This window comes from Stomoxys calcitrans, chromosome 5 (assembly GCF_963082655.1).
Source record: "Stomoxys calcitrans chromosome 5, idStoCalc2.1, whole genome shotgun sequence".
In the NCBI taxonomy this organism is placed as follows: Eukaryota; Metazoa; Arthropoda; class Insecta; order Diptera; family Muscidae; genus Stomoxys; species Stomoxys calcitrans.
The window spans coordinates 47,898,386-47,970,474 of NC_081556.1; the positions used below are offsets into that span (position 1 = coordinate 47,898,386).

The 72,089-nt window shown below is 40.9% G+C and overlaps 2 protein-coding genes across 2 annotated transcripts; both read left to right on the forward strand.

Annotated features, from left to right (window-relative positions):
- The first annotated feature begins 7,336 nt into the window (after nt 1-7,336).
- Nucleotides 7,337-25,226, forward strand: LOC106091978 (uncharacterized). Its single transcript, XM_013258703.2, has 6 exons — nt 7,337-7,677; nt 7,785-8,306; nt 8,417-8,526; nt 22,133-23,181; nt 23,563-23,778; nt 23,845-25,226. The coding sequence occupies exons 1-6, from the start codon at nt 7,363-7,365 to the stop codon at nt 25,224-25,226; spliced, it is 3,594 nt and encodes a 1,197-aa protein (XP_013114157.2). The 5' UTR covers nt 7,337-7,362.
- An 18,613-nt stretch (nt 25,227-43,839) lies between these two features.
- Nucleotides 43,840-44,568, forward strand: LOC131997898 (uncharacterized). The gene has a single exon (XM_059369764.1). The coding sequence runs from the start codon at nt 43,840-43,842 to the stop codon at nt 44,566-44,568; it is 729 nt and encodes a 242-aa protein (XP_059225747.1).
- The last annotated feature ends 27,521 nt before the right edge of the window (nt 44,569-72,089 follow it).

Sequence of the window (72,089 nt, forward strand, 5' to 3'; positions counted from 1 at the left end):
ACGGTCTATAGCCCGATACAGCTCCCATATAAATCGATCTCTAGATTTTACTTCATGAGCCCCCAAAGGGCGCAATTCTTATTCGAATTGGCTGACATTTTATACAGGTCTCCAACATATAATTTGATTGTGGTCCAAACTTGACCATATCTTGATATCGCTCTAATAGCAGAGCAAATCTTTTCTTGTATCTTGTTTTGCCTAAGAAGAGATGTTGGGAAAAGAACTCGACAAATGCGATCCATGGTGGAGGGTATATAAGATTCGGCCCGGCCGAACTTAGCACGCTTTTACTTGTTATATATAAGAAAATGAGTTTCGCGGTATCATGTCAAAAGCGGCAGAGAAGTCAACAAAGAAAGCGTATGTGTTCTTTTTTTTCCTCCAGTTCAAATGGATAATACTTCTATGATTGAATATGTTGTCGTTCGTCGAATAACCACTTCTCAACCCTGCCTGGTATTTATTTAAAACCCGATTCTGCTCTATCCACAAATTAATATGGTCCAACACTACACCAGTAAATATCTTAAAAGCGTATCCAGTAGTTTGCCACTTCATTAACATCGCTCTTTTGTGTAAAGGAACAATAATAGATCTACGGAAGGAGGATGGAATGGTCTTGCCGAGGAAAATACAGTTCAGTAGATGTAAAACTTCCAGTAGAAATTGTGCAGGATCGAATTTATAATATTCGAAAGGGGCCATCAACAAATGAGTCGGTGTGTAGTGGAAGCGTCCAGTTCATATCATTCGAAAGAGAGGCAATAACCCGCTAAAATATGCGCTGAAAGAACTAGCAGTTAGGTTGGTACCAATCCTCTGGGGTCTGTCATTCCATCTGTCTGTTAAAATATTTATAAGGGTGTTTACATATTTTTATGAATTTCTGAAAACTGTATTTCGGTGAATGAAGCTTTAACACTTTCAAAGTTTTGGCTTTACATAATCAACCAAATTCAATAGAAATTTGAATTTTTATTATTTTTCCCATTGGCCTATGAAAGTTCTTGCATGTTGACCATAACTCTGCCATTAATAACAATGATATTGTTGACATTTAAAAAAATCATGGTTTATTTTGCAAATGAAGCAAATTAAAATAAACGAAACTACGTTCGGTGAATGCCTGTTGATATCCTCCGGGTATAGCACGTGACAGATTCATTTGGCCATTAAAAATAAAAATAACAACAACAGCAAGTACCTTTAACGACATGCATGCCCATATGCCAAACATTCACATGAGCAAAGCAAGTGACTATAAAGGACTCTTGCCCAACAACAACACACATAAAAGCTTATAATCGCAATGACCGAAACACGATTAATGCATGCTGATAAACCGGTTACGGTTACGCTAATTAATCGTTAGGTGTTGTTGTTACAAACACAAAAACACGTATAGAAAGCTATAGAGGGAGAGAGAGGGGCCGCCATGACAGGATCACAATCGAAATTTGACGGCATGAAATTACCTTGAGGCTGGGGAAACAAAGTGATTTGGAGTGAAAAAGGCTGAATTTTATGGCAATGCGTGATCTGATGTGCCATGTTTGAATACAATTTGCCATTTATGTTTATTACGCTCAAATTGTGTGCAACCGCAAAATTGTGCCAATAGCATTGTTGGCCAAAAAGGGTAACCTGACTCCAACTAAAGTAGCCACTCACACACACACATCCCCTCACTCATCCCGAGTGAAAGAGTGATTGTGTTCCATTTTGTTGTATGGCTTCAAAGTAGTTTGCCATTAGTTTTTATTTTTCACAATTTTTGGGAAAATTTATTATTTTCCAGTTAAGTGAAACGCAAAACAACATTTCTGAAATAACCTAAGCGATAAAAATATAATATATGACCCCCCCAGTGCTGTTGGCTAGTTGAATAGGTGTTTGGACTGGTGTTGGTGTGTCAGTCGATGCATAGGTTCATTTGCTGTGGCGGACAGCTAGTCACGTATTCATTAAAATTTTAAAAATAAAAACAAAATGCAAAATTTTATATAGTACCCAGCAATGAAAGTGTAGAAACTCCCCGAGGCTATACATATGTAGTATATGTATGAAAAAAATCCATATTTTACAATTGATAATGGGAGTTCGTGGAAAAAGGACTTGGATAGGGGACGAGTGAAAATTAAGGTTAAATAAATCCAAAGACAAAAATCCGGTTTAGAGATTATATGGTCCAGTCAGCCAATTCAGGCCTCTACACAACGTCAGAATGTGAAGAGGGCTAAATGCTTGGAAGGAATCCAGACATGGAAAGAGTTGATAATCCGTTATTCTGTGTCTTCTACAAATGGGGAAGCAGTCCAAAAAGGTGCTTGACTCTCCAACACCTCCTCGTCATCGCACACCCTGCAGAAGTCTATCTCTCCTTGCGTCCAGTCGGGACTTCTATCAGCAATCCGAAGGAGAGGTGTGCACGTGAGTTCACGCGTGAGAGATCTAAATGCAGTCATGTGATCGTGCGTGACCGCGATTGAATTAAATTATTCGTGCGTGAGCGTGAGTGACTGAAATCTTGCTCATGACACTTATCACGACTCATGAGAAAATCACGACTCACCAGACACTCACGACTCACGCGATACTCAAGATTAACAGTTAAAAAATGTCGAAAAAACACAATCAAATTATCGGTTATTTAGGCACTCTGTCACTATTGGAAAAGTATGGAAGAAATAGAAACAATTTCTATCGATAGATGCATAAAAATGAAAAAAAGTAAATAAGTGATTGTGCAGAGGTGAAACATTTTATACATTAACTAGCCGAACCGGGCCCGCTCCGTTGTGCCTCCTTTAACTCCCTAATATCTTTTTAGGATGGGGATACTTTGCCCTGAATGCAAATATCGAATTCGTGCTATTGTAGCCTCTGACGCTGAACGTGTTCGAATACTGGCGAGAACATCGGACAGAGTTCTGTTTATCCCCTCTTAATATCGACGACATTTGTGTGGTAAAATGCCATGCAAGGTCATTTAAAAAATTGCTGGGTTCTTGGACCCAAATTTTAAGACCATATTTGTTTTCATATTGTCAATCGGACCATTTTCGGATATGAGTGGCGTGTTTGGGGCAAGTGGGAGGGTCCGCCTTATAAATATAACCTATGTTTCCTTCCAGACAAACGTACACAATCTATGAACATTTTAAGAAAATCGTTTCAGCCAAGTATTATATAGTCATAATGGGTCTAATGAAGTTTTTGGGGGGTGGTGTGACCCCCTATACTTCGAACTGATTTTGTATGCCAGATTCGAAATCTACTCCCGAATATCTTTCAATTGAGCCCCATATTGAAGTGAACGTCCAATATGTCTGTTTGGGGAAGTTTTGGGGTTGGGGCGGCCGGATGGGTACTTATACTCAAATTTTAATACCATATTTGTATTCTACTCTCCAATACCTTTCATTTGATACCTATATCGTCCCGATCGGTCCACATTTGATTTTGGGTTGTATTTTTGGCATAAGGGGGAGAGTCCGTCCCCTACCGATACCGAAAAATTATATAGCCAATGTATCCTTCCAGATCAACCCACACAATATGCGAAAATTTCGAGAAAATCGGTTGTGCCGTTTTTCAGTCTATACGGAACAAACAAACCGAGTCCCTTATATCAGTGATTGGCTAATGTGCCCATTTGGGACGTTTTTGTGGGGGTAGGGTGACCCCCTATACTTCGACATGAATTTGTATGCCAGATTCGTTATATACTCCCGCATACTTTTCATTTGATATCCATATTGTCCTTATCGGTCCACTATTGATTTTGGGTGGTGTTTTTGGGGTAACGGTTATCAATTAATTATAAATCCTATTCCCACTTCCTGACCATATTCGTAATCCAATCCTGAATACCTATCATTTGAGTCCCATATTGTCATGATCGTCAAATAAACTTATTTAAAGTGGTTTCGGGGCTGGGGCGGCCCCCCAGGTAGTTGGACCCCACTTTTATTATGAAATTCGTACTCTACTCTTGAATACCTTTCATTTGAATTTCATATTGTCCCGATCGATCCATTCTTATTTTTGGGTAGGGGGGAGGGTCCGCCACCCTCCCGATAGTAAAAAATTATATAGCCAATGTTTTCTTCCGCACTATTCTACACAATCTGTGAAAATTTCAAGGTAATCGGTTCGGCCGTTTTTGAGTCTATACGAAAGAAACAGGCATACCCACAGATTCCAGTATCCCTGGAATGTTTATGGTAGTTCCTAGTCTCGCAAGCTCGTCCGCTTTACAATTCCATGGGATATCTTTGTAGCCCGGAACTCCGAACAGTTGAATTTTGAACCGTTCAGTCATCTCGTTGTGAGATCTGCGACAGTCGGGGGGGTTTTGTGTTCAGAAATACGTTCTCCAGGGATTTAATGGCTGCCTGGCTATCTGAGAACATATTTATGCCAATCGTAAATTGCAAGGATCTCCGCTTGATACACTCTGCAGTGGTCCGATAACCTTTTCGATATGACCAGTTCTAGATTTTTAGAGTACTTCCCAAAGCCCACCTGGTCGTTTAGTTTGGAACCATCCGTATAGAAGTCTATGTAACTTCTATTACCAGGGATATTGTAGTTCCGATCTGTTCTATCAGGAATAGTGGTACAGTACTTTTCATCAAAAAGTGGCTCAGGTAGGCTGTAATCCACACTGCCTGGGACATCGGATACTGTATCAAGGATAACACAGTGTCCGTAGCCGCCACATGACCAATGAGAAAGCTCCTTTAACCTCACGACAGTGGTCGCTGCAATTTAGGTAGCTACAATATCCAGAGGCATAAGATGTAGCATTAAATTCAGTGCATCAGATGGTTTCGTCCTCAGTGCGGCTGTGATGCACAAACAAGCCATCCTTTGGATCCAGTAAAGTATTGATCAGTAGATGGACTTTTGAAGCGCCATCCATCAGACCGCAACACCATATAGCATTATAGGTCTGACAACTGCAGTATATACCCAATGCAAGACACGCGGTCTAAATCCCCAACTTTTGCCAATGGCTCTCTTGCAGGTGTATAGGGCAAGGGTTACCTTTCTTGCTCTTTCTAAAATGTTGGATTTGAAGTTAAATTTCCTGTCCGGCAAAACACCCAGGTATTTTGAGCTTTCTGTAAATGGAACATTCTCTCCTCCCAAGGAGACAGGTTCCACTGTAGGCAACATTTTTCTCTTGCTGAAAAGATCTACTTCTATCTTGCTCGGATTTATACCTAGACCACTATCGTTAACACACTTTGCCGCTGCACGTAGAGCTTCCTGAAGTATATCTTTTAGAGGGAAACTTTCCTCTAACCGCAATTGCCACGCCATCAGCATACGCGATCACTTTTACACCTTTTTCTTCCAGAGACAATAATATATTGTTAATGTCTGTAGTTCAAAGTAAAGGAGACAGTACACCTCCTTGAGGTGTTCCCCTGTTGACCCATCTTTTAGATCCACAGATCCAAATCTTTAAGTTAGTAAGTTACGGTAGAGTTGATGCCTAGAAACTCCATGATTGACGTCGGCTTTACACTATTGAAAGCACCTTCAATATCACGAAATGCTATTATATCATTGTATATTGCTTGACAGCGATAGAACCCTCTATGTAACCGACTAGGTCGTGGAGGTGTGTTTCAGTGGATTTGCCTTTACTTTATGCATGCTTCTGCCGCGACAGGCGATCTCCAAGGATCTTTGCTCTAATATATGTGTCTATCAACCTCTCAAGAGTCTTCAGCATAAAGGATGAGAGACTAATAGGACGAAAATCTTTCGACTTCGTATGGTAGGGTTTTCATGCTTTCGGAATTAGGATGACCTTCGTGTCCCTCAATCCCAGAGCTATATATGACATTCTGATACAAGCAGAGTATTGCTCCCTAAGCCAGGGAACCAGTCTACCAGACACAGCTTGTAATTCAACCGGTGATACATCATCAGGGCTTGGCGACCTAAAGTAGTCGAAACTTCTTATTGCCCAAAGGATTTTCCGCTCAGATACAATTTTCCCAATAACCTCCGACGAATGCATACCAGTGACAACCTCTTCTCTTCTGGCGCCACGTTGTCCATTGGAGAATTTCCTTGGAAATGTGTATCAACGAGTAGTTCTAGTGTTTCCTCACTAGACATTGTCCATACATTCGCTGACTTTTGAATATACCCCTCCGGAATAAGTCTCGAGGACAGTATCTTCCTTAGCCCAGAGGCCTCAGATGTATCCTCCAAGGATCTGCAGAATTCTACACAGGATTTGTTCTGAGCCTTTCTCAGCCCTTATATTTTCTTAGCTTAGTCTTTTAGACGTCCCAATCGTATGGTGTTCTTGCGGCTTCTGCTCTGTTGAAGAGTTTTCTGCAGTCCTTCCTTAGACCAACCAGCTCTGGGGTCCACCATGGCGGTCATTGTTTGCCCCTTGGCTTGGCACTAGGACATAAAAACACAAACGAGTCATTCAGGGCCTTTGTGATCCGCTTGACCATATATATATATATATATATATCCTCCGTATTTTCCACTTCTTTTTCTGGTTTAGAAGGGATAGGCGTGCAGAATTTGTGCCGAAATTTATCCCAATCCGCCTTTATTCTGTTTAGCTGAGGGACCACTTCTGCAGTATTTTCTCCAAGGCTGAAACTAATATAACGATGATCAGAGAAGCTGTGGTCATCCAACACATCCCAGTCGCATATTCTTTCTTTTATATGTTCCATCCCAGTCGCATATTCTTGCATGACTAATCCGTTAGTATTAAGGAATTTTACAGATGATGAGCCCAGTTTATGAATGATATTTTGCTTAAATAATTTCTATATAAACAGGGTTTTAAAGTTCTTTCCACAATTGTCAATCCTCTCTCTTCAAATTCTCCATTTGAAACTAAAATAAAGACTTTAGGTTACCGCCATGAAGGACACGCATACCATGATTTTGTCACCTAACGCTCGCTGGCTTGCTTACTTACATGCAGGACATAACATTGTAATTTATTTAATTTTCACAATGAGCAAAAGGATAACAACAAAAGTGAAACCAATAGTCCATGGGGCATATGGATACACCAACCAATATCAATGTGGGTACGTACACATATCTGATCTTGGTGTGTGCATGTTAACATGGCATGACACGAACATTTGGTGTTGTATCCTTTATTGTGGCGCAGTAGATGTGAGCCATTGTCCTTGCATTGTAGCGACAAAGGGGACGGTAGCGTTGGGAGGGAGGGCTGAAATATTGCATTAAGTCATCAAAACTCAGTAAATGTTAAGGACCATTGGGGTAGTGCATTGCCAACTTGTCAGTGAAAAACAAAGCGAGAAGACGCACAAAAAACGCGGCGCGTTGACAATGAGGTTAAAGTCAAAACGGCAATCAACAAATCAAAGGCTTACAACACATGTTGCCATCATTTGGGTGATTTGTCTGCTCACAAAGGCCACCACATCTATGGGCTATGTGGCACATCTTTGGGGCGAAACGCAACAAAGAGTCGCTAGGCAATTGTCAGACCAGGGTGTAAAGCATAGCGATCCTGGTGGCTATCATAGGCCCCACTTTGCTGCTGGTCGTGCGGTGATGGTGCAGCTATTCGAGTGGAAATTTGTGGACATAGCCGAGGAGTGCCGTTCGTTTTTGGGACCCCAAGGATATGCTGGAGTGCAAGTAAGTATAGCCTTTGCCAAAAAAAAAAAAAACGAAAAAACCAAACCATCATTGAGTGGCACTCACTTAGAGCATTTGGGGCTTTTGTTTTCATTTTCATGGTGCAGCTGTCGCCCGTTCTGGAGCACACAGTAATTAAGACGGACAGCCTTAGTCACCCATGGTGGCAGCGCTATGAGACCATCTCCTACCGCCTTGCCTCACGCTCCGGTGACGAAACGGACTTTTGGTCCATGAGCCGCATTTGCAATGATCATGGTGTGCGTATTTATGTTGATGTGGTGTTGAATCACATGGCCGCTCCTTTGCACTTGCTAGTGAATGGCAGCCAGCAAGATTCCATAGTGGACACATTACTGGCGTCGAATGTGAACATTTCCAATTTAAATTATGCCGAAGTGCCGTACACGGCTCTGGATTTCCATCGCAAGTGTGAAATTGGCAAGAGTGTTGCCTCGAGCGATTCGCATGAAATGCGTAATTGTCAGCTAAACGGACATCCCGATTTGGATCATTCCCGTGCGGCAGTGCGACTGTCCATTGCGAAGATGCTGAATAAATTTATTGATATGGGTGTGGCAGGATTTCGCATTGATACGGCCAAACACATTTGGCCAATTGATTTGAAGGTAATGGGGAGATTGACTGAAAAATTCTAGTTTCTCAGATAAGAGAAGTAATGGTCAAGTGTCATTTTGCTTACCTTTGGTGTGTTGTTGTTTTCGTTTTGTGGCCGCAGCTTATCTATGCTCAACTAAAGGATCTCAACAAGGAATTCAATTTTGAGGATAAAGCAAGGCCATTCATGTATCATGACGTTTTTGATATTGGTCTGGATTTAATATCAAAGTGAGTACGATAACGTGATGTGCAAAAAAAAAAAATATTTTTTTTTAATTTTTTAGGCAAATAAAATAAATATAAAATTTAAAAGTAAACTAAATTGGACAAAGTAAAATTATTAATTTAAAAGTTTCCAAACATATTATAAGTTATCGTATAGAAATTAAAAAAAAAGAAAATTATAAAAAATTAAATAAAACTAATAAGGAAAGACTCAGAAGCACTTTCTGATTCGATTAACTATGTCTGTTTGTCCGTCCGTTTGTCCATGTTAATTTGCGTATAAAGTACAGGTCACAGTTTTCATCCGATCGTCTTCAAATTTGGTACAGACATGTTTTTGGGCCTAGAAACGAAGCCTATTGAATTGGAAAAAATCGGTTCCGATCTGGATATAGCTTCCATATATATGTTAGTCCGATTTTCAGTAATAGTGCAATAAAATTGTCATTTGTTAACCGATTCCTTCGAAATTTGGCAGGAAGGATTTTCTTACTACTGTCGACATTACTGGTGTATTTCATGGAAAGTGGTTCAGATTAAGATATAGCTCTCATATGTATATATCGCCCGATTTTCACTCCTAGAGCCACTGCAAGCACATTTATTGACCAATTTTGCCACAATATTGCACAACGCTAACCTCGATGACTATCACAATATACATAAAGTTTGGTCAAAATCGGTTCAGATTTAGATATATAACTCCCATATATATGTTTGTCCGATTTCGAGTAATATTGCATTAAAATTGTTTTTTGTTAACCGATTTTCTCGAAATTTGCGAGGAGGGATTTTCCCTTCACTCTAAATATTGCTGGTGAATTTCATGGAAATCGGTTCAGATTTAGATATAGCTCTCATATATATACATATCGCCCGATTTGAACTTCTAGAGTCACAGCAAGCGCATTTATTGATCCATCTTGCCAAAAGTGTGTAAAACGCTTTCCTCGACGACTGTCACAGTATCTGAGGAGTTTGCTCGAAATCGGTTCAGATTTAGATATAGCTCCCATATATATGTTCGTCTGATTTTGAGAAATATTGCAAAAAAGTAATCATTTGTTATCCCAAGGATTATGCAAGAAGGATTTTCTTATGACTCTCAATATTACTGGTGAATTTCATAGAAATCGGCCCAGATTTAGATATAGCTGTCATATATGTATATCGCCCGATTTTCACTTTAAGAGCCACTGCAAGCGCATTTATTGACCAATCTTGCTTTCCTTGACGACTACCACATAATCTGAGAAGTTTGCTCGGAATCGGTTCAGAATTGGATATGGCTCCGATATATACGTTCGTCAGATTTTGGGTAATTTGCCATAATTTTGTCATTTGTCAATCGTAGTTTTTACAATTTGAATATACTTGCTCGACGAGGTCCATCAAAATTGGGTCAGAATTAAATATAGGTCCCACATTCTACTTATTGGGTAGGTGTAGGGTATTATACAGTCGCCACCGCCCGACGTTTGCCCTTCCTAACTGGTTTAATACATAGAACCTACGTCGAAATCTAGTCAGACTATAATTTTGGATACCTATTGAACTATTGAATTGAACCTTGTAAGATTTTTTTCACGATACGATTTAAGTTGCGGCTTCTACAGCTTTAAAGGCCATATTAGATGAAAAATATATATGGGAGCTATATTTAAATCTGGACTGATTTGGATTTAAATTTGCACACACACACTGGGATGTCAAATAAAATACCTAACGCAAAATTGTGTTAGCATAGGACCAAAATCGTGGCTTCTACAGCCTTAAAAGTTCATGTTAAATGAAAAATATATATGGGAGCTATATCTAAATTTGGACCGATTTTAATGAAATTATGCCTTGTTCGTCAAATAAAACGCCTCACGCCAAATTTTGTAAGAATCGGATACAAATTTTGGCTTCTACAACCTTAAAAGACTATATCTGATGAAAAATGTATATGGGTCTTCTTCTTTAATTGGCTATGACAGAACAGCTGTTCCACCATCCGAACGTAGAATAACGTTCCAAGCGATTCGATCTTCTGCGCTCGTTCTAAAATGTTTGACGCCAAGTTTCGTGGTGTCTCCCATCACTTGGTCTTTCTATAGGGCTTTCGGTCTTTCTGGTTTACGTTTACCACCGTGTTTGCCTTCAAAAGACTTCTTTGCTGGAGCTTCTTCATCCCTTCTGACAACATGAAGTAGCCAACGCAGTCGTTGTATTTTGACACGTGTAACTATGCTATCGTCGTCATACAGCTCATAAAGCGCGTGATTCATACGACGCCTATATTCTCCATTAACGCATAATGGTCCATATATATCACGAAGAATCTCTCTCTCAAATACTCCAAACACTGCCTCATATGCTTTCACAAGTACCCAGGCCTCAGAACCATATAACAACACGGATAGTATCAGTGTCTGGTATAGTGTAATCTTCGTCTGTCGAGAGGTTGCCTTGTATCAAAGTAGCATCTGTTGCGCTTTATCTCAAAACTAGTGTCGTTCGTTTCGGTTACGGCGTGGCCGAAGTGGATAAAGTTGTTGACTATCTCAAAGTTGTGGTTCCCAATTTTCTGCATTTTCTTTATCTGCTCGGTTGTGCAAGGTGTTTTGGAAGTTGAAACCATCCATTTCGTCTTATCTCCATTTACTGCCAGACCCATTTTCACTGACTCTCTTTCGATTCTTTCAAAGGCTGCAGTTTCTACTTCCGGTGACCGACCTATGATGTCGATGACGTCGGCATAAGCGAGTAGCATGTGTTCTCTTGTGAGTAGTGTGCCATATCTATTCACATCTGCATCTCGTATAATCTTCTCCAGCAGGATATTAAAGAGATCACACTATAGGCTGTCTCCTTGTCTGAAACTTCTCTTGGTATTAAATGGTTCGGAGGGATTCTTTCATATTCTTACTGAGGAACGCGTATCAACAAGTGTCATCCTGCAGAGTCTTACTAATTTTGCAGGGATACCAAACTCAGACATGGCTTGAAGGGGTATCTAAAGCGGCATTGATAGGGCCCAACTAACTCATTGACTTTAAGTTTAAACAGTACGCTCGAGAGTATCTTGTATGCGATGGGGAGGAGGCTTATTCCTCTTTAGTTGGCACATTCCGTCTTGTCTCCTTTCTTGTGTACAGGACACAGTATACTGAGGTTCCAATAATCGCGCATGCGTTCTTCTAGCCAAATTGCGCAGATAAACTGATGCATACGCCTTAACTGCGTGTTGTCTTCGGTTTTAAATTGTTCAGCGGGTAATCCGTCGGCTCCCGCTGCCTTGTTGTTCTTCAGTCAGGTCACTGCTACTTGAACCTCATTCTGACTAGGAGGTACACATTCTATATCACCTTCATTGATTGGTTCTGCGGTATCCTCTTCGCCGCCAACGTCGGACACTAGCAGTTGGGTAAAATGTTCTTTCCATATCCTCAGCATGCTAACTGTGCCAGCTACCAGATTTTCTTTGTCTCTGCAGGAGGATGACCAGCATCAAAGCCATCGGTGTGATGTTTAGTTCTTTGGTAGAATTTTCGGACTTCATTCTGACTCCTGTACACCACAATTTGCTCACACTCAGGTCTTTCCATATCCTTTTTCCTTCTGCGGAATAGACGTTTCTCCTTTTCTCCCGATACCTCTGCTTTATTTGATAATTTATACTGATTGCAGGGTTGCACTATATGCCGCATTCTTGGCTTCAGTAGCATCTCGACACACTTGGTCGTACCAAGGGTTTCATCGGGCAGGCTTCCTGTACCCAAGTACGGATTTCGAGGCATTTTCCATGGAGTGGGAAATGGTTTGCCTTTGCGCTATTATATCATCGGAACAAGGAGTGCTTTCATCAAGCAGTTGGGTCAGACGAGTGGAGATGCCGCTGCCATATGTTGTGTTTGCAGTTTTTCAATATTGAGCTTCCGTGCATTGTCAGATCGTACTCGCCATGTTTAAACGGGTGCGAACCTTTGATCAATTTGGTTCCTCGTGTTTTGATCATGTGACAGCCATGTGACAGCCATGTGACTCAGACAACGACTGTGTCAAACATTCATCGCAGACGAATCGAGAGATGAGGGCATCGGGATGACGGCAGAAGTGAGCGATGGCTCTGCTAAGCTCACAAGCAGACCGAGAAAGCGATCCGACGCACGACGAAGGAGACAGAGGAGTATGTACTGGCTGCGTAATCGGCCGAAAGTGCAAGTTGCTGGAAGGGATAGAACTGACATTCCAAGGCTTTAACAGTAGCTGGAAAAAGGATCAGATCTCTCGAAGAGCATAACACTGTTAAAATACTGAAGAAGAAAAAGAGCTTCCCGCTTTCAAGTATTCAGGGAAAACCAAGTCAGCCATCCCACAATGTAGACTCCAGACAGTGTATTGTTAAGGTAGACAAAGTTGGAACAGGAACGAAGGAAACGCGCACGGCCCCTAGGTCTTCATGGAGGACAGTGACTTCCAAAAGGAGGCCAAAGCCATCACGGAAGGGGAAGATGGTCGCTGAGAATGGTAAGGAGACGCCCTCTTACGCTAGAGTGGCAAGGAAGCACAACAGATATGAGCTGACCTATGCAGTCATCAATATCGGCTGTGCATCTGATAGGAATCCATCAGATCATCGGTCCCAAGTGGAGGATCTGGTTAACGATCGCATTTTTGAACATGTGTGGAACTCTGTAGAGGGTCCACCCATTCAAATGATGAGCTGCGAGTTTAGAGGGGACATGTTAACGCTGCGTTTTATGTCGGCGGAATGTATTGATCCGTCAAACAGTATTCACGCTCCTTGGGAGGGCGCAAAGCTCGACCTGGTGAGTAAAATGGATATCCCCCAGCTCACAAAGGCTACGGTCTTCATCAAGGGATGGGGCAGTTAATTTGCTACGGAGCGCATACTTCGACGACGGACGGATTTTTAGGCAAGCAAAACGAAGGTTTGGTCGCTGAGAAGTGGGTGGCCTTCCACAGGGAGGGGAAGGAGGAAGGAACTCTCTTTGTGGATGGCTTTGATCAAGTCTACGTGACAACTTTGGCTAATACTAAAGACATGGCGCACTACGGGAGCAAAGCTGTCTTTTTCAAGATTGGGAAGACTAGACTAGGCAAAGAACCTAAAACGATGACATCAGGCAGTGCAGTGACGGGAAACTCAATGCAGTCTAAAGAACAGGGAGCAGACGATGAGATCATCACCTACTCCCAAGATGCCCATTTACTGGAGGACCAATGATTGAGGTAATCCAGATAAACCTCAATCGGAGCGAGAAAATCAGCAAGGGCAAGAGTCATATTACCTTAATTCGGGAGCCATGGACGACTCGGAACAAAGTTTCTGGACTGAACCAATTATTCCACTACCAATTATTTTATGCTTACACTGGTACTCGGCCGAGGACCTGCGTAATTTGTCATAAAATTTTTAATTATATATTTTCCCCAGAGTTGTCAACGTCGGATGCAACAGTGGTGAGGCAGGGAGACGGTGGAGCATACCCGGCATCACTTAAACCGCCTTCCGATTCTTCGACACCGCCACCCACGTCGGAGCTGCAACGGCTGGTGAGGAAAGAAAAACAGACAAGAAACGAGGTACTAAAAGAGTGCAATGCGAACTATGGCCACATTTCGTGGGCTAGTACCAACACTAATAAGCGGGGCCAAGCCCTGGCAGAGTTCTTGAATACTAACGACCTAATAACACTTAATATTGGTAACACCGCTACCATTGTTAATAGGATTAGGGGGGAGGTATTGCATGTGACGATATGGTCGGAAAATCTAATCGATGAGTTTCAGGATTGGATGGTCTCCATGGAACACTCTTTCTCTGACCATCGCTACATTAGGTTTAGAATAGCACGGCCAGCACCGAATCCGATAAGCTTCCAGAATAAGTTGAGAACCAACTGGACAAAAATCGGAAGTCTACTCAGAAGAAGACTTAGGCAAGATAATTTAGATTGTGCAAGCATAGAAGACATTGGCGAAAATGTCAACAGGATTACGAATGCACTGGTGGGGTCCTTCGAAGATATTTGTTCTCTTCTGGAAAGGAAATCAACCCAATAAAAACCCTGGATGACCGGGGAGATTCACAATATTGGGAAAGAAGTCCGCAGACTTTTTAACAGAGCACGTCGTAAAAAAGTGGAAGCTTATTGGGATGTGTATAAGATTACCAGAGCGGTAAAACGTTCCTCCTGGAATCTTTTCTGCGAACAGGTCGATAGCGTTAATGACGCCGCCAAGATAAAAAAGTTTCTTTCAAATGTCCAAACTGAAACTTTAGTAGAAGACATGGGAGTGAGAGCAGAGACAACGGAGGACATGTTGAGGCTTTTGATGAAAACCCATTTTCCACAGAATACGAAGGGACTGATCGAAGATTTATAATAACGGAATTTATGGTGAAGGAATCCTTGAGGAGCTTCAAACCATTTAAGTCACCCGGACCTGATGGAATATTTCCGGCGTTACTACAGAAAGAGGCAGACAATCTGGAGCCTCGTCCGGCCAAAATTTTCACAGCGTGTCTAGGACTTTCATATTCTCCGAAAGCTTGGTAGGGGGCGAGGGTGGTTTTTATACACAAGCTCGGCAAGGCAAGTTATGCGACACCTAAGGCCTACAGACCCATAAGCCTTACGTCCTTTCTACTCAAAACCATGGAACGTATTGTGGACATCATGATAAAGAGTAGGACATCCAGCGAACTGCTCAAAAACAATAAGCATGCCTATGTCAAGGGAAGGTCGGTGAGACTGCCCTGCACAAGGTTGTGCATAAAATAGAAGAATCCTTCGATGTCAAAACGTACGCGCTGGCGGTATGCATAGACATCGAGGGGGCTTTAAACAATGTGCGGAGCGACACACTGATCCAATCCTTAGACCAGTATCGGATGGACCCGGTCCTTAGAGACCGGATAAACTATATGCTAAGGTGGATAAATTGTGCATCCCATGGCATAAATATTGGGTTGCCCAAAAAGTAATTGCGGATTTTTTAAAAGAAAGTAAATGCATTTTTAATAAAACTTAGAATGAACTTCAATCAAATATACTTTTTTTACACTTTTTTCTAAAGCAAGCTAAAATAACAGATGATAACTGACAGAAGAAAGAATGCAATTACAGAGTCACAAGCTGTGAAAAAAAACGCCGACTATATGAAAAATCCGCAATTACTTTTTGGGCAACCCAATATAAGGGAGAAAGTGGCACAGGGCACGCCACAGCGGGGCATTTTATCGCCACTCCTATGGGTGACCACCATAAATGACATAATACGCATGCTGACTGAGGAGGGATTTGAACCCGTCTGCTACGCAAACGAAGTTATAATACTTCTAAGGGGTAAGGATCCGAACGAGCTATGTAGAAGGGCCGAAAGGGTCTTGAATATTGTATATGACTGGGCTAGACTCAGAGGTCTCATTGTTAACCCAGAGAAGACTGAAATATGCCTGTCTACGAGGAAGACGAAAGTGGGCCAATTTAACTCACCACGTTTCCTGAATAAGACGATTTCGATATCTGACAAGGTCAAATACTTAGGTGTGATCTTGGACAGGAACTGAATTGGAAGTGTAGATAGGCCGTAGGGTCGAAATGGGGCCTGAATCCGAGGATAGTCCACTGGCTCTACAGCAGCGTGATTAGACCAATAATTACTTGCGCCTCAGTAGTTTGGTGGACTGCTATGGAGAAAAAGTGCAACATAAGGACCATACAACAGGTTCAGAGAACATGTTGTCTTGACATAGGCGGAGCGATGAGGACTACGACCACTAGGGCCCTAGATATCCGACCCATTGACATACAGATTAAGTGTGAGGCAGTCACTGCGGCTATGAGACTTAAGGCGATGGGAGAATGGATTGAGGATGGGAGCACCTCATACCATACCGCGATATAATCGAGGCGACGAAAGGAAACTTGGAAGCAAGGGAAAAGGCTTCCGATCGGATATCTGAGATGAACCTTGAAGTCGAGTGCGAGGCTCTGCTGCCATCGGCACAGTCTTGGATTAACGGAACCCAAGTATTGCCATCTGGAAGATCATGTTACACGGATGGATCAAAGCTAGAGGCTGAGCAAAGCTGAGTGGGCCTGGGGTATACATTGAGAACCCAGGGACTGAGATCTGTTTTAGACTGCCTGTCCCTAATACGGTCCTGCAGGCGGAGATCCGGACGTTCACAGAAAACGTCAAGTGATGTGGTACTAAGGCAAGGACGTCGATTGTGAACATCTTCACGGACAGTAAAATTGCCATGAGGGCAATAACAACCAAGACGGTAAGGTCACGAACAGTTTTGCAGTGTAAGAAGGAGATTAACGCCTTCTCTGAGGATGGCAAAATCTGTATCGTTTGGGTGCCGGGCCATAACGGAGTAAGGGGAAATAAAAGGGCAGACGATTTGGCGGTGAAGGCCAGAGGACTGCCGTCAATAAACTTGGTTAACCCGAAGGCGTTCGGGTCGACGCAGTCCGAGCTAAGGGAGTGGGTGACTAATGCGCATGCAACTCTGTGGAACAACGAAACGGTCGGTAAGACGGCGAAAACCCTATGGGTGGATCCAGATCGTGAGAAGACAATGCTATTATTGAATGGAAGTGAGAAGGAGGTCAGTATAGCTATTGGTATCATGACGGAACACATAGGACTACGAGCTCACTTAAGTAAAATAGGTGCGGCAAGTGATAGCATGTGTTGGGCATGCGGGGAAGATGATGAGACGTTGGAGCATTTCCTTTGTCATTGCCTGGCTCGGGTCTCACAGATACCGGCACTTAGGTGAGGACACTATACCAGACACGAACCAACTTAGGCGAGTGGCATGGAAACCAATTAAGGATTTTGTAAGATGCACGGTATTTCTAACTTAGATTTTCATTATCGTGGTTACTTTTTTGTGATTAGAGCGCACAACAAGCCGATTACTGGCTTAGGTGTATGTCCATAGTGGCATGGGGCAAATTAATATCTGCACCCTCTTTTCAACCTTACCTTACCTAACCTAACCTACTATTGATGTAGGTTGGCGATTGCAAATGGCCCATATCGGTTAAGATTTGGATATAGCTCTCATATAAAGCGATCTCCCTATTTGATTTTTTGAGCATATGGATGCCGTAATTTTTGTCCGATTTGGCTAAAATTTTGCAGATAGTGCTCGTGTTGACTTCCAATAACTGTACCCAGTACGGCCCTAATCGGTCTATAGCCTGATATAGCTACCATATAAACCGATCTCCCGATTTGACATCTTGAGCCTATGGAAGCCGTGATTTTTGTCTGATTTGGCTGATATTAACCATGTAGAGTTTTGTTATGACTTTCAACAACTGTAACAAGCATGGTCCCAATTGGTCTATAACCTAATATAGAAATTTCTTATTGAAGAAGGTCGTTGGGATTTGCATATAGGAAATGTCGGTTCAGACTTACATATAATCAGCCATATAGAGTGATATTTTGAATTAAGTTATTAAGCCCATATAAGCCTTAATTTTGACCGATAAAGGGCCTATGTTGTTGTAGCAGTTTATTGTGTACTATCTTTCGTCTGCTTGATTCTGTTGAGTGTCAAGACCCAGGAACTCCGCGACTAAGATGGGGTGCGTCCACAGGGATCTGGGTCTGAGCCGAGTGGGTCTGGCCGGGCAGTTAAACAGGTGACGTGTATCGTGCGGTCCCTGGTTACAGTCGGGACATACATCTTGCACGTCGGCATCAATCCTAGCTCTGTGGGAATTGAGGCGGCTGCATCTGCCGGAACGTAATTGGGCCAGAATCACTCTGGTTTGCCGGGGGAGGTCGATTTCTTCGGGTGCAATGGGTGGCGGTCGTTCTCCAAGGACTACATTCACTCGGTAGCCAGTTAACGCGTCTGCTACCGTGTCTGCATGAATGTTGTTCAGACCCGCTTGATATGCCGCTTGATCTAGAGGTTCTCTCTTGTAGCGCTGGACCTCACGCTCTAGATCATGTAGATCTACCTTAAGGCTTCTGGGCGGTGGGTATCTATCCACAAGATGATGATTTGGATGATTTCTGCGATAACAGCCCAAAAGGTATTGCTTAGACAGCATGTAGTTATGTCTTCGCACTGGTAGGATCTTTGTCTCCTGGTGGAGGTGGTCCACATGAGAACTAAGGAGGCAGCCCGTCGCAGTTCGGAGGGCGGCATTCTGACAAATCTGAATATTATTCCACTGCGTGTCACAAAGCTGACGTGACCACACTGGCGCTGCATAACTTACCACAGACCGGCCAATTGCTTTGTACGTGGTCAACAAGGTTTCTTTGTCTGCACCCCAAGTGCTGCCAGCGAGTGACTTGAGGACCTTGTTTCTACTTTTGACTTTATTGCAGATTGCTGTGGCATGTGGGGAGAAAGTGTAGGAGCTGTCAAATGTGACGCCAAGTATTTTGGGACACTTGATGGTCGGAATCAATTCTCCATCGACCATCACAGTCAGCTCAGAATTCACCTCACGCGTATTTGTAGTGAACAGTGTGGCTGAAGATTTGGTGGCGGATATCTTCAGATTTCTTGCAGCGAAATATGAGGCAAGCTCGTTGAGGTAGACGTTCAACCTATCGCAGATGTCATCAATGGGTGGGGGGCCTGATGCCAAGATCGTACAGTCGTCCGCATATGATACGATCTCTATGCCGTCTGGAGGAGGTGGGATGGAGGATAGGTAGAGGTTAAACAGAGCCGGAGATATCACCCCGCCTTGGGGAACTCCCTGTTTCACTCTACGGTGTTTTGACTTCTTATCCCTAAATTCCACAAATGACTGGCGGCCACACAGATAATTCGCGACCCAACGTTTAAGGCCTGGCTGGAGGGACGTGTTGGCGATGTCCTCAAATAATTTGGCATGGCTGACCGTGTCGAATGCCTTCGATAGGTCCAATGCCACGAGGACCGTCCTATCACATGGCCTGGGTTGATTGAAGCCACGGCAAATGTGTGTGGTGATGGCATGCAAAGCTGTTGTTGTGCTGTGCAGTCTCCGAAATCCGTGTTGATGCTCGGCGAATGGAAATTCTCCTACGAGGCTCGGGAGGAGTAATGCCTCAAGCGTCTTAGCCACTGGTGAGAGAAGGGAGATCGGTCTGTACGACTCCCCCAAACTCGGGTCTTTACCAGGCTTCAGTAGCGGGATCACTCTGCCCATTTTCCAGACATCGGGAACTATAAGAGTGTTCAATGACAGGTTAAGGACAGTGGTAAGGTACTCAACTCCAGGTAAATCCAGATTCTTCAGCATCAATGTAGAGATTCCGTCGGGGCCCAACGCCTTGGAAGATTTGGCGCCACGGATGACATTCGTAACTTCGCCCACGGTAAATTGTGATGGCTGTTCATCGGCTCGGAGACCACGAATACGGCGAATGGCTCTCCTCCTTGCCCTGTCTCTCTCGGGATGCACGATAAATTGACGGTTGAACAACCTGGCGCATCTCTTCGGATCAGTCACGGTTAACTCGCCAAAAGTGACTGAGGTCCTGTCGTCCCGTCTACCGGGGTTCGAGAGAGACTTAACAGTGGCCCACAATTTGCCTGCACCGGTGCCTAAGTTACATTGCTCCAAGTGTTCCAGCCACAAATTCCGCTTATGTTCGTTGACTACCCTGTTTATTTCCAGATTCAGCTCGCTGATTCTGGGGTTAGCGGGGTCCATAGCACGAATCCCATCACGCTCGTCTGCGAGTACCACTGCTTGCGCCGGGAAATTGGGTCGCACTTGCGGTATTCGACCGGCTGGTATAAAGCGAGCGGCTGCTGCGTTGATGATGTCTTGGAATTTCCTCTCGGCCACAAGCACATCAGAGGGGGGTGGCAGTTCATTGAAGCGGCGATTGGTATACTCTCTGAAGCCAGTCCAATTGGCCTTCTTGTAGTTGATGAACGTTCGGCGCTCAGAGGTTATGAAGTCGGGTGGTCGGTCGATGGTGAGGATTATGGGGAGGTGGTCTGACCCCAAAGAGATGACGGCTTGCCAGGATACGTCACTCAGGAGATCAGGGGATGCGATTGAGATGTCTGGCGAGCTGCTGCACCTCCTCGTAATCCTAGTGGGGGCATCCTCATTCACCGTGCAAAACGTGGAGCTATCTATCTGCTCTGCCAAAGCTATGCCACGCTGGTCGTTGCCTAGGGGAGAATGCCATGACGAGTGATGTGCATTGAAATCCCCCAGAACCAGCCGACCATGGCCAGATAGCAACCCACTTATGTCGGGGCTGTAGGCCTGGCCATTAATCGGGGCACAGCTGCCAACCGGCGGTATATACACGTTGTATATCTCTATCTCGGCAGTACCAGACCTGACTGCTACCCCCATACATTCCATGTATGGGTCACTAGCGTCAAGCGCAGGCGAGATAGGTCTATACTGCACGGAATGGTGTATAACGAAGGCCAATCCCCCACCTCCATTCCTTGAGCGATCCTTACGTAGCACATTGTAGCCGTGACAACTGTGCAAGTTGCAGGTGTTAGTCAGCTTTGTCTCCTGGATCGCTGCGACCGATATGCTCTTCCGACTCATAAAATCTACAATCTCATCAATCTTGCCTCGCAGTCCATTGCAGTTTAACTGCAGGAACGATACATTTCCCGACACTGGCCTGGCAATAGTAGGGCTAGGGTGCTGTCTTTGCATAAATTGCCGTACGGGAGAGGTCGGGGGGGTCACATAGTCCGACGACGAGGACGCCGAAGGCGACGACGGCGACGCTTGTGACCCACTGCTGGCTATGTTCGCACAGCACCTAGCGACATAGCCAGTATGACTATACTCCCGTAGCGAAGTTAGGCCAGAGCAAGAACGGAAATGTACCCACTCCAAGCACCTGTTACACCTCACCGACACTGACCGATGATGAAGGCGGTTCTGGCAAACGGAACAGAACCAGGGTCCGGGGTTCTTTTCAATCCCGGCACGGACCAAAAGCATACGGAGAAGGCACTCCGGGATGTGCCTCTCCCATGACGAAAAAAGACGAACACGTACACTGAGGCGGCAGCCCTTGCCGATGAAGATTCCATCGGGTCAATCCGGTACGTACAACCGGCTGCCATGGGATTGATAAAGGGCCTATAATCTAAAATAGTTCCCATATAAACCGAACTCCAGCCTTTGAAAGACGGAATTATTATCCGATTTGACTGAAGTTTTGCACATAGTGTTCTGTAATTCTAACTATCGACTAGCGTGCTAAATATCTTCAAATACAATAGATAGCACTCATATACACCAATCTCCCGATTATTCTTTTACTGCTTCTAGAAATTTCAGTTTTGCCCGATTGGGAATAATATTGGTACGTAAGTTAATTTGTAGAAAATTGATGGGTTCCTAAGATTCGGCTCGGCCGAATTTAACGCTTTCTTACTCGTTTAGTTTCTAGAGCGCACAACAAGCCGATTACTGGCTTAGGTGTATGTCCATAGTGGCATGGGGCGGATTAATATCTGCACCCTCCTTTTAACCTTACCTAGCTCGTTTTCTTTCTTAATTATTCCTTAATATTAACTTTTCGTTTCTCTTGTTTGCTCTTACTATCTCTCTCTGTATTTCAGAACTGAGTACTCCACCTATGGTGTGGTCAGCGAATATTTGTATGCCGCCGAGTTGGCTACCATTTTAAATGGCAAAGTACCCCTGAGTTCATTGATAAATTGGGGTCCCGCCATGGGTTTTCTACCGCATGAAGACGCCTTGATTTTCATTGATTCACATGACACCCAAAGGGGATTACCGAGAGATTTGGGAACAAATCATTTGATCACCCATAAGCAGAGACAAAAATACATAATGGCCAATGCTCTGATGTTGTCGCATCCTTATGGTCGCATTAAAAGGGTAATGAGTTCGTATTACTTTCCGGAGAAGGATATCGACCAAGGACCTCCTGCAGGGGAAAATGATACAGACACCATAGGCTCTCCTCAATTCAACGAGGAGGGCCTTTGTACATACTACTCGGGATGGGTGTGTGAACATCGTTGGCCACCTTTGGTGAGATTGATGAAATTGGCCAATTATTTTAGTGTACCAGGACAGGAGGAACAAAGTGTCATACATTTTCAAACGGATGGGCCCAATCATATTGCCTTTTGTCGAGGCCAAAAGGCCTTTGTGGCCATGAACAATGATGAAGAGAGAGATTTTGTTAAGGAAGTTTACACCTGCTTGGAAGAGGGAGTTTATTGTGATGTCATCAGTGGAGGTTTGAAGGAGGATGGCCAAGAATGCGAGGGTCTTAGATTGGAGGTAAATGCCAAGGGTTATGCCCAACTAAAGTTGCCGGTGGGGGAGGAACCACAGAATTTAGATGATTTTACTGGTGAAACCAACTTTGGAGTTTTGGTGGTTTATGTGGGTTCAAAGGTGGGCTTAAAGCAGGAGGATGTTGATCAACCTCTAGCTAATGGTGAGGATAGTAAATCCCAAGACAAGGCTACAGAAGAAGGAGAAGTCGAAGAAGGTAAAGGAGAAAATGCTCAAGAAGGCGATGAGCAGGAAGTTGAGGCTTCAAAAGATGTCAAATCCCCCAGTGATGCTGAGGAAACAACTGAGCAACAGGCAAGCACAGACGACAAATCTACGGTGGCGGAAAATGAGGCAGGTGGGCAATTAATTTTTTTAATTGATTTATATTTTTATCATGTATTAATTATGAAGTAAATCAAACATCCTAAACATTTTTAAGTGAGCCAATTGAAGATCATATATCATAGCAGTCATTTCAGCTTTTTTTTTAATTACGAATCTTGTAATTGGAGTTTTTTTTTTATCGCCGCAGTCATTTCAGCTTTATTTTTAAATTACGAATCTTGTAATTGGAGTTTTTTTTTATCGCCGCAGTCATTTCAGCTTTTTTTAAATTACGAATCTTTTAATTGGAGTTTTTTTTATCGTTTTGCGCTTCATGATCGCTGATGTTTAATTAAAAAATTAATTAAATCAATTAATTTTGTTTGATAATGTTGATTTTTTTCGTGTAAAGATTTTGAAACTGGAAGTGATGAGGCAGATGAAGGAACTTTAAACAAAGACCAAGCAAATGTTGATGACACGGGAACGAGTGATGCGGAAGGAGAGACGCAAAATGTAGAAGAAAACAAAGAAGAGCCTGCTGCAGATGAACAAGAAGAAGAAGAAGTATTGGGGGAAGATAAAGGGGAGAAAGCAGAGAATTGGAAAACCGATGAAGAGTCGGAAGGTAAAAGTGCAGAAAGTGAAGTTACTGAAGATAGGCCCAATGATACTGAAATAAAAAACATTGCAGAAGAAAATACAGCCTTAGCGGAGGACAACAATACAGATGAGTCAGTAGTGGTTGAGGAATTAGGAAAGACGGACGAAGGTGCTGAAGATCCAGAGGTAAAGGATGAAACAGAAGTGGTTGAAGAAAAGGAAGGGACAGAGGATGTAGAAAATCCAATAGATACAGAATTGCCTAAAGAGTCAGAAGCTGCTACAGAGTCAGAAGTGGAAAAAGGCGCAGGAGGAGAGGAAGGGCTAGAAGGTAATGAGGAGTTATCTGGAGCCGATGAGGAAACAGAAAACTTAGTGCCAGAATTGTCTAAAGACGCAGAAGAAGTTGAACAGCCAAGTGTGAATAAAGACAATGACCAAGGATCAGCAGCAGTAGAAGAGCTAGAGGTGAATAAGCAAACAGAAGTGGATGCAGAAACAGATACTGCTGTTGAAGCAGAAGTGGCACCGGAAGTGGATGAAAGCACAAAAGAAGATAAGGGAACAGAAACTGTTGAAGAACAAGAGAAGGACAAAGAAATGGAAAAAGCTGATGATACAGAAGTGGCTAAGGTGTCGAAAGTGGGTGAAGAAACAGAAGTGGCTGGGGAGTCAGAAGAGACTGAAGAATTAGAAGCGGCTGAAGAGTCAGAAGTCGCTGGAGAGTCAGAAGCGGTTGGAGTTGGGGAAGAAAATGAAGGACCAGATGCGGCTGAAAAGGCAGAAGAGGCAGAAGTGGCTGAAAATTCAGAAGCGGTAGAAGTGGCTGAAAAATCAGAAGCGGCTGAAGAGCCAGTAGTGGCCGGAGTTGGGGAAGAACATAAAGTACCAGATGCAGCTGAAGGAACGGAAAATGTTGAGGACACAACAGAGTTAGAAGCGACTGAACAGTCTGTAGTGCCCAAAGAAGACAACGGACCAAATGGAGAAAAAGTTGAAGATCCAGAAGTTGCGGAAGAAGCAAAAGTTAGTGAAGAGTTAGATTTAGAACAGGCTGAAAACCCGGAAATAGTTAAAGATAAGGATGCAGCCAATGATAATGGAGAAATGGGAGCCTCTGAAACTCCTCAAGAGGAAGAAAAGGAAATCCAGTTGGATGAAAACAAAACGGAAATAGAAGCAAAGGAGACGCCCGCAGAAAAAATCGATAAGCGACAAGCAGCAGATAATGAAGAAACTCTTCATAACCCTGAGGAACAAATTGAAAGATCTGCTGCAGAAACTGCATCCTCCGCCAATTCAATCAAGCAGAATTCTCAGCAAGCTACATTTGTAGAAAATAACAATAATATTGTTGTTAACCTCCCCTCCCCACCATCATCGAATGCTACACAAATGGAAGCCGATAAAGTGATTAAAGCTGAAGTGCCCGGTATATTTCCAATTGCTAAGCAAAGACAAGGAAATGGATAGCAATCACTGAAACTTCATATACAACTACTAGGGCTTATCATTGCCAAGATGTTGGCAATTGACTTGGATATGAAGAAAATACTGAAATCACTTAAGCCAACTAAGTAACAAAAAAAAAAAAAAAAAAAAAAACTAAAATTAAGGCCATTTGTGCTTTAGGAAACATGGGAGAAAAATTTACTTCTATACACACATGTGGAAAACAAATGGACTTCAATTTCAGCACCTTTATTCTTAATGCCAATAGCTAGTCTAGCACCTATTGATTTTTATACCCTCCACCATAAGATGGGGGGTATACTAATTTCGTCATTCTGTTTGTAACTACTCGAAATATTCGTCTGAGACCCCATAAAGTATATATATTCTTGATCGTCGCGACATTTTATGTCGATCTAGCGATGTCCGTCCGTCTGTCCGTCCGTCCGTCCGTCCGTCCGTCCGTCCGTCCGTCTGTCTGTCGAAAGCACGCTAACTTCCGAAGGAGTAAAGCTAGCCGCTTGAAATTTTGCACAAATACTTCTTATTAGTGTAGGTCGGTTGGTATTGTAAATGGGCCATATCGGTCCATGTTTTGATATAGCTGCCATATAAACCGATCTAGGGTCTTGACTTCTTGAGCCTCTAGAGTGCGCAATTCTTATCCGATTGGAATGAAATTTTGCATAACGTGTTTTCTTATGATATCCAACAACTTTGTCAAGTATGGTTGAAATCGGTTTATAACCTGATATAGCTGTCATATAAACCGATCTTGGGTCTTGACTTCTTGAGCCTCTAGCGTGCGCAATTCTTATCCGATTGGGATGCAATTTTGCACGACGTGTTTTCTTATGATATCCAACAACTGTGCCAAGTATGGTTGAAATCGGTCCATAACCTGATATAGCTGCCATATAAACCGATCTTGGGTCTTGACTTCTTGAGCCTCTAGAGTGCGCAATTCTTTTCCGATTTGGCTGAAAATGTGCACGACGTGTTTTTTTATTATATCCAACAACTGTGCCAAGTATGGTTCAAATCGCTCCATAACCTGATATAGCTGCCATATAAACCGATCTGGGATCTTGATTTCTTCAGCCTCTAGAGGGCGCAATTCTTATGCGATTTGAATGAATTTTGGCACGTAGTATTTTGTTATGATATCCAACAACTGTGCCAAATATGGTTCAAATCGGTTCATAACCTGATATAGCTGCCATATAAACCGATCTGGGATCTTGACTTCTTGAGCCTCTAGAGGTCGCAATTATTATCCGATTTGCCTGAAATTTTGTACGACGGATTCTCTCATGACCATTAACATACGTGTTTATTATGGTCTGAATCGGTATATAGCCCGATACAGCTCCCATATAAATCGATCTCTCTATTTTACTTCTTGAGCTCACAAAGGGCGCAATTCTTATTCGAATTGGCTGACATTTTACACAGGTCTCCAACATATAATTTAATTGTGGTCCAAACCGGACCATATCTTGATATCGCTCTTATAGCAGAGCAAATCTTTTCTTATATCCTTTTTTGCCTAAGAAGAGATGCCGGGAAAAGAACTCGACAAATGCGATCCATGGTGGAGGGTATATAAGATTCGGCCCGGCCGAACTTAGCACGCTTTTACTTGTTTAACTTAACAATGTACAATGTATTCATATAACGATGTTGCCACTACTGATGTGGGCATGGAAATAAAAAAAGAATTTCTGGACATTTAAGCAATAAAATCTTACATTGTTGGCTAAATTGAAAATGGATATAAAAAGAAGAAAATTGAGTAGGTAAAAGTAAGCGAAGAGGGAGGTTTACGCTTTGCAAAAGGTATTTCCTGGTGATGCATATGGTTTTACCCACTACCCATGGTTGTGGACGGTGGGCTAGGAGTCTTGTTTTTTTGCTTCAGTGATAAAATGCGTGATCTGTCTATATGGCAACTACGTTGTAAATTTGACTGGACCTAAATAAAGCATATTCGTCACGGATGCTCAAGGGGGACACGAACTGCTATTTCAAATTTCGTCACTGTAGGATAAACAAATTTTTTGAAAATCAAGCAAATATTTAAGATTTAAGGGGCCCCTGACGACTAATCGGAAGGAGAATCTATGGAGGTCCGCGTAGCGTAGAGGTTAGCATGTCCGTCTATGACGAATGGCGTGTCACTGAAAAGTGACACCTCTTGGTTGAGAAGTTATACATGGCTGAAGTACTCACAAATGTTGCCAGCATTTGGTGAGGGGATAACCACCACTGAAAAATGTTTTAAGGTGTTCTCTCCGGCAGGATTTGAACCCGGGCGTTTGGGCACGATAGGTGGGCATGCTAACCTATGCACCATGGTGGCTCCCAAGCAAGAATTTTCTATAACTCGTAATAGGCCATTTTTTAAGCCATTTAAGGATAGTTGCGATAGGATCATCCATTAGGCGGGTAATGATTTGAATCTGTTTTAAGTGATGCGGCGGATCTAGAGCCCGGGAGTAGGCTAAGAATGGGTTCCAAATACTCAACCGCTGCGGTATTGGCATCAGGTCGCAACATGCCGTCTGTCACTGAGACCTCGGCTGGTAGAGCGGTTGGGCCAGGCTCCACTAGCCTACGGACGACTGGTCAGCAGAAGCTTTTGACGAAGACAATTGGTTCGCGTCTAAAGGAAAAGAACGAACATATTTTATCTTCGTTAGCCTATAAATTGCCCAGGGCCATCAGTCTTCTCTGGCAAACCAATAACCTTTTTAAGAGGTTGAAATCATAAAAGGCGCATAGATCTCAGGTTTATATAGATGCTTGGTGTGAATGATCCTAAAACTCTCACCGATAAGTTGAGAGGATACCTTAATTGGGCTCGGAGCTTCGCTGCACAGGCTATACGTCTAGATTTGGAAACGGCACCGCAGTCAGCCAAAAGGCTGGAATCACTTGGAGGGCATCACATGCCCAAAAGAACTAAGGCGAACAATTGAAATACGGGCCCAAGAACCATTGCTAGTGCCGCTAGGGACAGCTTGGTGATGGTATCTGTCGACAAGGGAGAAGAAGAGGGCTGCATACCTAGGAACAATTGGAGTGGGACTGTCATCTGTAAACTAAAGGGTGATTTTTTTGAGGTTAGGATTTTCATGCATTAGTATTTGACAGATCACGTGGGATTTCAGACATGGTGTCAAAGAGAAAGATGCTCAGTATGCTTTGACATTTCATCATGAATAGACTTACTAACGAGCAACGCTTGCAAATCATTGAATTTTATTACCAAAATCAGTGTTCGGTTCGAAATGTGTTCAAATTTTGACAAATTTTGTTCAGCGATGAGGCTCATTTCTGGTTTAATGGCTACATAAATAAGCAAAATTGCCGCATTTGGAGTGAAGAGCAACCAGAAGCCGTTCAAGAACTGCCCATGCATCCCGAAAAATGCACTGTTTGGTGTGGTTTGTACGCTGGTGGAATCATTGGACCGTATTTTTTCAAAGATGCTGTTGGACGCAACGTTACGGTGAATGAACACATTTCGAACCGAACACTGATTTTGGTAATAAAATTCAATGATTTGCAAGCGTTGCTCGTTAGTAAGTCTATTCATGATGAAATGACAAAGCATACTGAGCATCTTTCTCTTTGACACCATGTCTGGAATCCCACGTGATCTGTCAAATACTAATGCATGAAAATCCTAACCTCAAAAAAATCACCCTTTATGATGTCCTTGCGGATTTGCGTGTGCCTCCTCCACTTTGTGACGATGCAGGCTAGTAACTGGGCCGTACAAACTAACTGCTTTCGGGGATCAACGTTCTGGCCAGGCGCAGTACTGGATTTAGTCACGAAGGAAAATATTCCTTCTCGACCAATGGCCCACCCATGGATACCAAGGATATACATCAGATCCTGAATCCATACTTGAATGACCAAGGGACTGTAATTGCAATCTTTCAATCACTGACTGGAAGACTGATAAAATGGATGAGGCTGATGGTGATCGGAGACATGCAGTATTCGTACAAAACTCCGGCTATCTCGCAGACCTTAACAATTCTAAGGAAGTTGTATCCTACGGATTCAAAAAGTTGAGATTAAAGGTGTATAGAAACGGTGGGGTTTTGTGGAATCAGGAGACGACTCAGCAGTCGTTGCTGAACACTTGTCTGATAAACTATCGACCACATCTCTGAAGTCTGGCAGATTGCAGGAGAGTGAAAATCTCCCTGCTACAATCGAGACAAGAGGGAATGGCATCGAAACCCTGTGTGACTGGGTCATCCAGTTGTATTGGGCTCAAGGTGTGGTCCAGCGGGGTAGCACGGAACTCAAAAAGTACTTCGACGGCAGGAGCTAGTGAAGCATATAAGGAGGAATCGTCCACAACGCAAGTGTCCAGTGTTCTGAGGAAGAGTGGTTTCACAGCTTTCTCACATGCCCCTGGACGGAAGCTCATCATGACAAGTTCTAACGAATGTTGTAAAGATGAACTCCTGGCGGACTCAGAAGACGAGGCTAATGCAACAGTGGTGGAAGTTCTGAATCCTGACTATGGTCCGGTTTCTGCAGATAAATCTTCACCATTAAGGCACTAAAGGTTCTCCTGATGTCTGGGGGATTTGACGTGGTTCTTATCCAGGAACCATGGGTGTGTGGAGGAATGGTTCGTGAACTGAGAATTTCAGGATTTAAACTACTCAAGGGTACGAGGAATGGGAGACACAGAGCCTTTATTCTTGCAAAGAGTAGTCTAAATGTTTTCTTCTTCCGTCGCTAAACACTGAAGATTTAGTAGTAGCCAGCCTTGATATAAAAGAGTTTCATTACTAGTTGGCCTCCCCATATATGACACACGATTCAAAGATGCCGCCTTCAAACCTTAAGTCGCTGGTTGAAACCGCTGCTGTATTGAAGAAGAGCCTAATTTTAGGAAGTAATGCTAATGCACATCACCAGATATGCGGAAGTTCGGATGTGAACGAAAGGGGTGAGCTGCTTATCGAATATATTATAAGTTGCAATCTGGCGATTTGTAATAAAGGGGATAAACCAACCTTTATTACCAGGAACTAGGCATGAGGTACTAGATATTACCTTTTGTATCGGAAGATATAAGCACAAAAATATGCGACTGGGAAGTGTTGGGCGACCGCATCTCCGCTGATCATCGTTATATTACTTTCAGCCTTGGAGAAAATACTGCAAAAGTGGTCCCTCGGCTAAACAGAAGAAAGGTGGATTGGGATAAATTTTGGCACGAATTCTGCACGTCTATCCCTTCTAGACCAAAAAAGGATGTGGAAATTAAGGAGGATATAGACAGTGGCTAAGCGGAGCGGCTAAGTCCCTCAATGACTCCGCTTGTGTCAACATGTCCTAGTGCCAAGCATAGGGGCAAACAGTGACCCCAGAGTTGGTTGGTATAAGGAAGGACTGCAGAAAACTCTTCAACAAAGCGAAAGCCACAAAAACACCACATGATTGGAACATCTATAAGGCTGAGTTAAGAGAATATAAGAGCAAACTGAGAAAGGCGCAGAACAAATCCTGGGTAGAATTCTGCAGCTGCATGGAGAATTCATCTGAGGCCTCTGGGCTAAGGAAGATTCTGTCCCCGAGACCTATTACGGTGGGGTATTTTCCAAAGTCAGAGAATGTATGGACAATGTCTAGTGAGGAAACACTAGAACTACTCGTTGATATACATTTCTTAGGAATTTCTCCAATGGACAACGTGGCGCCAGAAGAGAAGAGGTTGTCACTGGTATGTATTCGTCGGAGATTATTAGGGAAATTTTGTCTGAGCCGAAAATCCTTTGGGCGATAAGAAATTTCGACTTCTTTAAGATGACAGGCCTTCATTATGTATCACCGGTTGAATTACAAACTGTGTCTGATAGACTGGTTCCTTAGCTTAGGGAATTTTAATTCCAAAAGCAGGAAAACCTTATCCCACCAAGACGAAAGATTTTCTTCATATTTGTCTATCATCCTTTCTGCTGAAGACTCTAGAGACGTTGATAGAAACATATTTCAGATCCATAGAGATCGCCTGTCGTGGCAGCAGCATTCGTATAGTAAAGGTAAATCCACTGAAATAGCCCTTAACGACCTAGTCGGCTACATAGAGCTTTCTCTCGCTGGTAAGGAATATACAGGGTGGCTGATGAATATTGCTACAATGATGAATATTGCTACATTTTTTTTTCGGTGTATGGAATACATTTTTCTTTTATTCATGTTAAATTAAATTATTAAATTAATTATTAAATTATTATTAATTAAATTAATTAATTAATTAATTAAATTAATTATTAAATTATTATTATTAAATAGAAAAAAAGTTATTACATTTTTTTTTGGTAGCGGCTTTCATCAGCCACCCTGTACAATGGTAGCATTTCTTGACATTGAAGGTGCTTTCAATAATGTAAAACAGACGTCAATCATGAAGAAGTTGAAGTTTCTAGGCATCAACTCTGCCGTAAGGAAGTTTATAAATAATTTACTTATTAAAAGATGCATTACGGCCGGCATGAGATCTGTGGATCTAAAAGGATGGATCAGCAGAGGAACCCTTCGTGGAGTTGTACTATCTCCTCTACTTTGGAATATTGCCATTAACAATATATTATTGTCTCTGGAAAAAAGGTGTAAATGTGGTCGCGTATGCTGATGACTTAGTAATTGCGGTTAAGGGAAAGTTTCCCAGCATAATTAAAGCGAGTAAGACGTGCAACAGTGAAGTGGGATACCAAAAGTGGTCTGAGCGTAAATCCATGCAAGACAGACTTAGTTCTTTTCAGCAGGAGATTAAAGTTACTTACAGTGGCACCTATCTCCTTGGGAGGAGAGAATGTTCCATTTACAGAAAGCGCGAAATATTGTATCTGGGTGTTTTGATGGACAGGAAATTGAATTTCAAATCCAACATTTTGGAAAGGACAAGAAAGGCATCTCTTGCCCTATATACCTGCAAGAGAGCCATTGGCGCAAGTTGGGAGTTTAGACCGAGCGTTATCCATTGGGTATATACTGCAATTGTCAGGCCTATAATGCTATATGGTGTTTTGGTCTGGTGGACGACGCTTCAAAAGTCCACCTACTGCTCAATACATAACTAGATCCAAAGGATGACTTGTTTGTGCATCACAGCCGTACTGAGCACGACACCATCTGATGCACTGAATTTAATGCGACATCTTATGCCTCTGGACAATGTGGCCTTATCATTGGTCATGTAGCGGCTACGGATACTGTTTTATCCTTGATACAATATCCGATGTTCCAGGCGGTGTTTATTACACCCTACCAGAGCCGCTTTTTGATAAAAAGTACTGTACCACTATTCGTGAGAGAACCGATTGGAACTACGATATACCTGGTAACAGAAGTTACATAGACTTCTTTACGGATGGTTCCAAACTAAACGACCAGACGGGCTTTGGGGTGTACTCTAAAGATCTAGAACTGGTCATATCGAAAAGGCTACCCGACCACTGCAGTGTGTATCAAGCAGAGATTCTTGCAATTAAGGAAGTGGTGGAATGGCCAAGATATAATGTCATTACGACGATTGACATAAATATCTTCTCCGACAACCAGAGAGCCATTAAATCCCTGGAGAACGTATTTCTGAACACAAAAACAGCCCTCAATTTTCGCAGATCACTCAATGAGATGCCTGAACAATTCAAAATTCACCTGTTCTGGGTGCCGGTCCACAGAGATATCCCAGGGAATTGTAAAGCGCATGAGCTTGCGATTCTAGGAACTGCCCTACTCATTGCAGGGATACTGGAAGCAAAGTTTTCAGGACCAGGCCCGAACGACAACGAACGATACATGGTCACAAAGAGGTCGCTGTGAGCATTCCAAAACAATGTGGCCTAACCTAGACTTGAAGAGGTCTACTGCTTTGCTGTTTTTGGCTAGATCTGACGTCTCAGTCATTGTGTCCGTCATGACAGGTCACTGTCTAATCGGAAAACATGCTGACAGACTGAAGGTTGCCAGCAACGACTTTTGCAGAAGATGTGAGGACATCGAAGAAGAATAGACTATAGAACACCTTCTGAGTATGTGTCCCGCGCTAGCAGTCAGAAGGAGTTTCACTTTAGGTTCTAATTTTGATGAGAACCTGTCTGATTTAGCGCATGTGAACATTTGCAAGTTATTGGGCTTTTTAAAGCGATTTGGATGGTTCAATGGTAAGAACAAGAAGGCATCTTCCTTTTTCTGTTCCTGTGGTATCAAAATGGACGAAAATGTCTAAGTTAGTCTGACGGTAGACTGCCACTTAAACCTAACCCAACCTAACCTACTGTAAAAAAGGTACCTGATCCATCCATCCATTGGAATACATTTCGAAATGTGGCTGAGATAGCTCGCATTTTTTATTATTGCTCTACTAGTGTACACAGGACTGTTGTATATAAATTTAAAGAAAACAAGTAAAAGCGTGCTAAGTTCGGCCGGGCCGAATCTTATATACCCTCCACTATTGATCGCATTTGTCGAGTTTTTATCCCGGTGTCTCTATTAGGCAAACAAAGGAAAGGATAAAAGAAAAGAATTGCTATGCTTTTGGAGCTATATCAAGTTATGGACCGATTCGGACTATAATTGAATCAAATATTGGAGACCATAGTAGAAGCCATGGGAGAAGTCGATGAACAAAATGTCAACCAAATCAGATAATAATCGCGCCCTATAAAGGATCAAGAAGTCAAGATTCAAGATCGATTTATATGGCAGCTATATCAGGTTATGGATCGATTTAAACCATACTTAGGACAGTTGTTGGAAGTCATGACGAAACACGTCGTGCAAAATCGGATAAGAATTACACCCTCTAATGGCTCAATAAATCAAGACCCCAGATTGGTTTATATGGCAGCTATATCAGGTTATAAACCGATTTCAACCATACTTTGCACAGTTGTTGAAAATCATAAAAATATTCCTCATGCAAAATTTTAGCGGAATGGGATAAGAGTTGCGCCTTGTAGAGGCTCAAGAAGTCAAGACACCTCAACGGTTTATATGACAGCTATATCAGGTTATGGACCGATGTCAACCATACTTAGCAAAGTTGTTGGAAGTCACGAAACACGACGTGCAAAATTTTAGCCAAATCGGATAAAATTGCGCCCTGTAGTGGCTCAAGAAGTCAAGATCCAATATCGGTTTATATGGCAGCTATATCAAAACATGGACCGATATGGTCCATGGACAATCCCAACCGACCTACACCTATAAGAAGTATTTGTGCTAAATTTCAAGCGGCTAGTACTCCTTTGAAAGTTAGCGTGCTTTCGTCAAACAGACGGATAAGAAGTCATCGGCATAAGAAGTCATGACGATCAAGAATATATATACTTTATTGGGTCTGAGACGAATATTTCGAGTAGTTACAAACAGAATGACGAAATTAGTATACTCCCATCCAATGTGGAGGGTATAAAAAGGTCATGAAAGTATACATTCAGTGGTGATTATAAACATTCAATGAGACACACATTTATATTTGTGTTCTATTTTTATACCCTCCGTCATAGGATGGGTGTATTCTAATTTCGTCGTTCTGTTTGCAACACCTTGAAATATGCGTCTAACACATTAGAAATTATATATATTCTTGATCGTCATGACATTTTAAGTCGATTTAGCTATGTCCATCCGTCCGTGTGTCCGTCTGTCTGCAGAAAACACGCAAACTTTCGAAGGAGTATATGCCATATAAACCGATCTTGGGTCTTGACTTCTTAAGCCTCCAGAGGGCGCAATTCTCATCCAATTTGACTGACAGCACTTGGTGTTTTGGTATCACTTCCGACAACTATGCTAAGTATGGTTTAAATCTGTTTATAACCTGATATAGCTGCCATATAACTGGTCTTGGGTCTTGACTTCTTCAGCTTTTAGAGGGCGCAATTCTTATCCAATTTGGCTGTAATTTTGCACGTGATGTTTTGGTATCACTTGCAGTAACTGTGCTAAGTATGGTTCAAATCGGTCTTAAACCTGGTATAGCTGCCATATAAATCGATCTTGGATCTTGACTTCTTGAGCCGCTAGAGGGCGCAATTCTCATGCGATTTGGCAGAAATTTTGTACAACAGTTTCTCTCATGACCTTCAACATACCTGTCCAAGATGTTCTGAATCGATCTATAGCTTGAAAAAGCTCATACATAAACCGATCTCCCGATTTTGCCTCTTGAGCCCCTACAAGGCGAAACTCTTATCCGAATGGACTGAAATATTACACAATGACTTCTACAATGTTCAGCATTCAATTAATTTTTGTCCAAATCAGACTATAACTTGATATACAATAGTTCCAACAGCACAACAGTTCATTATTCTTTGTTCGCCTAAAAAGAGATATCGCACAAAGAACTCGTCAAATGCGATCCATGGTGGAGGGTATGTAAGATTCGGCCCGGCCGAACTTAGAACGCTTTTACTTGTTGCTTCTAACATCCCCTTCATAATTAAGCAGCAGTCATTTTTAGCAACAACAGACTTTTCAGCAGTAAGTCTGCTACTCTGAAATTGCAGTACATCTGCTGTAATAACAGAATTACTGCTACAATAGCATCAAAATTATCTTCGAATATTCAGCAGACAGTGTTTGCTATTTCAGCAAACTTTTTTCTATGAGTGTAATTATTTATGTTAGTTGCTTATGAATCAACAATTCATAATAAAAATGCATCTTTAATTTTCCCCCCTTTGTCAAGATTTAGAAACCGAGAATATCAAAAAAGAAGAAAAACCAACTCTAAACGGTGGCAAAGATCATATGGAGATTCCTGAAGCGGCTGATTCTAAGAAAACCAAGAAATATGGTGGTCTTTTAGCAGCAAATAAACCTGAACGGCATAATCAACCAAGTAAACCAAAAAATGAGGAATATGATCAAAATGTAGCAAAAGAAATTGTTAAGAACCCGAAAGCAGCTAAAAATTCTGAAACGTTTTTTAGTACAGAACTGGCTATAGAGGCGGAAGGGAATGGAATGAAACTATCAAAATTAAGTGAAGAACAAACACTATATAAAGAGCAAGGAGAAACTGAAAAGCTAAATTTTTATAAAGAAGAGCAAGGAGTCACTGAAAGTCCAGATGGTGCTGAAAGTCTAAAAGTTGTTGAAAATTATTGGCCGAAAAACAATGGTTGGATGAATGCTGACTATAATCCCAAGCAACAACTCACACCAAACCCAACTGTAAATGGTAGTGAAAGCTTATCAAGTTACTTTTTGCCAAATGGTTTAGGTATGGGTAGCACTATTTTTAATTTCGACTTTTTATCATCAAATTCCACATACAATGATACGGATCCGCCACTAACAGGCATTTTTCGAATGGAACTACAAACACAAAGAAACGGATTCGAGCCAAAGAAGCTTCAGATACATCTTATATGGCTTATTGTTGGAAAGATGTTGGCGATTGACTAGAATATTAAGAAAATGCTACAACAAGTTTTACTTATAACTTAAATGTATTAAATTTTTTGAGGCTCTTGAGAAGTATACGAGCAAAAGCACAAATATTTGTCTATTTGGATTCAAACACCTCAATGTTAAATTTTTACTTGCAAACTTGACCTATTCAAAAAATGTTTTATTGTGAATGTTTTTTAATAAAATTTTGAGATGTTTTTAACAAGAATTATTTTAGCGTCTATATGAATGTTTTTTAATAAAATTTACTGTGTTTAACAAAAAATTTTTTAAATTGATTATTTATTGAAAATTTCCTTGAATTTTAAGACAAATTCATTGCTGAAAATCGTAGTTAGGTTAGGTTGAAATGAGGATGCAGATATTAATCCGCCCTATGCCACTATGGACTTACACCAAAGCCAGTAAACGGCTTGTTGTGCACTCTAAAAGCTATGAAGTAACCTCTGAAATGAAAAAGTTAGGAATTCCGTGCTACGTACAAAGTCCTTAATTGTATTCATTACCACTCCCCTAACCTAAGGTTCATGTCTGCAACTGTGTCTCCACCTAAGTGCCGATATCTGTTAGACGCGAAAACCGGGCAATGACAAAAGAAATGCTCCAACGTCTCATCATCTTCCCCGCATGCCCTACATATGCTTTTACTTGTTGCTCTTTTTCTCCAAAGCTGTCCACCAAACTACTGAGGCGTAAGTTAGTATTGGTTATTAGACACGCTCCTGTTAAGGCAGTGGACTATCTTCGGATTCAGGTCTCATTTCGAGTCTACGGCCTGTCTACACTTCCAATTCAGTTTCCCCTCCAAGATCACACCTAAGTATTTGACCTTGTCAGATATCGGAATCGTTTATTGAGGAAACGTGGTGCGTTAAATTGGCCCACCTTCGTCTTACTCGTGAACAGGCATATTTCAGTCTTCTCTGGGTTAACATTGAGACATCTGGGTGTAGCCCAGTCATATGCCATATGCAAGACTCTTTCGGCCCTTCTGCATAGCTCGTTCGGCTCCTTACCCCTTAGAAGTAAAATCATAGTTAAAATTGTATTATTGAAGGAAATTTATCTTAGTTTTTTTCACCCACCACCATAGGATGGGGATATACTTATCTAGTCATTCCGTTTGTAATACCTCGAAATTTTCATCTAAGATCCCATACATATATTCTTGATGGCCTCGACGTTTCGAGTCGATCAGGCCATGTCCTTCTGTCTAAATCACAGTAGCGGCGCGTAAAGCAAGCCGCTTGATCTCCCGATTTGACTTCTTGAGCCCCTGGAAGCAGCAATTTATGTCCGAATTGGCTGAAACTTTGCATGTGGTGTTCTTTTACGGCTTTCAACAACTGTGCCAAGTACGGTCTAAATCTGTCTATAACCTGATATAGCTCCCATAAACCGGTCTCTCGATTATCCCTGTTCGTTTCGTAGAAGCTTTAATTTTTGATGGCTTGGCAAAAGTGTGTATGCCTTTCAAATAAATTTATTTTGTATAAATTCTTAGTAGAACCCATGGTGGTGGATTCCCAAGATTCGGCCCGACCGAACTTAGCACACTTTTACTTGTTGAACATCTAATTCTTATTACGCTCGAAGCGCAACAAATGTCAAATGGTCACAAAGTGCGGGTTGCGAACACTTTTTAGACAACGCTCCCACATAGGGAAACGAATAAGCCGATAAAGAAGCATGTTACAGCCAATTAAGCGGCACATTTACCAAGGATCTACTTCTTGGTGACTTCAATGACTAAGTGGGTTCAAATAATTAAGGCTGCAAGAACATACTTGGAAAAAATTAAATATGATGTCGCAATGTCAACGGTGAATTGTTAATAGATTTGTAATTGAGTTTCGTTCTTCTGGCTTCTTTTTTAAACCCACAACCATAGGGGTATATTCATTTAGTTATTCCGTTTGCAACACATTGAAATATAAATTTCCGAATATACAAAGTTTATATAATTGTAAATTTTGCCCATGAACATTCCATGACACTAGTTTTGAGGTAAAGCGAAGAATAATACTGGCAAACAGATGCTACTTTGGACTAAGTAAGCAGTTTAGAAACAAGACCACCTCTCGACAGACGAAGACTACACTTTACAAGACACTGATACTACCCGTGCTGTTATATGGTTCTGAAGCATGGGCACTTGTGAAAGCAGATGAGGTAGTGCTTGGAGTATTTGAGAGAAAGATTCTTCGTAAAATATATGGACCAGTTTGCGTTAATGGAGAATATAGGCGACGTATGAAGCACGAGCTGTATGAGCTGTATGACGACGATAGCATAGTTACACGCATCAAAATACAACGGCTGCGTTGGCTATGTCATGTTGCCAGAATGGATGAAGAAGCTCCAGCAAAGAAGTCTTTTGAAGGCAAACACAGTGGTACACGCAAAGCGGGAAGACCAAAAGCCCGATGGAAAGATCAAGTTGTGGGAGACACCTCGAAACTTGGTGTCCGAGATTTTAGAATGAGCGCAGAAGATCGATGCGCTTGGAACGCTATTCTACGTTTGGCTAGTGGAACAAATATTCTGTCATAGCCAATTAAAATAAAAAACAAGTAAAAGCGTGCTAAGTTCGGCCGGGCCGAATCTTATATACCCTCCACCATGGATCGCATTTGTCGAGTTCTTTTCCCGGCATCTCTTCTTAGGCACAAAAGGGTATAAGAAAAGAGTTGCTCTGCTATTAAAACGATATCAAGATATGGTCCGGTTCGGACCACAATTAAATTATATGTTGGAGACCTGTGTAAAATTTCAGCCAATTCGTATAAGAATTGCGCCCATTGGGGCTCACGAAATAAAATAGAGAGAACGATTTATATGGGATCTGTATCGGGCTAAAGACCGATTCAGACCATAATAAACACGTTTGTTGATGGTCATGAGAGGATCCGTCGTACAAAATTTCAGGCATATCGGATAATAATTGCGACCTCTAGGGGTCAAGAAGTCAAGATCCCAGATCGGTTTATATGGCAGCTATATCAGGTTATGAACCGATTTGAAACTTATTTGACACAGTTGTTGAAAGTAAAAATAAAATACGTCATGCAAAATTGCAGCCAAATCGGATAGGAATTGCGACCTCTAGAAGCTCAAGAAGTCAAATCCCCAGATCTGTTTATATGACAGCTATATCAGGTTATGGACCGATTTCAACCATACTTGGCACAGTTGTGGGATATTATAACGAAATACTTCGTGCAAAAATTCATTCAAATCGGATAAGAATTGTGCCCTCTAGAGGCTCAAGAAGTCACGACCCAAGATCGGTTTATATGGCAGCTATATCAGGTTATGGACCGATTTGAACCATACTTGACACAGTTGTTGGGTATCATAACAAAACACGTCGTGCGAAATTCCATTCCATTCGGATAAGAATTGCGCACTCTAGAGGCTCAAGAAGTCAAGACCCAAGATCGGTTTATATGGCAGCTATATCAGGTTATGGACCGATTTGAACCATACTTGGCACAGTTGTTGGATATCATAACAAAACACGTCGTGCAAAATTTCATTCCAATCGGATAAGAATTGCGCACTCTAGAGGGTCAAGAAGTCAAGACCCAAGATCGGTTTATATGGCAGCTATATCAAAACATGGACCGATATGGCCCATTTACAATACCAACCGACCTACACTAATAAAAAGTATTTGTGCAAAATTTCAAGCGGCTAGCTTTACTCCTTCGGAAGTTAGCGTGCTTTCGACAGACAGACGGACGGACGGACAGACGGACGGACATGGCTAGATCGACATAAAATTTCACGACGATCAAAAATATATATACTTTATGGGGTCTCAGACGAATATTTCGAGTAGTTACAAACAGAATGACGAAATTAGTATACCCCCCATCTTATGGAGGAGGGTATAAAAATAAAAATAAACAAGTAAAAGCGTGCTAAGTTCGGCCGGGCCGAATCTTATATACCCTCCACCATGGATCGCATATGTCGAGTTCTTTTCCCGGCATCTCTTCTTAGGCAAAAAAAGGATATAAGAGAAGATTTGCTCTGCTATTAGAGCGATATCAAGATATGATCCGGTTTGGACCACAATTAAATTATATGTTGGAGACCTGTGTAAAATGTCAGCCAATTCGAATAAGAATTGCGCCCTTTGTGGGCTCAAGAAGTAAAATAGAGAGATCGATTTATATGGGAGCTATATCAGGCTATAAACCGATTCAGACCATAATAAACACGTATGTTAATGGTCATGAGAGAATCCGTCGTACAAAATTTCAGGCAAATCGGATAATAATTGCGACCTCTAGAGGCTCAAGAAGTCAAGATCCCAGATCGGTTTATATGGCAGCTATATCAGGTTATGAACCGATTTGAACCATATTTGGCACAGTTGTTGGATATCATAACAAAATACTACGTGCCAAAATTCATTCAAATTGGATAAGAATTGCGCCCTCTAGAGGCTCAAGAAGTCAAGACCCAAGATCGGTTTATATGACAGCTATATCAGGTTATGAACCGATTTGAACCATACTTGGCACAGTTGTTGGATATCGTAACAAAACACGTCGTGCAAAATTTCATTTCAATCGGATAAGAATTGCGCACTCTAGAGGCTCAAGAAGTCAAGACCCAAGATCGGTTTATATGGCAGCTGTATCAGGTTATGAACCGATTTGAACCATACTTGGCACAGTTGTTGGATGTCATAACAAAACACGTCGTGCAAAATTTCATTCCAATCGGATAAGAATTGCGCACTCTAGAGGCTCAAGAAGTCAAGACCCAAGATCGGTTTATATGGCAGCTATATCAGGTTATGGACCGATTTGAACCATACTTATCACAGTTGTTGGATGTCATAACAAAACACGTCGTGCAAAATTTCATCCCAATCGGATAAGAATTGCGCGCTGTAGAGGCTCAAGAAGTCAAGACCCAAGATCGGTTTATATGGCAGCTATATCAAAAAATGGACCGATATGGCCCATTTACAATACCAACCGACCTACACTAATAAGAAGTATTTGTGCAAAATTTCAAGCGCCTAGCTTTACTCCTTCGGAAGTTAGCGTGCTTTCGACAGACAGACGGACGGACGGACGGACGGACGGACGGACAGACGGACGGACATGACTAGATCGACATAAAATTTCACGACGATCAAGAATATATATACTTTATGGGGTCTCAGACGAATATTTCGAGTAGTTACAAACAGAATGACGAAATTAGTATACCCCCCATCTTATGGTGGAGGGTATAAAAATTCCACTAAGGAACAGGGGCAAACTTCTCACATATCAATGAGTGCAGTCCGATTTAAGTTTTTTAAACTTAATGATAAGTGGCCTCCTTTTTATAGCAGAGTCCGAACGGCGTGCCGCAGTGCGACACCTCTTTGGAGAGAAGATTTACATGTTGCCAGCATTAGGAGGGGAAAACCACCGTTGAAAATTTTTTCTGATAATATCGCCAGGATTTGAACCCGTTCAGCGTCATAGGCGGACATGCTATCCTCTGCGCTACGGTGGCCTCCAAAAACGTAGTATATATCGTTGTAAAATTCTAATACGATTTAACGATGTCCGTGTGCCTGTCCGTCCGTCTGTTGTTATCACTCTACAGCGTTCAAAAATCAAAGCAGTGAGTTGAAATTTTGAACAGATTCGTATTTCTTTAATACGCAGGTTATGTTTTTGAATGGGACAACTCAGATATTCTGATTTGGAGTCTTCAGCTTATAAAACCCGTCCTTATTATTTGATTTGACTTAAATTTGGAACAGTGAGTTGTACAAGGACACCCGATATCCAAACAGAATAAGGCTCATATCGGGGCATATTTATATATAGCTGCCATATAAAACGTTCTGCGGATTCAGGCTATTAAGCTTATAAAAGCCGCATTTATTGCCTGATTTCGCTGAAATTTGGAACAGTGAGTTGCGGTGGAACAAGCAAGATTTGAACGGTTAAAATTGGACCATATTTGGATATAGCTGCTATATATACCGAATTGCTGATTAAAAGTTCAACGCATATCGAAATTCTATTTAAAAGGTCCTAAACATATCAAAATTCTAAATTTGGAAAAGTCAGTTGTGCAACCCTAACCGATATCCGAGCTGATTATATTCCACAGTAGTCTTTATTTAGATATAGCATCCGCCAAACCTCTCCGTTTTTTTTGAAATTTGAATTAAATACCTACCACCTGGGGTATATATGTAAACTACTTTTCGTCATAATCTGGTGAAAAATGCATAATATATGTTCCCCATGGACCGATTTGGACCACATTTGACACGGATATTGAGTACAAGTCAGTACATACAACAAACCAGTAACGAAAGGTAAAAATCGGGCGGTTCCGACTTTATAATACCCTACACCTACCCTATAAATACAAAGGACCTCGGCGGGTGTTTCCAGATAGATTATTAAAATTCTTGTACCAAATTTCGAGCAGAGCAAATACGTTCAAAATGTAATAACTACGGTTGACAAATGACAACAAATTACGCAAAATCTGTCGAACATATACATGGAAGCTATATCTAATCTGAACCGATTTCAATCAGACTTATTGTGGATATTGTGGAATTCGTCGAGGAAAGCGCTGTAGAAAATTTTGGGAAGATTGGTAAATAAATGCGCTTGCAGTGGGTCTAGGAGTAAAAATAAAATATATATATATATATATTTTATATATGAAAGCCGCTACCAAAAAAAATGTAATAACTTTTTTTCTATTTAATGAATGTGGTCGATTTTTTTTTTATTTTGCAGATTGATTCTTAGATTTGACAAAAATGGATAACTGGGACACCGAAACAAGAATTTGGATTGTCCGCCGCTATCACGCACTGGAGTCTGTAGTTTCGGTTCAAAGAGAGTATAGACGCACGTTAGGCGGCAATCCTCCGAGCAGATGGACCATAATGAGACTTGTAAACAATTTTGCCGAGCATGGGACAGTCAACAGAAGACCTTACCATCGAAACCCTTCAGTTCGAACGGAGGAAACAATCGCTGCTGTAGCTGCTGCGATACAACACAATCCAAGAGTTTCGACAAGAAGCTTATCTGCTCAAATGGGTATAAGCAGACAGTCATTACAGTCAATTATGCACAAAGATTAGGACTTATTCCCATATAAAATTCAAATGGCCAACAAACTGAACGCTGCAGACTTGCCGATTCGCTTGGAATTTTGCCAGAAGATGCTTCAAATGGTGGAAGAGGATGGAAACATGTTGAACTGTCTTTTCATGTCTGACGAGGCCCATTTCGATTTGAACGGCAACATAAACAAACAAAATTGTCGAATATGGAGTGCTTCCAACCCACAGACACTCCATGAGACGGAATTGCATCCACTTCGTGTCACAGTGTGGTGTGCAGTTTCATCACGTTTCATTGTCGGGCCCTACTTCTTCGAAGAAAACGGTCACCCCGTTACGGTTACTGGAGACCGCTACTTGAACATGTTGAGAGAGTTTTTCTATCCAGAATTACGCCGAAAGAGAATTTCTTTTAACTCTGTGTGGTTTCAGCAAGATGGTGCAGGTCCTCACATAGCCCAACCTGTTATGACAGAATTGCGACGAAAATTTCCCAATAAACTGATATCCAGAAACTCCACATTCCGTTGGCCACCCAGGTCGCCTGACCTTACTGCACCTGACTTTTTCTTGTGGGGTCATTGCAAACAGGAAGTTTACAAAGCAAAACCAACAAATTTGAATGAACTAAAGCAATCCATTCGAGCAACAATTGCGGCTATTCCTGTCTCAACTCTCCAAGCAGTAATGAATAACTTTTTGCTAAGATGCCGCACATGCATCAACGAGCAGGGGGGGCATTTAAATTCCATTATTTTTAAAACAAATTAAACTATATTTAATAAAATTGAACGAGCTTTAACATGAATAAAAGAAATATGTATTCCATACACCGAAAAAAAATTATTTGAGTTTCTTAATGTAGCAATATTCATCAGCCACCCTGTATATATATATATATATATATATATATATATATATATATATATATATATATATATATATATATATATATATATATGAGAGCGATGTCAAAATCTGAACCGATTTCTATAAAATTCATCACTAATATCAAGTGATAAGAAACTCATTCCTGCAAAATTTCGAGGGAATCGGTTAACAAATGACCATTTTATTGCTGTATTACTGGAAATCGGACGAACATATATATGGGAGCTATATCCATATCTGAACCGATTTTTTTCCAATTTCAATAGGCTTTGTCTCTAGACCGAAACACATGACCATGTCAAATTTGAAGGCGATCGGATGAAAAGTGCGACCTGTAGTTTGTACACAAATTAACATGGAAAGGCGGACGGACAGACGGGCATAGCTAAATCGAATTAGAAAGTGATTCTGAGTCGATCGCTACGCTTATCAATGGGTCTACCTCCCTTCCTTTTGGGTGTTGGGTTAATGTGTGAGAAGTTTGCCCCTGTTCCTTAGTGGAATGTTCATGGGCAAAATTTGCAATTTTTTAATCGGCTAAACCGATTTTTAAAAATTTCACGGAATGTGGGGAGTGTTCCCAAAGGGAGCTATAGGCTATATAATATTTTGATATCGCAAGGGGGCGCACCCTCCCCCGTTACCTCAAAAACATCACTCAAAAATAAAAGTGAACCGATAGAGACAATATGGAACTCAAATGAAGGGTATTCGAGAGTAGAGCTCAAATTTGTTATCAAAAGTTGGGTCCACGTACCTAGGAGGCACTTAACTTAACATATAAACACTTTGTATACCCTCCACCGCGGGTATATGTGAAAACCCCCTATCGTCGCAGACCCTTAATCGGGAGATCGGTCTAAATGGCAGCTATATCCAAATATTGTTCGATCTGAACCATATTTGTGTCAGATGTGGGGAGGCTGAAGTTAGGCCACTATTTCAGACCCTTTATCGGCAGATCGTTATATTTGGCAGCTATATCCAAATATAGTCCGATCTGAACCATATTTGGGTCAAATGTCGGGAAGCCTTAAGCTACTCACTGTTTAAAATTTTAGCGAAATCGGATAAAATATACAGCATTTATGGACATTAGACCCTTTATCGGCAGATCGGCTTATGTAGCAGCCCGATTTGGCCCGTTCAAAAAGTTAACCAGCGTGCATCAAAAAGACGTATCTGTGCCAAATTTCAGCTCAATATCTCAATTTTTGAAGGATGCAGAGTGCAGAGTACAACAGACGGACAGACAGACGGACAGACACACGGACATCGTTAAATCCTCTAAGAATTTTACGACGATTCGAAATATATATACTTTTTAGGGTCGGAAATTGATATTTCGATGTGTTGCAAACGGAATGACTAAATGAATATAATCCCTCTCCTACGGTGGTGGGTATAAAAATTATAAACTGCATTATTAAATACTTACTGAAATATTCTACGTAATTGAAAATTAAAAAAATCATTTCGTATTGTAAATTAAATTTTTAATATATTTTTTGTTTTCGATGTAAAGATTTTTCAGTCCCAGATGAGAAGATAGTGGAACTAGAGCACAATGGAAAAGTGGACTTAGAAATGTTTAGTTATCCAAAAACAGTAAAAGACCTTAAAAAATCCATATATTCAGAATTGAATAAAACCAAAGAGAAGAATGAAGTATTAGACGTGGATGACAAAGATATTCTGGAAAAAGAGCTAAAAGGTTCCGAAGGTTTAAACCTGATCAAAAAGATAGAAACGTCTACAAAGACAGGAGTAGCTAAACGGCCTGTCACAACTAGGAAGCCAGGAAGTGCTGAAAATACCCTGGGCGAAGATACTAAAAACTCTGCAAGCAACGAAATGGCTCAAGGAACCACCTATCAATGGTCCGACTATCACACTTGGTCTGACCATTTATCTGTAGTAAATAACACGGAAGCTACACCATATCCGAAGCTACAATTCCCCAGACCCCTAGCTGTAGATCGAGAAGAGAATTTTTGGGGTTCTAATATAGCAAATAGTTACGTTAAAAATCAACACAAAAATAATTCCTTAAATGGCCTGGAAAATGAAAACAAAACATTCATTTATATGGTAGAAATTATGCCAACTGAGCCAATGTTTCCAAAAACTGGAATTTTTAAAATGGAATTACAAAAACAAGGAAATGGATTAGAAGCATTGAAACTTAACCCACAACTGATTTGGCTTGCTGTTGGCAAGATATTGGCCATCGACTTGAATGCAAAGAAAATGCAAGGCCACTATAACCATAACTAACTATCATACTAGACACACATGAAAATTAAATATTTTGTTCAACTTTATCCAATGTACTCATTTTTTCCCATTAAAATATATATTTCTCACTTATGTATTTTTAAAAATTGCTAAATAAATCAATATATCTGGATGTTATAAAAAATTAACAAATAAAAGCGTGCTAAGTTCGGCCGGGCTGAATCTTGGGAAAACACCCCCATGGATTTTGATCAAAGTTTATACAAAATAAACTAGTTGAAGGGCATTTATTTATTTTACATACAAAACTTCTGTCAAACCAGCAAAAATTAAAGCTTCTAAGAACGGAATGAGGAACGGTTTATATGGGACCTATATGAGATTATAGACCGATTCGGACCGTACTTGACACAGATGTTGGAAGGCATAACAAAACATGACATGCTCAATTTCAGCCAAATCAGACAAAAATTGCGGCTTGCAAGGGCTCAAGAAGTCAAATCGGGAGATCGTTTTACATAGGAGATATATCAGGTTAAAGACCGATTTGAACCGTACTTTGCATAGTTCCTTTAAGTTATCACAAAACACTACATGCAAAATTTTAGTCAAATCGGACAAAAGTTGCGGCTTCCAGGCGCTCAAGAAGTCAAATCGGGAGATCGGTTTATATGGGAGCTATATCAGGTTCTTGACCGATTTGGACTGCACTTGGCACAGTTGTTGGAAGTAAAACAGAATACTACATGCAAAATTTCAGCCAAATCACATAAAAATTCCGTCTGCCAGGAGGTCAGGCAGTCAAATCGGGAGATCGGTTTATATGGGAACGATATCTAAATCTGATTCGATATTGCCCATTTGCAATCCCCAACGACCTAAATCGATTTTAAGTATCTGTGCAAAATTTCAAGCGGCTAAATTTACGCGTTCGACCTCAATAGTGATTTCGACAGACGGACGGACATGGATAGATCAACTCAGAAGGTCGAGAGGATCAAGAATAAATATACTTTATGGGGTCTTAGACGAATATTTCGAGGTGTTACAAACGGAATGATTAGATTAGTAAACCCCCATTCTATGGCGGTGGGTATAAAAATATAGACTTTTATGTTAAAAAATTTTTTATTTATGCAAAATTTTGTAAAATTTTATTCTTTTATCCACCACAGGATGGGGCGTATACTTAACTAGTCATTCCGTTTGAAACACCTCAAAATATTGATCTGCGTTCTTGAACTTCTAGATATTGTAGGACGATCTGACCATGTCCGCAGGAACCTTTGTTTCAGTCCGTCTGTCCATCCGTGCTTTGAGAACCTGTCTGATTTAGCAGATATGAATATTCGCAAGTTGTTGGGCTTTTAAAGTGACCTGAATGGTTCATCGATATTAACCAGAAAGTATGTTTTATCTTTTATAACATAACTCACTGTCCAAAATTTCAGTGAAATCGGACAATAAATGCGCCTTTTGTGGCCCAAAAACCTTGCATCGAGAGATCGGTTTATATGGCAGCTATATCCAAATCAGGACCAATCTGGGTCTAATTGAAGAAGGATGTCGAATGTCCTAACACATCTCACTGACCCAAATTTGGAAGACATCGAACAATAAATACACCTTTTATGGGTTCAAAATCTTAAATCGAGAGATCGGTCTATATGGCAGCTAAATATGGACCAATCAGTGTCATATTGCAGAAGTATGTTGAGGGGCTTAACTTAACTCACTGTCCCACATTTCGTCGACATCGGACAATAAATGGGCCTTTTATGGGTCCAAAGCCTTAAATCTGGAGATCGGTCTATACGGCAGCTACATCCAAATCTGAACCGATCTGGGCCAAATCGAAGAAGGATGTCAAATGGCCTAACACAACCCACAGTCCCAAATGTTGGCAAAATCGTCCAATAAATGCGCCTTTTATGGGCGCAAGACCTTAAATCGAGAGATCGGTCTATATGGCAGCTATATCCAAATCTGGGCCGATCTGGGTCAAATTGCAGAAAGATGTCGAGTGGTCTAACACAACTCACTGGCCCAAATTTCAGAACAATCGGATAATAAGTTTGGGCCTATCGGTCTATATGAGAGCTATATCCAAATCTGGACCGATCTGTGCGATATTGCAGAAGTATGTCAAGGGGCTTAACTTAACTCACTGTTCCAAATTTCGGGGACATCGGGCAATAAATGAGCATTTTATGGGCCCAAAACCATAAATCAAGAAATCGGTCTATATGGCAGCTATATCCAAATTTGAACCGATCTGGACCAAATTGAAGAAATATGTCAAAGGGCCTAACACAACTCACTGTCCCAAATTTCAGCAAAATCGGATAATGAATGTGGCTATTATGGGCCTTACACCATAAATCGGAGGATCGATCTATATGGCAGCTATATCCAAATCTGGACCGATCTGAGCCAAATTAACAAAGGATGTCGAGGGGCCTTACACAATTCACTGTCCCGAATTTCATCAAAATCTGATAATAAATGTGGCTTTTGTGGGCCTAAGACCCTAAACCGGAGGATCGGTCTATATGGCAGCTATATCCAAATCTGAACCGATCTGGACCAAATTAAAGAAACATGTCAAAGGGCCTAAGACAACTCACTGTCCCAAATTTCAGCGAAATCGGATAATAAATGTGGCTTTTATGGGCCTTAGACCCTAAATCGGAGGATCGGTCTATATGGCAGCTATATCCAAATCTGGACCGATCTGAGCCAAATTGACAAAGGATGTCGAAGGGCCTAACACAACTCACTGTCCCAAATTTCAGCAAAATCGGATAATAAATGTGGCTTTTATGGGCCTAAGACCCTAAATCGGCGGATCGGTCTATATGGGGGCTATATCAAGATATAGTCCGATGTAGCCCATCTTCGAACTTAACCTGATTATGGACAAAAAAAGAATCTGTGCAAAATTTCAGCTCAATATCTCTATTTTTAAAGACTGTAGCGTGATTTCAACAGACAGACGGACAGACGGACGGACATGGCTAGATCGTCTTAGATTTTTACGCTGATCAAGAATATATATACTTTATAGGGTCGGAAATGGATATTTCGATGTGTTGCAAACGGAATGACAAAATGTATATACCCCCATCCTTCGGTGGTGGGTATAAAAAAAATTAGCCCACTGATTTCCTCTCCAACTCCTATGAGTGACCAATCCCATGGTAGTCGATTGTACGAACCGGATTGGCACAAGTGAGTCTTTCATTGGCAACAACAATAACCACCATAAATGATCTATTACGCATGCTGACTGATGAGGGATTTGAACCCGTCTTCTACGCAGACGATGTTATAATACTTCTAAGAGGTTAGGATCCGAACCCGCTATGCAGAAGGGCCCAATGGTTCTTTCATATGGCATATGACTGGGCTAGACCCAGAGGTGGGTACTGAGAAAGCTCACAGGTGTTGGACACTATGTAGACGGGCCGTAGGCTCGAAATGGGGCCTGAATCTGAGGATAGTCCACTGGGTCTACAGGAGCGTGATTAGATCAATTCTTACTTATGCCGTAGTAGTTTTGAGGACTGCGATTGAGAAAAAGTTCAAAATACCCACTGGGGCACTGGAGACAATTCTAAATATCTGACCCATTGATAAACAGATTAAGTGTGAGGCAGCCACTGTGGCTATGAGAGTTAAGGCGATGGGAGAATGGATTGAGGATGGGAGCAGCTCATATCATCGCGGTATAATCGAGACGACGATAGGAAAAGGGAAGGAAGGAAGGGAAGAGGTTTCCGATCGGATACCTGAGATGAACCTTAAGGTCGAGTGTGAGGCATTGCTGCACGCTATACAGTCTTGGATCAACGAATCCCAAGTTTTGCCTTCTGGAAGATCATGTTACACTGATAAATCGAAGCTAAAGGACAGATTGGGTCTGGGAGGCTACATTGAGAACCTAGGGACTGAGATCTTTTTTAAATTGCCTGAACATAAAACGGTCCTGCAGGCGGAGATCCGGGCCATCACGGAATGTGTGAGGTGGTGTGGTGTTAACGCGAAGACGTCGAGTATGAACATCTTTACGGACAGTAAACAGGCCATAAGGGCACGGTTCACGAACAGTCTTGGAATGTAAGATGGAAATTAACACCTACCTGAGGATGGCACCATCCGCATCGTTTGGGTGCCGGGCCATAGCGGAGGACCTGGGAATGAGAAAGCAGACGATTTGGCGGTGAAGGCCAGAGAACTGCCGTCAATATACTTGGTTAACCCGAAGCCTTTCGTGACGACGCAGTCCCAGTTAAGGGCGTGGGCGACGAATGCGCATGTAACTATATAGAAGAGCGAAACGATCGGTACGACGGCGAAATTCCTATGGGGAGGTCCGGGTCGTGAGAAAATGAGGCTATTACTGAAAGGGAGTAAGAAGGAAGTCAGTATAGCTTTCGGTATCATAACGGGACACATAGGACTACGAACTCACTTATGTAAAATCGGTGCAGCAAGTGATAGCATATGAGTAAGATGATGAGGCGTTGGAGCATTTCCTATGTTATTGCTCAACTTTCGCTGCCAACAGACACCTGAACTTGGGTGGGAACACAATACCAGACATGAACCAACTTAGTGGAGTGGCATGGAAAACAATTAAGGATTTTGTAAGTAGCACGAAATTCCTAACTTAGATTTTCTTTTTCAAGGTTACTTTTTTAGTATTTAGAGCGCGCAACAAGCCGATTACTAACAGATGTTCCATAAGTCTATAGCCCGTCTTCGAACTTAAGCTGCTTATGGACAAAAAATTAATCTGTGCAAAGTTTCAGCCCAATATTTCTTTTTTTAAAGACTGTAGTGTGATTTCAACAGACAGACGGACGGATGGCTAGATCTTCTTAGATTTTTACGCTGATCAAGAATATGTATTCTTTAGAGGGTTGGAAATGGATATTTCGATGTATTGCAAGCGGAATGACAAAATGTATATATCCCCATCCTTCGTCGGTGGGTATAAAAATTCATTTAAATCCATTTACTTATTTGGGTTCTACATAACTTGGGTATAGCGCCGTGGCCATCTCGTTTAAATATCGAGAAATTAAATACCCTGTCTTCAATACAAGGCCATACTATATTGTCTAGTAAAGCTATACTTTCATTGAACATTTAGGATTTTAAGTTTCCAAGAATATAATTTTTGTTCCACTGTTCCTTAGAAATTCAACTTGAATTGCTTGGTCACATTAATGGAAAACTCAATTATTGTGTTTCTATGAACATTAGGGTGGTTTAAAATTTTTTTTGTCGGCACCCCCCTTGAATGTTTCATTTTGTTAAATTTTAAGATTCCCAAAATTTGAGCTCAATTGGAAGACGTGCTGCTTGGGCCTCAAAGTTTTTTAAATCTCAATTTTTTGGTTATTGGGCGACACATTTTTAGCGATATTAGCTTCATTATCTCGAATTCAGTACTATTTATGTTCTTCGTGATGTTTAAATGAGAATGGTCTTTAATTTGATGTACAATACGGGCAAATATATTTAGCCGTTTCAGAGATATGAGTCGCCGAAGTCGCAAAATAGCCATAAAATTGAGATTTCATTTCCACCACCACGTGTTAACATTTTCCAATTGTGCTGAAATTTTGGGAAAATATTTTAAGAGGGATGCCTTCAAAAAAAATCGACACCGATTTTTCTCCTTTGTGGTAAAACCACCCTAGTGAACATGCACCAAAACTTGAACAATCGGTGGTCGGAAGTATGGTAACGGAAAATCTAAAATGCCTGTAAAAGGCAAGCTGCATGAACCCCACTCAAGGATAAATGCTACCTAATAATAAATAATGATTATCCATGAAGTAGGGGAAAAGTTGAACTTCTTGCAAGTTGTAATCAAAACTATCGTTAATAGATGATCACATTTAAAGCTTCCTTCTGGCCACAATGTAAAGGATAGAAAAAAGAGAATGTAAAAAGTTTTAAGAAAGCCAGTCAGAATGCTCAGAATTGCTCAGCTGCATGAGGCCAAACGAAATACAAACATTGTTATCGACACTACGAAAATCTAAGGATATGTATGTTTTTCAATTCCAAAAAATTATCAAAAGTAGCTGCCGGGCGGGGGAAGGGTAGGATCTGCCAAAGCAAATGTATAAGGATGGCAGTGTTCACATTTCAATAACAACAATAGCAAATAGTTTTACTGCAAATCCTTATAAGCATTGGCTTTCTTATCCTTTTTATACCCTCCACCATAAGATGGGGGTATACTAATTTCGTCATTCTGTTTTTAACTACTCGAAATATTCGTCTGAGACCCCATAAAGTATATATATTCTTGATCGTCGTGAAATTTTATGTCGATCTAGCCATGTCCGTCCGTCTGTCCGTCCGTCCGTCCGTCCGTCCGTCCGTCCGTCCGTCCGTCCGTCCGTCCGTCCGTCTGTCTGTCGAAAGCACGCTAACGTCCGAAGGAGTAAAGCTAGACGCTTGAAATTTTGCACAAATACTTCTTATTAGTGTAGGTCGGTTGGTATTGTAAATGGGCCATATCGGTTCATGTTTTGATATAGCTGCCATATAAACCGATCTTGGGTCTTGACTTCTTGAGCCTCTAGAGTGCGCAATTCTTATCCGATTGGAATGAAATTTGACACGACGTGTTTTGTTATGACATCCAACAACTGTGATAAGTATGGTTCAAATCGGTCCATAACCTGATATAGCTGCCATATAAACCGATCTTGGGTCTTGACTTCTTGAGCCTCTAGAGTGCGCAATTCTTATCCGATTGGAATGAAATTTTGCACGACGTGTTTTGTTATTATATCCAACAACTGTGCCAAGTATGGTTCAAATCGCTCTATAACCTGATAAAGCTGCCATGTACACCGATCTGGGGTCTTGACTTCTTGAGCCTCTAGAGTGCGCAATTCTTATCCGATTGGAATGAAATTTTGCACGACGTGTTTTGTTATTATATCCAACAACTGTGCCAAGTATGGTTCAAATCGCTCTATAACCTGATATAGCTGCCATATAAACCGATCTTGGGTCTTGACTTCTTGAGCCTCTAGAGTGCGCAATTCTTATCCGATTGGAATGAAATTTTGCACGACGTGTTTTGTTAGGATATGCAACAACTGTGCCAAGTATGGTTCAAATCGGTCCATAACCTTATATAGCTGTCATATAAACCGATCTTGGGTCTTAACTTCTTGAGCCTCTAGAGGGCGCAATTCTTATCCAACTTGAATGAATTTTGGCACGTAGTATTTTGTTATGATATCCAACAACTGTGCCAAATATGGTTCAAATCGGTTCATAACCTGATATAGCTGCCATATAAACCGATCTGGGATCTTGACTTCTTGAGCCTCTAGAGGTCGCAATTATTATCCGATTTGCCTGAAATTTTGTACGACGGATTCTCTCATGACCATTAACATACGTGTTTATTATGGTCTGAATCGGTTTATAGCCTGATATAGCTCCCATATAAATCGATCTCTTTATTTTACTTCTTGAGCCCACAAAGGGCGCAATTCTTATTCAAATTGGCTGACATTTTACACAGGTCTCCAACATATAATTTAATTGTGGTCCAAACCGGACCATATCTTGATATCGCTCTAATAGCAGAGCAAATCTTTTCTTATATCCTTTTTTGCCTAAGAAGAGATGCCGGGAAAAGAACTCGACATATGCGATCCATGGTGGAGGGTATATAAGATTCGGCCCGGCCGAACTTAGCACGCTTTTACTTGTTTTTCTCTTGGTTTTTCTCTTATCTGAGCTGATGTAGGTTGTCGATGTTCATTGGTTTGTGGAAGTAAAATCTTGCATTTGAGTTTTTGCCTTTGATATTGTTGCTGCTTTATACCGCATTCTGCTTATCCTGGTTATCCTTTTTGTGTAATTGATGCAGCCAAATAGCAATTGCTTTTGATTTTTTTTCTTCTCTTAATTGAACGAAATAAAAACATTGCTGATTTTCGTGTAGCAGGTGCAATACTTGATGTTAATGTTAATAGCATTATGGGAAGGCAAAAAGTTAATTTGATTGTTATTGTTGTACATTCCTTTTTTCGTTTGCAGAAATTTCGAAAAATCTCTTTGAAAAAGAAATTCAACTATGTAGATACAAGTTATAATTAGGGAGTACAGGAATCTTAAATTTAGAAAATTTTCTGGAACGACATTTGCTTGCGTTGAGATAGGTTAGGTTATGTTGAAAAGAGGATGCAGATATTAATCCGCCCCATGCCACTACGGACATGCACCTAAGCAAGTAATCGGCTTATTGGGAGCTCTAAAAACTATGAAGTAACCTCTAAAAAGAAATTCTGTGCTACTTACAAAATCCCTAATTGTTTTCAATGTCACTCCCCTTAATTGGTTCATGTCTGGTATTGTGTCTCCTCCTAAGTGCCGGTATGTATTAGACGCGAAAGCCAGGCAATGACAAAGGAAATGCTCCAACTTCTCATCATCTTCCCCGCATGCCCTACACATGCTATCACTTGCCGCACCGATTTTACTTAAGCTCGTAGTCCTATATGTCCCGTTATGATACCAATAGCTATACTGACCTACTTCTTGCTTCCTTTCAGTAATAGCCTCGTCTTCTCACTATCTGAATTCCCCCATAGGATTTTTGCCGTCCTACCGACCGTTTCACTGTTCCACAATGTTGCATGCTCATTCGTCGCCCACTCCCTTAACTCGGACTGCGTCGAGTCGAAAGGCTTCAGGTTAACCAAGTTTATTGACGGAAGTCCTCTGGGTTTCACCGCCAAATCGTCTGCCCTTTCATTTTCCCTTACTCCGTTATGGCCCGGCAACCAAACGATGCGGATTTTGCCATTCTCAGAGAAGTCGTTAATCTCCTTCGTACACTGCAAGACTGTTCGTGACCTTATCGTCCTGGTTGTTAATTCCCTTATGGCAATTTTTCAGTCGGTAAAGATGTTCACACTCGAAGTTCTCGCTTTAGCACCACACCACTTCACGTGATCGCCCGGATCTCCGCCTGCAGGACCGTATTATGGTCAGACAGTCTATAATACGGTGCTGCAGGCGGAGATTCGGGTGATCACGGAATGCGTGAGGTGGCGTAGTACTAACGCGAGGACGTCGAGTATGAACATCTTTACCGACATTAAAATTGAGATAGTTTCGTACAAAAATTTTGGCTTAACAAAAAATACGGATGAAAGAAGCCGGATAGTACTATGCTCCTTCTAAACCTGCAGAGTGATTTTCGGTAGGAATTTGAAAGTTTTGATGATTTACTCTATGCACACAGCCATTGTGAGACCAGTGATGTAGAGTGGGGCATTGTTATGGTGGAATATTGTAGAGAGTATGACTAGTATCAGGATGTTGAGGAAGGTGCAAATATTGCCCTGCGTCGGTATTACGGGAGCGTTGAGATGTAACACATTTCGAACCGAACACTGATTTTGGTAATAAAATTCAATGATTTGCAAGCGTTGCTCGTTAGTAAGTCTATTCATGATGAAATGTCAAAGCATACTGAGCATCTTTCTCTTTGACACCATGTCTGAAATCCCACGTGATCTGTCAAATATTAATGCATGAAAATCCTAACCTCAAAAAAATCACCCTTTACAACGCAAGATCTATAATTGGAACTGTGGCGCCAAGGTAGCGCTTAGGCTGAGGGAGCTCGGTATGTTGAAGGAGATCAGGTACAGTCTCAGTTCGGTTTTAAAGTCTAGGACTCAGACTACCAATCATCGAGATTGATTCGAGATACCATATTGGGGATTTACTTTTCTGGAAGAGAGGATTGGAAGATTGCTGGACAAATTCACGGTCATTTTGACAGCGGTCTGTGGCATTACTATTGGGTTGCCCAAAAAGTAATTGCGGATTTTTCATATAGTCGGCGTTGACAAATTTTTTCACAGCTTGTGACTATGTAATTGCATACTTTCTTCTGTCAGTTATCGGCTGTTACTTTTAGCTTGCTTTAGAAAAAAAGTGTAAAAAAAGTATATTTGATTAAAGTTCATTCTAAGTACTATTAAAAATGCATTTACTTTCTTTTAAAAAATCCGCTATTACTTTTGGGGCAACCCAATATAACCTGCAACGAAATACTGGGAAAGGATCTTTGGTCTTCAATGCTCCGCATTTTAGTGGACATAATGAATTTGGCAGGAGACCACCGTAGCGCAGAGGTTAGCATGTACACCTATGACGCTGAACGCCAGAGTTCCTCAAAGAGTCGCACTGCGGCACGCCGTTCATACTCGGCTATAAAAACAAGGCCCTATATCATTGAGCTTAAACTTGAAACGGACAGGATAAGTCATAAGTTTGTGCCCGTTCCTTAATGAAATGTTTATGGTTGAATTTGTATTTATGGGGTTAACCAGTCTGCGTGGCTGTTCTTATCCCTCCTAATTCTGGTGACATTTGCGAGGTATTAAGCCATGAAAAGCCACCGTGGCGCAAAAGTTAACATGTCCGCCTATGACGCTGAACGCCTGGGCTCAATTCCCGGCATTAACATCATTGCGGAAATACATCTTTTAAGTGCATGTGGTTTGGATGGGTTTGTAAGAGGACAAATAGGTCCCCGAATTTACTTATTGAGCCTTTGGAGGGTTAAACTTGGCCGATATGACTGAATTTTGGTACATGATGTTCTGGTTTGACTTTCCATCTTAGTTTATGGACCGATTTGGTCTAAGTCGGTTCAATATATGATATAGCTTTCATATTAACCGATTTCCCGATTTTGTTGTGTAGCACCTTTAAGGAGCATTTAATTTCAAGTACACTCGTTGTCTCTGCTCTTGAAAAATCCAATGAAAGAATCAATCCATGGTGGAGGGTACGTATATAAGATTTAGCACGACCGAAGTTAACACGCTTTTAGTTATAAGCCGTAGCATGGTTACAATTGGCTGAAGGACAGGTGCACGCAAGTTTGGTTTAGGATTCTTCGAATATCTAGAATTTATATAACTATAAGCGTTGAAATGATATTTCGATATGTTTCAAACGAAATGGCAAAATGAATGTGTCTTCTTTTCTATGGTATTGAGTATACACAAGTAAAAAGACGCTAAGTTCGCCCGGGCCGAACTTTAGATACCCACCACCTCGGGCATGTGTAAACCACCCTTTCGTCAAAATCCGGTGAAAAATACATACCTCATGCCCCATTGCAGCTATATCGAAATATGTTCAGATTTGGATTTGTATCTAACAAGTAAGAGCGTACTAAGTTCGGCCGGGCCAATCTTATATACCCTCCACCATGGATTGCATCTGTTGAGTTCTTTGCGCAGTATCTCTTTTTAGACAAACAAAGAATAATGAGAATGGACAGAGGAGGAGGAGGAGCTATATCAAGTTAAAAGTCCGATTCGGGACTTAAGAAGCAAAATCGGGAGATCGGTTTATATGGGAGCTGCGTCAAGCTATAGATCGATTCACACCATATTCAACACGTATGTTGAAGGCCATGGGAGAAGCCGTTGTACAAAATCTGTGCCAAATCGGATGAGAATTGCGCTCTCTAGAGGCTCAAGAAATCCAGATCCCAGATCGGCTTATATGGCAGCTATATCAGGGTATAGACCGATAAGGACCATACTTGGAATAAATGTTGGAAGTGATACCAAAATACCACGTGCGAAATTTCAGTCAAATCGGATAAGAATTCCGGCTTCTAAAAGCTCAAGAAGTCAAGACCCAAGATCGGTTAATATGGCAGCTATAACAAGTTAGGCACCGATTAAAACCATACTTAGCACAATTGTTGGAAGCGATATCAAAACACTATGAGCAAAATTTCAATCGGAAGAGAGTTGCGCCCTATAGAGGTTCAAGAAGTCAAGACCCAAGATCAGTTTATATGGCAGCTATATCAAAACATGGACCGATTTGGCCCATTTACAATCCCAACTGACCTACACAAATAAGAAGTATTTGTGCAAAATTTCAAGCGGCTAGCTCTAATCCTTCGAAAGTTAGCGTGCTTTCGACAGACATACGGACGAACGGACGGACAGACGGACGCCCATGGCTAGTTCGACTTTAAATGTCATGACGATCAAGAATATATATACTCTTAGACTCATATTTCGAGGTTTTACTAACAGAATGATGAAATTATTAGTATACCTCCATCCTATGGTGGAGGGTATACAATTAACCGATCAGAACCATATACGACACGGATGTCGAAAAGACTAACATAAGTCACTGTGTCGGCTTCAAATCGAAGTATCAGTCTATATAGCAGCTATATCCAAATCTGGACCGTCTTGGACCAAGTTGCTGATAAATGTCGAAGAGCATAACACAACTCACTGTTCCAAATTTCGGCGACATCGGACAATAAGTGCGCCTTTTACGGGCCCAAGACTTTAAATCGAGAGATCGGTCTATATGGCAGCTATATCCAAATCTGGAACGATGTTTGCCATAGTGCTGAAGCATGTCAAGGGCTTAACTTAACTCACTGTCCCAAATTTCGCAAAATGTGATATTAAATGTGACTTTTATAGGCCTAAGACCCCAAATCGGAGGATCAGTCTATATAACAGCTATTCCAAATCTGGACCGATCTAGGCTAAATTGAGGAAGGATGTCGAAGGGCCTAACTTAACTCACTGTCCCAAATTTCAGTAAATACAAATGCAAATTTTGCCCATGAACATTCCACTAAAGAACAGGGGCAAACTTCTCACATATCAATGAGTGCAGTCCGATTCAAAGTTAAGCTCAATGATAAGAGGTCTCCTTTTTATAGCCCAAAACGGCGTGCTGCAGTGCGACACCTCTTTGTAGAGAAGTTTTACATGGCATAGTACCTCACAAATGTTGCCAGCATTAGAGGGGGAAAATGTTTTCTGATGGTCTCGCCAGGATTCGAACCCAGGCGTTCAGCGTCATAGGCGGACATGCTAACCTCTGCGCTACGGTGGCCTCCCAAATTTCAGCATAATCGGATAATAAATGTGGCTTTTCTGGGGCTAAATCGGCGGATCGGTCTGGATGGGGGCTATATCAAGATATAGTCCCATATAGCCCATCTTCAAACCTAACCTGCTTATGGACAAAAAAAGGAATCTGTGCAAAGTTTCAGCTCAATATCTCTTTTTTTAAAGACTGTAGCGGGATTTCAACAAAACAGATGGAGAGACGGACGGATAAACGGACGGATATGGCTAGATGCTCTTAGATTTTTACGCTGATCAAGAATATATAGACTTTATAAGGTCGGAATTTCGATGTGAAAATGTTTTCTGATGGTCTCGCCAGGATTCGAACCCAGGCGATCAGCGTCATAGGCGGACATGCTAACCTCTGCGCTACGGTGGCCTCCCAAATTTCAGCAAAATCGGATAATAAATGTGGGGTCATCTTCAAACTTAACCTGCTTATGGACAAAAAAGGAATCTGTGCAAAGCTTCAGCTCAATATCTCCATTTTTATACCCTCCACCATAGGATGGGGGGTATACTAATTTCGACATTCTGTTTGTAACTACTCGAAATATTCGTCTGAGACCCCATAAAGTATATATATTCTTGATCGTCGCTACATTTTATGTCGATCTAGCCATGTCCGTCCGTCCGTCCGTCTGTCTGTCGAAAGCACGCTAACTTCCGAAGGAGTAAAGCTAGCCGCTTGAAATTTTTCACAAATACTTCTTATTAGTGTAGGTCGGTTGGTATTGTAAATGGGCCATATCGGTCCATGTTTTGATATAGCCGATCTTGATATAGCCATATAAACCGATCTTTGGTCTTGACTTCTTGAGCCTCTAGAGAGCACAATTCCTATCCGATTTAAATGAATTTTGGCACGACGTGTTTTGTTATGACTTCCAATAACTGTGCCAAGTATGGTTCAAATCGGTTCATAACCTGATATAGTTGCCATATAAACCGATCTGCGATCTTGACTTCTTGAGCCTGTAGAGGTCGCAATTATTATCCGATTTGTCTGAAATTTTGTACAACGAATTCTCTCATGACCATCAATATACGTATTTATTATGGTCTGAATCGGTTTGTAGCCCGTTACAGCTCCCATATAAATCGATCTCTCTATTATACTACTTGAGCCCCAAAGGGCGCAATTTTTATTCGTATTAGCTGACATATTACACAGGTCTCCAACATATAATTTAATTGTGGTTCACACCGGACCATATCTTGATATCGCTCTAATAGCAGAGCAAATCTTTTCTTATATCCTGTTTTACCTAAGAAGTGATGCCGGGAAAAGAACTCGACGAATGCGATCCATGGTGGAAGGTATATAAGATTCGGCCCGGCCGAACTTAGCACGCTTTTACTTGTTAAAGACTGTAGCGGGATTTCAACTAATATGGCTAGATGCTCTTAGACTTTTACGCTGATCAAGAATATATAGACTTTATAAGGTCGGAAATAGATATTTGGATGTGTTGCAAACGGAATGACAAAATGAATGTACCCCCATCCTTCGGTGGCGGGTATAAAAAGCCTTAATGAAAATTCATCATCACTTTTATTGATTGCATTTTTTCATTCGCAAACCGGATATTATTAATTTGCACCAAAAAACTACTCACCAATAATGGCAAAAAAAAACTCTCATTGCGCAAAATCATGAAAAACCCGCCTAACAAAATGTCTCTCTGTTTACTTTTACTGGGACACGTGCTAAACTTGTGCCCGCATATTTGCTATGAAAACTGTTGCATGTCCTCATGGGCTGTTAGCAACATAAAATCCACAGTGACTAGCAGTTTGCTGTTGGCTAACACTTGTGGAAGTAAGCAAAAACGAGGTGTTTGGCAGACGAGGAGGTCAGTTTAAGAACGGTATGCAAACGTAAAAGACGAACGTTTACAAAGACCAGCAGCGAGCGGAAACGGTTAAACGGCAACGGATATTTTTAACACAACACAAAATACAAGAAATTTGTGGATTTGTTTTTGAAAAAAAAGCAAATTAATGAACATTTACACACACACAGAATTCTATACCATACCATATTACGCATAAGGATATAAAGATCAAATACCTGTTAAAAATTAGTATAGAGTCCTTTTTTTGATGCTGTGCTGTGTCGAGTGTTGGTTGATGGTTAATGTGTTGTGTGTTTTGGAAAATTTTGTATGAATGATTTTGCGGTGCTTATTTGTCGCGTTTTGTGAAATCAAAAGAATCTCACAAAGTTCATAAATTGTATGGTGGCCTAACAAATCGCCGGAATGCCATTACGAGGCAATTTAGAAAGCAAATCTAAAATAATGAATAAAATATGAAAAAAAATCTAAGCTAGACTACGGTTCGGTTTTGGTGTTTGCTTATCCATGAAATAAAACACAACAACAAAAAAACGATAAAAATAAAAATTCCATGAATGCATTAAGAAAGGAAATGTTTTCTGGTGAATAATCCCCATAATTACAAAGTGAAAATAAAATCCGGATGAAAATCACGCAAAATTAAGTGTTCATAAAAGTAATTAAAATAAAAATAAGGCGAAAAAAAGGAAAACATATGAAAATATATCGTTAAGCCCTATAGTTGGGGGCATATATTTTAGGGTTGCCCAGGATTTAAGCCATGTCCAGCAATCGTTAGCTGAATCGCAACTTAATTGGCAGTGTAACATTAAAACGAACAACGAAATTTTTTTGCCATTCAACCATTTTGCAGGCAGTTTGAATGAGGGTATGTATTTCCATTGAAACAATATGCCAATGAAAACGCAACAAAAATCACCATCATCATCATCATCGCCATGATCTGTATCATAATGCTTGTTGTCCTGTTTGGTTTCCTGCCAACGACATCCGCCTTTACGCAACTTTTAATGAGATTTTAATCATAAGCCTCTTAAGGTATTAACCAACCGCAACATGAATTTCGAAAATTGTAGACATCAATTTTTTTTTAATCTAAGCTTTAAAAAAATGGTATGTTTGAATAACATTAAACATTTTTGGGGGATTAAATACAGTTAGTTATAGTTATTTAATTAAATTTCATTTTAAGAACTTTTGGTAAGAGTTTGCTCTGAGAGAAATCTGTGCACTTATCATTACAAATAGAAGGAAGGTAAATAATTTTTATACCCTCCACCATTTGATGTGGGGTATACTAATTTCGTCATTGTGTTTGTAACTACTCGAAATATTCGTCTGAGACCCCATATAGTATATATATTCTTGATCGTCGCGACATTTTATGTCGATCTATCCATGTCCGTCCGTCTGTCCGTCCGTCCATCTGTCTGTCGAAAGTACGCTAACTTCCGGAGGAGGAAAACTAGCCGCTTGAAATTTTGCGCAAATAGTTGTTATTAGTGTAGGTCGGTTGGTATTGTAAATGGGCCATATCGGTCCATGTTTTGATATAGCTGCCATATAAACCGATCTTGGGTCTTGACTTCTTGAGCCTCTAGAAGGCGCAATTCTTATCCGATTTGAATGAAATTTTGCACGACGTGTTTTGTTATGATATCCAACAATTGTGCCAAGTATGGTTCAAATCGGTTTTGGTATTACTATCAACTACTGTGCTAAGTATGATTAAAATCGGTTCATAATCTGGTATAGCTGTCATATAACCGATCTTGGATCGTGACTTCTTGAGCCAATTGAGCGCGCAATTCTCATCCGATTTGGCTGAAATTTTGCATGAGGTGTTTTGTTATGACTTCCAATAACTGTGCTAAGTATGGCGTAAATCGATACAGAACCTGATAAAGCTGCCATATAAACTGATCTGGAATCTTGACTACTTGAAGCTCTAGAGGGCGGAATTCTCATCCGATTTGGCACAAATTTTGTACAACGGCTTCTCTCATGACCATCAACATAAGTATCTAATATGGTCTGAATCGATCCATAGCTTGATACAGCTCCCATATAAACCTATCTCCCGATTTTGCTTCTTGAGCCCCTACAAGGCGCAATTCTTATCCGAATGAACTGAAATATTACACAATGACTTCTACAGTGTTCAGCACTCATTTATGATCCGAATCGGACTATAACGTGATATAGCTCCAATAGCATAACAGTTCTTATTCAATATTCTTTGTTTGTCTTAAAAGAGATACCGCGCATTGAACTCGACAAATGCGATCAATGGTGGATGGTATATAAGAATCGGCCCGCCCGAAGTTAGCACGCTCGTACTTGTTAAATATGGGATATTGTAGGGAATCTAAAAGCACGTGTCAAAAAATTTAAATTAATCGATAGTATCGTTGGGAAAAACATCATTCAATATTCAGACAAAAAGAACCAGTAAGGAAAGGCAAAAATCGGGCGGTGCCGACTATATAATACCCTACGCCACCTTGTGCATGTTGTACCTTTTATATATAGAAATAGCAATTTAGAATCTTGAAAGATTTTCCTACCATAGGACAAAAGATTTGGATTTCCACATCTTTAAAAGGCCTTATCGGCTAAAATATTTTATGGGAGGTATATCGAAACCTGTAACAATTTTATTGACACATACTGGGATATTAAATAGAACATCTCGCGCCCTATATTGTAGAGATGTGACCAAAATTTTGGACTTTACTTCCTCAAAAGTCCATATCGGATGAAATATACACATTGGAGCTATATCTAAGTTGAGACCGATTTTAAAGAAATTTTACGCACGTATTGGAACGTCAATTTAAACGCCTCATGGAAAATCGGACTAATATTGTGGATTCTACAGCCTTTAAAGGCCATATCGGATGAACAAATGGGACTCCTCAATTTAAACGCCTCATGGAAAATCGGACGAATATTGTGGATTCTACAGCCTTTAAAGGCCATATCGGATGAACAAATGGGAGCTATATCTAAATCTAAACCGATTTTTATGAAAAATTTACACATATATGAAGACGTCCAATAAAGCACCTCATGCTAAATTTTGTAAAGATCAGACCAAAATTGTGGCTTCTACAGCCTGAAAAGCCAAATCGGATGAAAGATATATATGGGAGCTATATCTAAATCTGAACCGATTTTGTTGAAATTTTTGAGATATGTTACGACCAGTAACAAAACAGTCCGTGCCAAATTTTGTGCAGATCTGTTGAAAATTGTAGCTACTACGGCCATTTAAGTGAAAATCGGGCGATACATATATATGAGAGCTATATCTAAATCTGGACCGATTTTTATGAAATTTTGCACACTTATGGAGACGTTAAATAAGACTCTCCATGCCAAATTTTGTAAAGATTGGTAAAAAATTGTGGCTTTTACAGCCTTAAAAGTCCATATCGGATGAAAGATATATATGGGAGCTATATGTAAATCTGGACTGATTTCCATGAAATTTTCCACAAATATTAGGACGTCAAACTAAACACCTCGCGCAAAATATTTAAAAGATCGGACTAAAATTGTGGCTTCTATAGCCTTAAAAGTCCATATCGGATGAAAGATATATATGGGAGCTATATCTAAATCTGGACTGATTTTTATGGAATTTTGCACACATATGAAGACTTCACATAAAACACCCAATGCCAAATCTTGTAAATTGTGGCTTCTACAGCCTTAAAAAACATATCGAATGAAAGATATATATGGGAGCTATATCTAAATCTGAACCGATTTTTTTCAAAATCAATAGCGATTGTCCTTGAGCCAAAAAAGTGACATGTGCAAAATTTCCTGATAATCGGACAACAAATACGACCTGCACTTTGATTACAAGGATACATGGACTCACAGACGGACATGGGTAAATCGAATCAGAAAGTGATTCTGAGTCGATCTGTATACTTATCAATGGGTCTAGCTTTTCCCCTTTTTAGCGTTGCAAACAAATGCACAAATCTATAATACCCTGTACCACAGTCACCTGCTATAATGACATCCTAGTAGGTAATAGTGTGGTGTTTCAATACTTCCAAGAATGGTTGCATGTCAATATTGTTTTTTGGCCTATAGCAAATCCGTAGCAAATATTTTGATGGCACAACTGCGAGTTCTCAAATTGCCACGGACATAAATCGCTGTGTCTCCTCCACTTCGTAGTCTATCAGCCCTGAAGACAGTATATCCCTCAGGATTAATGAAAGAGTCAGGGGTTGTCTCTTTCAGCCACGTCTCTGATACACAAATAGCATAACGAATTTCGGCGGGTTTAACACAACGCGCTGTGTACATTTTATCAAAAACCTGTAATAAATACGCCTTTATAGGGCTAAGACCCTAAATCGAGTGATCGATACATATGTCATCTGTATCCAAGTATAGTTCGATCTAGTCCATACTCGGTGTAGATGTCTTGTTGTGTCAAATTCTAGTGCAATGGTGTAACAAACGTGTCTTTTATGGACCTAAGACTTTAAATCGGGAGATCGGTATATATTGGGTTGCCCAAAAAGTAATTGCGGATTTTTTAATGAATGAACTTTAATCAAATATACTTTTTTTACACTTGTTTTCTAAAGCAAGCTAAAATTAACAGCTGATAAATGACAGAAGAAAGAATGCAATTACAGAGCCACAAGCTGTGAAAACATTTGTCAACGCCGACTATATGAAAAATCCGCAATTACTTTTTGGGCAACCCAATATGACAGGCAAAAAACTTGAAAAATGAAAAAAATTCGGCAGAGCCCGGCCGGGATTCGAACCTGGGCACACGGAGCAGCAGCGACAGCCGTTGCCGTTGCCTAGCGTTCGAAGCCATCAATACAACCTCCAACAGATGCACATAATCATGTATAGTACGGGAGAAGTGTAATTTGCCACAGGAAGAATGTCTGTCATTACACAAAAATACATGAATTGGGAAAAAGTACAGCTGATAGACTGGGTTGTCGAGCGTGGTTTATTTTAGAACGCGTGAGGTGGTGTGGTATTAACGCGAGGAAGTGAACACCTTTACGTACAGTAAACTGTCCACCAGGGTGGTAAGGGCACGAACCGTCTTGGAGCGTTAAAAGGAGTTTAACGTCTACTCTGAGAATATCACGATCCGAATTGTTTGGGTGGCGGGCGATAGCGGAGTAAGGGGGAATGAAAGAGCAGATGATTTGGCAGTGAAGGCCAGAGGTCTGCAGTCAATAAACTTGGTTAACCCGAAGCCTCTCGGGTCGACGCAGTCCGCCCTTAACTCTGCGGAATGGCGAAACGGTCCGTGAGACGACGAAAACGGATAGAATTTTATTACCCTCCACCGTGGATCCCATTTGTCGAGCTCTTGCCACGGTATCTCTTTTTAGGCAAACAAAAGATAAAATAAATTATTTGCTATATTATTGAAACAATATCAAGTTGTGGTTCATTTCGGACCATAATTGAACTGAATATTGAAGACCATAGTAGAAGTCATCGTATAAAATTTCAGCCAAATCTAGTAAGTATTGCTCACTTTAGGGGCTGAAGAAGTAAAATAGGGAGATCGGTTTATAGGGGAGCTACATTGGGCTATAAACCAATTCATGCCATTTTCGACACAAATGTTAAAGGTCATAAGAGAAGCCGTTGTACAAAATTTCAGCTAAATCGGATAATAATTGTGCCCTCTAGTGGCTCAAGAAGTCAAGACCCGAGATCAGTTTATATGGCAGCTATATCAGGTTATGGACCGATTTGAACTATTCTTAACACAGTTGTTGAGAGTCACAACAAAACACCTCATGCTAAATTTCAGCTTAATCGGATAATAATGGCGCCCTTTAGAGGCTAAGAAAGTCAAGACCACAGATCGGTTTATATGGCAGCTATATCAGGTTGTAGACCGATTTGAACCATACATAGCACATCTGTTGAAAGTCATAACAAAACATCTAATGCAATATTTCAGCCAAATTGGATAGAAATTGCTCCCAGTAGAGTCTCAAGAAGTCAAGACCCCAATGGGTTTTTATGGCAGCTATATCAGGTTATGAACCGATTTGAATTATTCTTAGCACAGTTGTTGAAAGTCATAACAAAACACCTCATGCAAAATTTCAGCTAAAATCGGATAATAATGGCGCCCTCTAGTGGCTCATGAAGTCAAGACCCTAGATCGGTTTATATGGTAGCTATATCAGGTTATAGACCGATTTCGACCATACATGGCACAGTCGCTGGAAGTCATAATAAAACACCTCATACAAAAGTTCAGCCAAATTGGATAAGAATTGTGCCCTCTAGCGGCTCAAGACGTCAAGATTCCAGATCGGTTTATAAGGCAGCTATATCAAAACGTGGACCGATAAAGCCCATTTACAATCCCAACCGACACTGATAAGAAGTATTTGTGCAAAATTACAAACAGAATGACGAAAATAGTGTACCCCCATCCTATGGTGGAGGGTATAAAAATCGAGATATCGATCTATTTTGGGGCTTTATCAAAATATAGTGACACTTTTTTTAAATGCGAGTCAGAACGGCGAAGCTACTTTGAAACGACATTTTTACAAGGCTGTCATAAAATTTTATTCAAATAGCACAGTACCTCACAAATTTCGCTAACATTACGAGTTTTGCCAACATTAGGATGGTATAACCATCGCAAAACATTTTTTGGGATGTCTCGCCAGGATTCAAACCCAGGGGTGTAAAGCAATGTAAAGCAGATATCTCTATTCGTTCCACCGCTATCGTGATTTTCACAAGCGGGCGGACAGACACGATCAAAAATATATTTTCTTTATTGGGTCGCAAATCGATATATCGATGTAATGGGTATACCATTACCATTCTATGATAATGGGCATAAAATACATTTTCTTTGTCGCTTCAGTTCTTTCGGATTTTTGTTGCATTGTGTTTTTTCATGAATATCCATTGTGAGCAATTACATAAAGATTTCTTTCTTACCACACATATCTTTATGTTTTCCAAAAAAAAAAAAAAAACCAAAAAAGAGTTGTGTTCAACACAATAGAAGCTGACAAATAATATGTCATTTGTTCTGACTCTTATAACAGAAAATTGAAGTCGAAAATAAGAGAGGAAGTGGTTTTTTTAATCAATCACATGTGATTTGAGGTTATTCAGGGAATTCGATAACAATTGTAAGAGGATACGTTAACCCCAAATGGAAGTAAAACATTCAGTCAATAGAGGAACAAAAGAATATTTTTTTTTGTTCACTCACAATAGGACGAATAGTTTTTAGATTAGTAAGGGGGTAACTGAATCTGAACTGATTTTAAGAATGTTCAATGCATAAATGTTTAGAAGCCGGTTAAAAAGCCTTTGCCCATATTCACAAAACTTAATGCAATAATCTTGGTTGACCCGAATTCTTTCGGGTCGAAGCATTCCGAGTGAAGGACGTGGGCTACAAACGCGCATTTAACACTGTAGAACAGCGAAACGGCCTGTAGAAGACGAAAATTCTATGGGGAAATCCAGATTGTGAGAAGAAGAGGCTATTGCTGAAAGGAAGTAAGCAGGAGGTCAGTATAGCTTGCGACATCATAACAGGACACATAGAACTACGAGCTCGCTTATACAAAAAGATGATGAGTCGTTGGGGCATTTCCAATGCCATTCCCTGACTTTCGCTGCTAACAGACATCGAGACATAGGTGGGGACACAATACCAGCAATGAACCAACATAGAGGCGGGGTTTGGAAAACAATTAGGGATTTTGTAAGTAGCACGGAATTCCTGACATAGATTTTCTATTTCGAGGATACTTTTTAGTATTTAGAACCCAGATGTATGCCTATAGTGACATGGGGCGGATTAATATCCGCACTCTGTTTTCAACCTAACCTAACCAAACCTAATGCAGATTTAAGGTTAGGTTAGGTTGAAAAGTGGGAGCATATATTAATCCGCCCCATGCAACTATGGACATACACCTAAGCCAGTAATCGGTTTAAGTTTGAAATTCCGTGCTACTTACAATTTGACAGTTCTATAAAGAAAATCTATCAAATAAACCTACTTTAAAGCTGCATTATGTTATGTGAATATGGGCATTAGCAAAAAGAAAATAATGATGTCTTTGTCAAATTAAAAAAAAAAAAAACAAAAATCCGCTAAAAACCAGTAAGGAAAGGTAAAAGTCGGGCGGTGCCGACTATACAATACCCTATACTTACCCTTTAAATACCAATCGGGAGCTATATCTAATCCGAAACAATTTTGATGGACCTCGGAGGTGGTTTTCGGATGGGTTATAATATCCACATCAAATTGCCAGCTAATATGTTCAAAGTGTATTAACTACGGCTCTATGGTGCAAATAGGGCCATGTATAAATGTATATGGAAATTAAAAATTAATCTGAACCAATTTTTATAATATGCCAATTTTCGTAACAATCGTTTAACAAATGACAACTTTATTGCAAATTACTCAAAATCGCACGGACATATATATGAGTGCTATATCTAAATCCGAATTCATTTCGACCAAATTTTCTAGATATTGTGGTACGAGTAGTTGTCGGTAGTCTACCTTCTAGACTACCTTTAGTGAGATCTAATTACAAATTAAACAATCCGTTTCGGTCTTTGTGTGATGTATAACAAATTGTATAGTAGTACTAGCTGACCCGGTCCCGCTCCGCTGCGCCTTCTTTTACTATATATGGAACAAAAGTTTCCTTGGAATATTTATTTTCGAAGATCTTTTAGTGAAATACCATGTAAACCTGACTAAGAGTTTAACAATATAAGTGCCTTTATCTGAATCACATATTATCTTTATTGGTCTACGAATTTAAGTTTGGATTTAAGGTGTACTCCATTCTTAAAATACTTTATTTCAGCCCGATATTCTCATGATTTCTGATTTAGTGGTGTTTTCGGGGGATACTTGGCCCTGAAAAAATATCAGCATCGTGCTCTTCTCTAAAATACCATTTATTTATGGGGTTTAAATTGCCATTAGCTTAAGAGAAATTTACAGGATGAGGCGTCCCCCAAAATAGGTTATCAAATTCGTTTTCTAATCTCAAATATCTTTCATTTGAGCCACATATTGACATTGTCGAAAAATTTTTTCCCTTTGGGGGTGTTTTGGGAAAGGGGTAATGCCCTAAATACATGGTCCTACATTTGGATATCAAATTCGTATTCTACTCCCAAATACCTTTATTTGAGCCTCATATTGCGATGGTCAGTACAAAATTGCTCTTTAAGGGTTATTTTGGGAAAGGGGTAGACCCCCAGAAAATTGGTCCCGAAAATGGGTATCAATTCTTTGTATACCCCCCAATACTTTTCATTTAAGCTCCACATTGGCATGGTCGGTAAATTGTCCGATTTAGGGGTGTTTTGGGGATTGGGGTGGTCCCCCAAACACTAAGCCCGGAAAATATATCAGCAACGTGCTCTATTCTCATATATCTATATATCATTTATTTGAACCCCATATTGCCATTGCCCTCAAAATTGGATATTAAATTCGTTTTCTAATCTCATTTAGCGTAGCGCAGAGGTTAGCATGTCCGCCTACGACGCTGAACGCCTGGGTCCTGGCGAGACCATGAGAAAAAATTGTCAACGGTGGTTTTCCCCCCTAATGCTGGCAACATTTGTGAGGTACTATGCCATGTAAAACTTCTCTCTAAAGAGGTGTCGCACTGCGGCACGCCGTTCGGACTCGGCTTTAAAAAAGGAGGCCCCTTATCATTGAGCTTAAAACTTGAATCGGACTGCACTCATTGATGTGTGAGAAGTTTGCCCTTGTTCCTTAGTGGAATGTTCATAGGCAAAATTTGCAATTTGCAATCTCATTTAAACTCCTTATTGCAAAAGTCAGCAAAAATGGCCGGTTTGGGGTATTGGCCCTAAAAACTATGAATATTTAGCTACACTCTCTTTAAGACCCAAATTGTCTTGGTGAGCAAATACGTCCTATTTGAGGGTGTTATGGTTGTGGGACGTCCCCTAGGCAGTTGGTCCCTAATGTTGATATCAAATACGTGGTCTACTCCCAAATACCTTTAATTTAAGCCCCATATTTCCATAGTCGGCAAACATGACCGGCTCGGGGGATGAGCGGCCACTCAGTGAGTTGGCCTTGAAAATATATATCGGATTCGTGTTCTACTCTTAAAAACCCTCTTATTTGAGCCTCATATTGCATTAATCATGAAATACTTCCTATTTGGATAGTGTTGTGGGGGTGGCGTGGCCCCATAGACACTTTTCCCGAATATTGATATCGTTCTTTACTCTCAAGGACCTT

Coding starts and splice junctions, on each gene's coding strand:
- LOC106091978 (XM_013258703.2), top strand. CDS start 7,363: ATGAGGTTAAAGTCAAAACGGCAATCAACAAATCAAAGGCTTACAACA. Junction 8,527..22,132: donor GGTCTGGATTTAATATCAAA/GTGAGTACGATA, acceptor TCTGTATTTCAG/AACTGAGTACTCCACCTATG. Junction 23,182..23,562: donor GGTGGCGGAAAATGAGGCAG/GTGGGCAATTAA, acceptor TTTCGTGTAAAG/ATTTTGAAACTGGAAGTGAT.
- LOC131997898 (XM_059369764.1), top strand. CDS start 43,840: ATGGCCAACAAACTGAACGCTGCAGACTTGCCGATTCGCTTGGAATTT.